Below are 71,270 nucleotides of genomic sequence, written 5' to 3'. Positions count from 1 at the left end.
AAATAATTGAGAACTTAAAATGGATTTGGAAATAGTGTTGACAAGACAGAGCATTCCAGTGGGGAGAGATGGACCATTACCAGTAAAATACTACTAAGACAGCCCAGAGTCATAAACCCATTGCAGTAAAATAATAGTTCAGTGTGTTAGAGTGGAGAGAGGTGTACTACTTTAAGATGGGCGACAAGGAAGGCTTCTCCGAAGAACGACTATTTGAAGCGAAATCTGAATGATGGAAAGGAGCCAGACAGTTAGGGTGGCTCAAGGATCCTTCCTTCTGAATCCTCTGCACCTCCATCCCCAAATCACACAAAACAAATTAGGGAGGTCCTTGGTGTCTACAGGAATACTAAGAAAAGCATGTATTTACTGCTCAACTTAATAATTATTATAAATGTAGTTTAAGCATTTCCCTTTTATTATTATTTTAAAAATATATTTTTATTGATTTTGGAGAGGAAGGGAAAGAGAGAGAGAGATAGAAACATCAATGAGCCCTAGCCGGCTTGACTCAGTGGATAGAGTGTCAGCCTGTGGACTGAAGGGTCCCAGGTTCGATTCCAGCCAAGGGCACATGCCTGGGTTTCGGGCTTGATCCCCAGTAGGGGGTCGTGCAGGAGGCAGCCAATCAATTATTTTCTCTCATCAGTGATGTTTCTATCTCTCTCTCCTTCTCCCTTCCTCTCTGAAATCAATAAAGAAATATATATTTTTTAAAAAAAGAAACATCACTGAGAGAGAATCATTGATTGGTTGCCTCACGCCTGCTCCAGACTGGGGAGCAAGCCCACAGAATTGAACCCGGGACCCTCCAGTGCACAGGCGGATGCCTTATCCACTGAGCCAAACCAGCTAGGGCTTCCCTTTTCTTCCCTAATCTCCCTACCCTCCCTATCCCAGGCAAGGAACCGAATTTGGTGTTTGTCATTTTACTAAATGTTTTCAACTTTTGATATAAGTGTGTTTCACTCAATGAAATACTGTACTCCTTTAAAAATTTTACACCAATGCAACAAATAGCTAACATTTATTGAGTGGCAGGCGCTGTTCTAAGTGTTTTACTTGTATCACTTCCTTACATCCTCACTATACCCCTGTATATAAATCCTATGATGACCCCGTTTACAGGTGAGGACACTGAAAGATGGCACAATTTACCCAGGATCACACAGCTTGCAAGTGGCGGTGCCAGGATGTGGACGCCAGCAGAGGGTCTCTAGCCACACACCAGATCACGGTGCTACACAGCCCCCTGTTCGGTAGCACATTGTTTGTAATTGCTTGTACAACGCTGGCCCCCAATTTATATTTTTACAGATATACCTAAGTTAATAGAGCTCTGGTTCAATAATTTAAACTATTATGAAAATATGATTGGTTTCATTGTCTGTTAATGGACATTGTTTCCAGTTTTTCACTTTACCATCAGTTCTGCTACATTTTGAACATGTCTCCTTGTTCTACCTGCTCTGGATCTTGGGACATTCTATATCATGAAAGCTCAAATACCATTATTTCCCTAAACACAGGCAAAACTAATATCTCTCTCTCTCTCTCTCTCTCTCTCTCTCTCTCTCTCTCTCTCTCTCTCCCCCCCGCCCCCCTCTCTCTCTCTCCCATCCAGAATCTAATAGCATTTGGGCACAGAGCTAGGAATGGAGTACATGTAGCTCTTCTGTTTCTCCCATTGGACTAAACTCTTGGAGGGCAGCATCCTGAACTATGCACCTTTGGATTCTCTGTGCTTACTACTGTAGTAAATAGTTGTTAGTATTTCTTGTTCTCAGAGAAAACATGTATGTAATAGGGGCTGAGGAGTGAGACACGGATTCAGAATCAGTTTGGAAGCCAAGAAGACACTTGCACTCAAGTTTCGTTGGCCTTTGTAATTTTCAGCGAGGTTCTACAGATAAATAGATCCTATTGTGGATTTGCTTTAACAATCTCAACAATACATCAGCCTGAATCAACCTGCACCTCAAATACCTGCTTTTGTTGAAACACTTACACATGCGCACAAATATGCACGTGCAAGGATGTTCATGCAGAGCTGCCAGTAATAGCGAAAGTGAAAATCACCTAAATCTCTATTAATAAAGAAACTGAAAAAATTGATGGCATATTCCATATTACAGTCATTGAGAGAGTGAGGCAGACATATTTGTACTAACTCACTATGATCCCATATGTATGTAAAACTCCAAACCAATATGTATTTAATTTTTTATTTTTAAAAAAATCTTTATTGTTGAAAGTATTACATATGTTCCCTTTTCCCCCCAATGACCTTTTCTAGCCCATGCCCATCCCCCACGCTTTCACCACCCTATTGTCTGTATCCATGGGTTATGCATATACGCATACAAGTTCTTTGGTTGATCTCTTCCCACCCACCTGCCCTCCCACGCCTTCCCTCTGATATGTATTATATAATATACATATATATCATTGGAGATATACACACCCAGCTGCTGACAATGGTTAACTCAGAGGAAGGGTGTGGGGGAACAATGTGAAGGAGGGTTTGGGGCTGTGCACCTGTGTAAAGGTGGAGTGAAGGTACAGTGACCACCATACTGTAAAGGTATCTTAAGTCCAAAAACAAAGCAGGCAAATTCATTGAATATAACAGAACTTATTGTAAGGTAATTTACTTACAGGGAAGATTGAGTCGGGATGGAAGAGACGACTCAGTAGTCTACACAGATTATTTCCCCCTACTCTACAGTTGTTACAGTAAATGTTTTCTAGTTCAGCTGAACTACTAATGATTGACAAGGCAAAGGGACAAAGAATGTAGCTTGAGCCAGGAACCATACCCCCAGGTGGTCTTATGATGGATAATTGCTTACAATTGATGCCAGTACCTAGTTTGATATTTATCTCAGTTGCTATGTCATTCTGGCCATTTACTGACAGGAATCTTGGTTACAGGATACAGCTAATCATTAACTATGAGGCGTTGGTGCTGGCTGAGACTCAGCATGGAAACTAGGGAGAAATTACAGGGCACGCAAAGATGGGGTCAGCTTTGTTTACATCAACATCTATATAGTACCTCGAACATTATGAACTATATAAATAAAATTCCTATATATTTATTTATTTTTATTTTTAAAAATATATTTCATTGATTTTTACAGAGAGGAAGGGAGAGGGATAGTTAGAAACATCTATGAGAGAGAAACATGGATCAGGTGCCTCCTGCACACCCCCTACTGGGGATGTGCCCGCAACCAAGATACATGACCTTGAACAGAATTGAACCTAGGACCCTTCAGTCCACAGACCGACGCTCTATCCACTGAGCCAAACCGGTTAGGGCGAAATGCCTATATATTTAGAAGTGTATAATATAAATGTCTATATTTACAAATACTTATAAGTGTATATATTTAGTACATTATGCATAATAAATGTACTATATGTAAGGTCCATAACTGTAAAAAGTGTCATTGAAAATTTTGAAGATAATAACATTCTAACAGATGCTAATGAAAAAGTTTTCTCTAGGTAGGTAAGACTTCAGCAGTTTTTTTTCTCCTCCTTTTATTTTTATTTCATAATTTTATTTTCTGGGGCAGAGGCGTTAGAAAGTATAGTCTCAGGCCCTCCATTCTGTTCCCATCAGGAACCAAGGCTGAGAAGGAAGATGAGGTGGGAGAGGGGGGAGGGTAAAGCACCCCCTCCCGGGCAGGACCCGGTTAGTCAGAGAACAGGCTGGTGAAAGACTTCCGCAGGCTGCTGATGGTTTTGGCCATGGCCTCCTCTTCGCTTGGAGTTCCACGCTGGGAAGCGTCCGATATGCTGAGGCTGTTAGGGACCGGGATTTGTGGAGATGGGGGTGGAGTGGGGCTGGCTTGTTGGCCTCTTCGCCCCGTTGGGAGGTGCTGCGGCCCTGCACAGGGGGCCTGGGCTGTGAAGGGAGGGTGGCCCCAGGCTTGCAGACCTGGATGCCGGGGTCAACTGTGGAGAGCCTGGTGACCTCTGCTGCTGTGGGGATCCCGACTGGGGGCTCAGGGGTTGCTGGCTTTGTGGGGAGAGCCTCTGCTGGGAGGGGCTCCCAGATCTGGAGGGCTGAGGAGACTGAGCTTGGCGAGGGCCCCCTTGCGTGGGTGGGCGTGGCTGGGGCTGTCCCAGGGGAGGCCCCAGCTGGGCTGTCCCCGGGGATTTTGCTGATTTAGTCTGCGGAGCCCAAGGCCTCAGGGGGGAGGGCACTGTGCCCCCTGGCATCAGGAATTGGCTCATTTTGGAAACAATAAGGTGGGCCATCAGCTGTTTGTCCTCTTCCACATGCTCTCCAATCAGGGGCATTGAGCTGTCCATCGCAGGGTGGAGGGGAGCCCAGTCCAGGAGTCCTCATCCATTGATTGCCGGCCCCCTGTCTGGATGGGAGCTCCGGGAGACAGGGTTCCCCGCTGTGTCCCGTCCCCCCCCGCCCCCCCCGCCCCCCCCCCCCCCCCCCCCCCCCCCCCGGCTCAGGGCTGGCACCCAGGATCGGGGTTGTGTGGTGAAGGAATGAACACTGTGTGTGCCAAACCTGAGTTCATGTCGGTGGTCCCCGGAGGAGATGCAGAGGCTGGAGGGCCAGGAGGGGTCTCAAGAAACGCAGGAAGGCCTGGGTCCACCCTGGATCTGAAGCTCGCAGGGCACCTCAGGCGGCAGGCGATCTGCTGCCCCTGGAGCTGCGTGGCTCCGGCCTGGGAGCCAGTGTGCAGGCCCGTATTCTGCACCTTCAATGTCCCCCGAAAAGGGCCACTGGGGGAATGTCAGGTGTGGTGGCAGCCAGAGGGAAGCCATTCCTGGACCTGAGGGAGAGCTGTTTTCAGGGGAGGACTACACTTACAAATATCCACGCAACTGCTCGTGGGAGCTTCCTCCCTTCACCTCCGAGGGCAGCCACTCCTGGGCAGGGCTGTGATTTCCTCCTGGCACAGCTGGAGGAGAGCAGCAGGGCTCCCACCCATCAAGTCACCTAGTCCTGCCCGCTGTGGGTCCCACGGTCTCCTGGCCACGAGCAGCTAGTCCTCCAGGCCACGTGCTTCCCATCAACTTTATTTCATAATTTAAAAAAATACTGTATTGATTGCTTCCGATAGTTCACATTTTAAAAAGTCTCTGAAACTGGGATGCATCCTACAATTATAATTGGGAGTGTTCTTTTTTTCTTAATGGTACACAAAATGACATGTTCAGTCATTGATGGCATTTCTAGATTTGATGAAACATGGTAAACAGAAAGAAATGAGAAACTATGGCTGGGCTGGTGTGGCTCAGTGGTTGAGCATTGACCCATGAACCAAGAGGTCATCAGTTCCATTACAGCCGATTCGATTGATTGGGGGGAGGGGAGAGAGTGTGTGCAGGAGACAGCCGATTGATGGTCCTCTCTTTATTTTATTTTTTGGGGGGGTCCTCTCTTACCCATGTTTCTATCTCTCTATCCCTCTCCCTTCCTCTCCCTCTAAAAATCAATAAAAACACTTTTTTAAAGAGAAAATATGTTAAATCTATGTAACCCAAATCTCCGATCTTTCCCCTTTTACCAAGGTAATTTGCTGAATCTCACAGACAGACATTTAGCCCAAAATATGTAGTATAATTTTGGCTGGGAGAATCATTTCCTATTAACTTAGCAAGACTGTAGAATCTGTAAAACTTGATCTCCCTCCCTTGCTCAGTGTGCAAACATTTGCACAACAGGCTGTGACTTGGGCTCAAGGGTGGGGAGATGGATACAGACATAACCATAGCAGAGTTCTTGCCTGTGACCGCCTCACAATCAGGTGGGAACACAGAAAGGGGGAGGGAAGGCATGACCAGAGATCTTGCTTCTGGGATTTCTGACCTGGAGATCCATACTTGAGGAAAGAGAAAAAGAGGCGGAGCAGGATGGAAGTGTGTTCGGTGAATGGCCTCTCCCTGCCCCTGGTGGGGCTGTTCCTGCTGTGTCTTCAGCAGTCCCCGACCTAAGTATTTCCTCAATGAATGTGTTAGGGAGCAGCTCCACGTGGCCAAGGCCTGTAGGTGCCACCTTTGTCTCTGGCACAGAGGGGGCACTCAGAAAATAAATGAGGATAAAGACAGCGGTCAATAGATTCTAAAACAAAGTTGTTACTGGCCGAAACCGGTTTGGCTCAGTGGATAGAGCGTCGGCCTGCGGACTCAAGGGTCATGTACCTTGGTTGCGGGCACATCCCCAGTGGGGGGTGTGTAGGAGGCAGCTGATCTATGTTTCTTTCTCATCGATGTTTCTAACTCTCTGTCCCTCTCTCTTCCTCTCTGTAAGAAATCAATAAAATATATTAAAAAATAATAAAATAATAAAATAAAACAAAGTTGTTAGAAGGTGGTGGGTGCAGGGAGGGAGGGCTAATGAAGGCAGTGGCCAAGATTGGAAGGAGTGGGACACAGACCCAGGGGTAGAGAGGTTATCCATGGGTAGGAGGGAAGGTGAGTGCAATTGATGCCACCCTGCCTCCCATTTCACCACTAGGTGCTGCCAGACCTGCCGGACAGGTTAAGGGGAAAGGAAAAAAGGGTAGAGAGAAGCAAGGGAGGTAATTCCCAACCTTTAGCAATAAGACTGTTGAACTGTCATAAACGGAAGGAACTGGGATGTGGAAACAGACAAACCCGAATTCTAGTCCCAGCTCTGCCATCTTAGCTATGAAACCTTACTATGTTGTCTTTCTTCTCTGTGCTTGTTTTCTCAGTGATCAAATGGAACTATTTATCCTGTCCTCTGTACCTCTCCCAATGAAGATCTGAATGAAGAAAAAAGCCTTTATGCTATTTTTATAGATAGAGATAGCTTTGTGTAGGAGGTCCCCCAAATCAGCCTCAGATTCAATGATTTGTTGGGGGACTCGCACGATTCAGCATATATTGTCCTCATGGCTATGATTTATGACTGCCAGAGAGTACCAAGTGAAATCAGCAAAGGGAAAAGGCACATGGGCTGGTGTCCAGAGAAAAGGAGACCCACGCTTCCAGAAGTCCTCCTCTAGTGGCATCACACAGGATACACTTAATTCCTCCAGCAACAAGTTGTGACAACACACATGAGAATTGTTGACCAGGGAAGCTCATTAAAGACCCAGTGCTCATCAGAGACTCAGGTTTTTTATTGGGGGCCAGTCCCGTAGGCATCTTCTGTCTAACACATATAAAAATTCCAGGCTCTCAGAAGGAAACACGGTCAGCATGAACCCCATTGTTTGTATAAAAAGTTTAGGCATAGTCAGTCACGCTTATAAATTTTGGGAATGGTGGGAGCACTCCTGAAATCGAAGTTGGCAGACACCAGCCAAGGGCCTACTTACCAGCAGACTTTCCTAAGCTGTGTCCTGTTTGCACAGCCTGCAGGCTCATTGCTCCCCAGGAAAAGAGGAAGAAGTGGTTGGCACCAATGTGGGTTTGAAAAACGCCCAAACTGTCTTGGCGTGTGGACAAGGGATTGTAAGGCGGTCACAGATGTTCTAATTCCCAGGTCCCTGGGAGCCAAATGGGTTCTTTTTATGTTTTTCCCATAATTGGACTTAATGAGATTAGGCATGTGTCAGCTAAGAGAGCCATGGAGTGGCAGCTCTTTCAAGGGTTTCCCGGCCAGCTTGGGGACCAGGAAGTAACCTCTGGAAGGAGCTTCTGTCAATGTCCCTGACATTGTCCTGAGGGTTAACTGGCTTCCAGCGTATGTGAGGCTTCCGGAACATTCCCCAAAGGAAGTAGTCCTTCTTGTGTCTCCAGTTTCAGGGTGCTGATAATGGAACCTGAGTAGATCCCAGGACCCAGGAAGCCTAGCTTTGGAGCTGTGTTGCATTGAAAGAAACAGTTCAGCAAGAAAATGGTAATTAAAATAAATTCAGATCCTTATCTACATTTTTCAAAGAACATTAAAGAGGATAAAATTCATTACCTACAGTGATTTTTTTTTGAGAGAGAGAGGAAGGGAGAGAGGGAAACATTGATTTGTTGTTCCACTTATTTATGCATTCATTGATTGATTCTTTTTTAAAAATATATTTTTATTGCTTTCAGAGAGGGAGGGAGAGGGTGAGAGAGATAGAAACATCAATGATGACCAGGGAGAATTAGTGATCGGCTGCCTCCTACATGCCACCCACTGGGGATTGAGCCCACAACCCAGGCATGTGCCCTGGACTGGAATCGAACTCGGGACCCTTCAGCCCCCAAGCCAATGGTCTACCCACTGAGCCAAACCAGCTAGGGCTTCTCTTTCCTTTTCTTCACCATTAGCCTTTCCCTGCCCCTCTATTCTTCCTCTTTTCTTATCTCAACCCTTTCTTACTTGAGTCTCCTACGCCACTTCTCCAGCTGTCTTCCCAACTCATTACCTTATGTACCTAATGAATATACTAGTAGGTGGGGGGGGGGGGGTAAAAGGGAAGGTAGGGATGAAAGCTATCAGAATATTAGAGTAGCTAAGGGGGCAGAAAGAGGCTATAAATATTCCATGCATTAATTTTGTCCCTCTTCTATGCATATATGAGAAAATTGTCTCTAGAGAGCTTGTGTCAGGGATTATGCTGAGTGCTGCAGGTAGCATCTGATTGAAACCTCAATCAAACTTATGCCTATTACACAGATGATAAAACTGAGGCTCAGAGAGATTACTTGCCTAAAGTCATAGTGCTAGTAAATGGCAAAGCTGGGGTTTGAAGCCATGTCAAACTCCAAATGTGGCATGCTCACAGGATGAACTGAGATGCATTTGTAATCCAGTTCTCTAGGAAATAAAACATACCCCTAGTTCTAAAACACCAATGTGGAGGTGCTCTAACTCCAGGGACATGCCTGCATCTTTCCCCTCCCCCTCTTCTCTCCAGGTGCATTACACTTTTACCTTTCTTTCTCCTAAGCTCCAAGGGCCCCCTACTTTTGCCTCAGTAACTTGTTTTCTGAGCCCATTTCTTCTACCACTTACTTCTTCTACCTCTGTGACTGTCTAAATAAACTTCTCTTAAGAGAAAAATAAACAGAACACCAATATGGAGCAGTCTCTGATTCCTTCTATGGGGCTTTGCTCAACAGTCTAAATTTGTACAGTTAAACCTACACAATTTGCCTTTGTCCTCCATTGAACTGTGCCTTTGTTTTCATTTCATGCAAGGCAAAATCACTTTAGAATTTTAGATTCTATTAGTGCTTCATTCTTCCTTCTTTGTTAATATGAAAAAACTGTTAAGGTCTCTGTATTAATTTTCTATTGCTGTGTAACAAATTACCACAAACTTAGTGGTAATTTAGCCTAGCCATTATGGCTCAGTGGTTGATTATCGACCTCTGAACCAGGAGGTCATGGTTCAATTCCTGGTCAGGGCACATGCCAGGTTGCAGACTCAATCCCCAGTGTGGGATGTGCAGGAGGCAACTGATCAATGATTCTCTCTCATCATTGATGTTTCTATGTCTCTCTCCCTCTCCCTTCCTCTCTGAAATCAATCTATATATATAAAAGCCTAAACGACTGTTATGACCGGTCGACCTGTCACTTATGACAGGCACTGACCACCAGGGGGAAGATGCTCAACACAGGAGCTGCCCCATGGTGGTCAGTGTGTTCCCACAGCCAACTTCCCACAGCTGGCCAACCTCCCATGGTCCCTCCCCTGGTCAGCCTGCCCCAATCAGCCCTGATCACCAGCCAGGCGGGGGGACCCCACCCGTGCATGAATTTGTGCACTGGGCCTCTAGTAAAAATATATTTTAAAAAATAAAATAAAACAACACCCATTTATTAGCTCACAGTTCTGTAGTTCATAATTCCCGGTGTGGCATGATTGGGTTCTCCATTCAGAGTTTTGTCAGACCGAAGTCCAGGTGCTGGTCAAGCTGCATTCCTTTCTGGAGGCTCTGGGGAAGAATTTGCCTCTACACTCATCCAAGTTGTTGATGGAATTCAGATCTTCGCAGTTGTAGGACTGAGGTCTCTGTTCATTGGCTGGCTGTTGGCTGGCAGACTGCTCTCAGCTTCCAGAGGCCATCTGCAATTCCTTGCCACGTGGCCCCCTCCATATTTCCTCCCATGCTTGCTTTGAATCTCTTTGAATGCTTTAAAGAGATTTAAAAGGATCATGAGTTTGGTCAGACCAACCCAGATAGCTCACCTTTCTTGTCAATTGTAACATGTATAACCTAATCACAGGAATAATAACACATCATGTTTACAGTTCCAGGTATTATACAAGGTGGTATCTTGGGGGAGCCTCTTAGAATCTGCCTACCACAGTCTCCATTCCTTTATTTATTCCGTAAGAAATAAGGCGAGCCCCCAAATTCAGGGGTCTTGGTAGAACATGAATCATACTCAGGAGCCAGGCAGCAGGACAAATACCTTTACTCCTGCAGGAGGGTGCGCTGGACATGGTCTGGGAGCACGCGCACACTGAGCAAGCAGTCTGCTCCACTTTTTCATTCTGATGCACGTGACCTGTCCCTCACTCTTGATTGGAGCTCAGGCACACAGTCTTTCTCAAGTGGCTAATTTGAAGGGAGGGGCTGGCCTTTGCAGTTCAAGATGGCGGCCCTCAGGGGAGCTGCAAGTCATGTGGCCAACATGGTGGCTGCCAAGTCACATGGGCCAAAATGGCGGCTGTCTAAACTGTTCTTTGACAGAAAAGAATACTTGTTTAGCCCTGACTGGTTTGGCTCAATGGATAGAGCATCAGCCTGTGGACTGAGAGGTCCCAGGTTCAATTCCGGTCAAGGGCATGTACTTTGGTTGAAGGCATATCCCCAGTAGGAGGTGTGCAGGAGGTAGCTGGTCGATGTTTCTCTCTCATCGATGTTTCTAACTATCTATCCCTCTCCCTTCCTCTCTGTAAAAAATCAATAAAATATATTTTTTAAAAACAAGAATACTTGTTTATTCTCACAACTCACACATCTCATGTTTATGGAGTGCCTTCCCTGAGCTAGGCATAGTTCCAGGCATTGGGGAAACAATGGTGAACAAGACAATCTTGGTCCCTTAAAGCTTACCATCTAGTGTGGTGAGACAGACAATAACCAAGGAGACTAAGAAAACTATCAGTTAGCAATGAATGCTCTGCTGAGAACTGACATAGGGTGGAATTTAGATTTAGATTGGGTGTCAGGCAAGGAGAGGAAATCCCTGAGGAGGGGCCATTTTAGTTGCTCCCTGAGAAGATAACACACTGAAAAGTCCATGTAAAGGCTGTCTAATATCCACAAACCCAAGAGCAAAGCCCACACCCTGTGGTTGCAGGGTTCCTTCTAATCATATTTTACACATTTAACAGAGACGCCTGTTTTCAAACCACACCCAAAACCACTGTGCACAGTGTCTTACTCATTCTGTTTTCTTCACCCTATTGGGCTTAATCTCCTAAATTCCCAAGCAGGAGCTGGGCTTCAAGGCATGCCAAACATGCCTCTAACTTCCCCTCAGCGCTCTCCTGGAGTCTGGCAAAATATTAATGGATGAAGACTCTTGGGTGTATGTATTTGTACAAATACTGCCAGGACACCTTTCTGCTAAAAATATACTCAAGTGAATCTGCATCCCAATTTCCTGCTTTCAATTTGCAGAACCTAAAGGTTCCGTGAGAATTGCCTGCCACAGGCACAGTGCACCCATCGGCCCTTGGTTCACCACTGTTGGAAAGATTTCCAATCCCAGTTGGACACTTGTATGGTTAGGAATGCAAGGCTATGAGGTTTCGGACCTTGTTTGTTATCAGGAAGCTGGAACCGTCAGGTGCTCTGAAGCATACACTAAAAAAACCCCTTTCTGGGTGTTGACCATGTGCCAGGCGCTGTCCATACACTAAGATGAACCGTCCCAGTCATTACCTTCAAGGGACTTCCAGAGTCAGAGGGGAGAACAACATGCAGATGGGCAATTATAATATAGGAGGCTTGCTTTAATCAATTAAGTCATTTTTTTCAACAAATATTTACTGAGTGCTTCCTCTGTGCCAGGCAGTATAGATATCAGAGATACAGCAGTTGAACAAAACAGAAACAAATCCCTGCCCTCGTCAAACTTATTATAGTCTAGACAGCAAAGACAAACTCATAAAATACATTCGGGATCAGATGGTGATAAGCAAATAAATGCTATGGAGGAAAATTTTTTTAAAAAGAGAAAGGTGGCCCTAGCCAGTTTGGCTCAGGGGATAGAGCTCAGTCAGCCTGTGGACAGAAGGGTCCCAGGTTCGATTCCGGTCAAGGGCACATGCCAGGGGTTGTGGGCTTGATCCCCAGGAGGGGGCGTACAAGAGGCAGCTGATCAATGATTCTCTCTCAACATCATTGATGTTTCTGTCTCTCTCTCCCTCTCTTTTCCTCTCTGAAATCAATAAAAATATATTTTTAAAAAAGAGAGAAAGGTGTTTGGAAGTATGAGAGGAAGGTAGGTTGTTTCATTAAAGAGTTGAGGGAAGACATCATTGAAAAGGTGACACTGGTGTGGGATGGGAGGGACAAGGGGAAGAGAAGGAGTTGGATAGGACCCTACAGGTCATTATAAGGACTTTGACTATCACTGCATGAGCTGGGGAGCCACAGAGGGTCTTGATCGGGGGCCTGACATGATCATCTCACTTTTGTTCTGAAAAGACTCCCCTGCTTGCTATGTGGGGAGTAAAGAGAAGGGAGGGAATGATAAACAGAAAGACAAGTTAGCAGGTCATTATACACACCAGGTGAGAAATGAGGGTGACTGGGACCAGAGTGATAGCTGTGGAGGTAGCTATGGGATTTGTTGAAGGATTGCTTGGATGTGGGGATGTGACAGAAAAAGTAGTCAAGGATGTCTCCAACATTTGTGGCTTGAGCAAGCATAAGAACAAGGCTGCCATCCTTTTACATGGGAAAGATGACAGGAGCAGCAGGGTGGAGGCAGAAGACACCAGGAGTCTGGTTTGGGGCAGGTTGGGTTATGCTGTGTGTCAAACATTTAATGGAGGTGTCAAATAGGCATCTGGGTGTGAGACTGACTGGCTTTCAGGAGAGAGGCCAAGTGCTGGTGATGCAATTTTGTAACTTATAAACATAGAGGTGATGTCTAAAGCCATGAGCTAGAAACAAGAGATGTAGTTAGAGGGAAGAGGTCCAGGGGGTTGGCCCTGGCACTTTTCAACCTTAGAGGTCAGAGTGGTGAGGAGACATCAGCAAAGGAGGCTGGGTATTCAGAGAGGCAGGAAGAAAATCGGGAAAGGGTGAGCCTGGGAGCCAAATGAAGAAAGTGTTTCAGGAAGGATGGCATGATGAACCCTGTGTGTGAGCAGAGATGGAACCCAACGCATTAGTACATAGGAGCTGGATTCATTTTATTTATTTATTTTTTGAATACATTTTTATTGATTTCAGAGAGGAAGGGAGAGGGAGAAAAAGGAAACATCAATGATGAGAATCACTGATTGGCTGCCTCCTGCACACCCCCTACTGGGGATTGAGCCCTCAACCCAGGCATGTGCCCTGACAGAGAATCAAACTGTGACCTCCTTGTTCACAGGTTTGATGCTCAACCACTGAGCCACGCCGGCCGGGCTCGCTAGCATTTTTTTAAGAGCATCCTATCTGCCTGATTCTCTGCGAGGCATTAGTGACACAATGGTGAACAACACAAAGATGGTCCTTCCCCTCTCTAAGGGTACAATCTGCAAGAAATTATACTGAAGTATGGTCAGTGCAGGCAGGATGTTGTTAGTGCTCACTGCCTTGGCATCTAAACTAATTGGGGGCCAGGGAAGAATCCTGGAGGAAGTGACGTTTAACCTGAAGTATAAATAGGTGGCTGTCATCAGAGCAATAATTGGATGGTGGTGAAGAATGTTCCAAGTGAAGGATGGCATGCCTCCCGTTAGAGGTGGGAGAGAGAGCTGTCTAAGGCACTGAAAGACTCTGGGTGTGGTGAGACATGGGCCTGGAGAGACAATGGGGGCTTAGAGGGGAGTAGTGTCTCCGTCTTCATAAAGCTTCTGGCAAGTGCTTCAAGTCTTTCTCTCTCTAGAAAGCAAAGTCCAAGGAGGCAGGAACCACATCTGCCCTGTTCACTGCTGTGTACCTATAGGTGCTTGCTTCCTGTGTGTGGCACATGGTACGCACTTGATAAAGGTTTGTTGAATGAATGTATAACCGTGAATCTTAGTTTACCTCTCTGAAATTTATGTTCATCAGTATAAATATCATCATTACAACATTCTTATAAACAAAACGATGAATGTAAAAGCATTCTGTAAACTCTAAAAGATAATACTTGTTTTAAAGCTGTAAGATATTATGTTGCAAATATGTATAAGGTAGTACCTCTGTTTCACCCTTAACAACTGTTTTCTTTTGAGAATCTTATTTACTCCCAAGTCAGAAAACCCCCCAAAATATCAAATTAAGAGAAATTATCCAGTCATATGTAGTATAAAAGTAGCTTTATTAAGAAAAAAATCCTTCATCAATCTGATCACTTCCTCTTACCATTTCCTAAAGTGGTTTCTAACATATTCAGGTTGCTTATTTTCTCACTAGAGGCCTGGTGCACGAAATTTGTGCACTCGGGGGTGGGGGTGTCCCTCATCCCAGCCTGCACCCTCTCTCAGTCTGGGAGCCCTTGGGGGATGTCTGACTGCCAGCTTAGGCCTGCTCCCAGGTGGGAGAGAGAGCTGTCTAAGGCACTGAAAGACTCTGGGTGTGGTGAGACATGGGCCTGGAGAGACAATGGGGACTTAGATGGGAGTAGTGTCGGACATCAGTCAGATATCCTTAGCACTACCACGGAGGAGGGAGAGGCTCCCACCACTGTTGCTACGCTCGCCAGCCTTGAGCCCAGCTTCTGGCTGAGCAGTACCCTCCACCCCCAGCCTTCCCCTCCGCCCCGTGGGAGCGTATTGAACACCAGGGGGCAGCTCCTGCATTGAGCGTCTGCCCCTGGCGGTCAGTGCACATCATAGCAACCGGTCATTCTGCCATTTGGTCGATTTGCATATTAGCCTTTTATTATATAGGATAAGTGGGTATTAATCAACAGCAAGTTGCTTTTCTCCGGGCCCAGGATAGATCCGATCTTGTATCACCTGCACCAGTGAGTCAAGTCCTTGAAAGTAAGTATCTTGTATCTTTTTATTCCCAGCATCTAATATTATGGCTGTTAGTTGGTACTGAATACCTGTTGGTTGAATTTAATAGGTAAATTTATCCTGGAAATTGACATTATACCTTTACTTATTCACAAATACAGTACTAGACTCTAAATAACTTTACTTAGTGCACTTAAATGATCATTGGTTATCACCAAATGCTTCACATGCTTTAACTTGAAAGAGAAAAGGTAAAGAAACAGAGATACTGGATTTCATTTACCTCCCAATTTTCTAGTGTTTGCCTTGTTTTAGGTCTGCCAAATAATGAGTATTAATTAATGAGGTCATTTTATTACCGTTTTCATTCAGATATGATAATGGAAAGGTAAGAATGTTGGAAAGCTTTTTCTGCTATTTAGGCCAGGTTCCCTTCTATTTTATTCTGTTACGTCTCTCTATGGCCTACTAGTTTTTTTATCTACAGTATTTAAAAGCTGCATTTGCTCTTATGTGTAGCTCTTTAATTTTGACTTAATTATTATATACACACACACACACGAGTCTCTTGATCCTGCCCCATAAAACAGTTCCTACAGCTTCTTAGTACTTGTTGCTCAACGCTGTCTGGCTCTTACATTTTTGGGAGTAAGCTCAGACATTTGGAGTGGTTTAAACATTTTGGAGGAAGACCTCTCTGAAATTTAATTTAAAAATAATCTTTTTTAGAATTTGTGATTTATTTTTTTGTCTATGCATTTCCCAAAAAAATTTTCACAGTGATAAATTTACAGTTAAATAGAAAAGAAAAAAAACACACCACACACACCTCTTTGTTGAGGCAGAAAAAATGAGGGGAAATCCTTTTTGTGTGTATATACTGTGGTTTTCTCGTTCATTAATGTAGTACTCATTAATTCACACATACCCTCCATTATTACAAAATGTGTAATACAAGTTGCAATAATTTATTCCACGGCTGCTTTATGAATTTTTCTTCTGAAGTCATCTTAATTTCAGACCAGGGGCTTGAGCAATTACATTCGGTTTAAGTGGCTTTCAAACTCTAGGTGTAAATAACGTTTGCACATTAAGGTTATGAATCAACAATAAAGACTGCAGCAAAAGGCCTGTAATACATTGATTTTCTTGTCACTAACGCTTATTTTTTCTTACGTTTGCCATGTGTGCTGAATGTAAAGGCGACAACACTCCACGTATTTGTTCTGCTGCAGCGCTTTTGCCCTCTGCCAGGTTGCTGTCACTGGTCTGTCCCCATCTTTAAGGTCTCAGCTCCCCACTAGCCTTGTCTGGGAGCGCCCCCCTCACTCAGGCCATCTCTGTCACCAACGTTTTTATTTTTAAAAAATACCTTTTAGAGAGGAAGGAAGAGGGAGAGAGAGAGAAACATCAACGATGAGAATCATTGATTGGCTGCCTCCTGGAGGCCCCATATGCAACCGGGCATGTGCCCTTGAGTAGAATCGAACCCGGGACCCTTCAAGTCCGCAGGCCAACGCTCTATCCATTGAGCCAAACCAGCTGGGACTCACCAACCTTTTTATTTTACCTACATATGAAATGAGCTTGCTTCTGCAGTTATCTACTGCATCGCTCCTCCCCATGCTAGACCGTGATGTGACGGGCCCCCACTTTTTCCGGGGGTGAGCAGCGCTGACCTGAAGATACCCGCTCAGTGCATTTCCGTTAACCGGATCCATTCCGCATTTTCCCCCGGCCAAGACGGGCCATTCCCTAGGCGGATGGACCTGACTGATTCTAACTTTGCACGACTCCGCACAAATCACGGCAAAAATAAATCTGTGCGGACGCCCGCCTTCTAGGGAGGCGGACACTCTGACCCAAATCTCACCTTTCCCAGCCCGACTGTCGCCTGAGCGGTGAGGGGCCTGAGAATCGCTCCCCTCGCTTTAAACCTCGGAGTTCCAAGGGGGGCATCTAAGAGCGCGGATGGCGCCAGCCGCCGCCACGTCAGCCGACGCGCGTAAAGCCAGCGCGCCTGCGCGCGGGAGACGGGTGGTGCGCACGCGGAGGCCCGCCCCCTACATCCGGGGCCTGGGCCGCGGCGCCGCCGCCGCGCGGAGGTCACGTGGGCCCCTCCTTTCCATCGCTGGCTGGCTGTCTGGGCGCGGGCGACTGCTGGTGAGGCGCGTGGGACCTCGCGCTGGTTCCCCTTCGGCCCGGGCCACTAAGGAGTTCCCTGACGCTGGGTGAGCTGAGCCTGCCGCCAAGATGCCGGCCTATTTCCAGAGGCCGGAAAATGCCCTCAAACGCGCCAACGGTGAGTAGGGGGTCGGGGCGCTCCGGGCTGGGGTGGCCGAGGCCTCAGAGGTCGAGGGGCCCGCGCCTGCTTCTCACTGTTCCGCTGCCTGACTGTGGCCGGAGACGGGGGTCGATGCGGCCTGCCCGCCGCCGTCCCAGGCCGTAGTTGGGCATGGTTTCCCTTCTCGTTCCAACTGACCCGGGAGTGGGAGGCGCGGAGCCGGGAACCGTCGCCCTGGGGCCCTTCCGTCCGCCCCGTCGCCTTCTGGTGAGTCTTGGGGGCCGCCGCCGCCCCGGAGACTGAGCCACCCGGGCTGGAGCTGGCTCCTCCACCCTGTCTTCCCCCATCTCCGCTCTTCAGGCCCCGGGTCTTTTCGTCTGCTTAGGCCCCCGCGCCCCGGGCCGCCATCTGGGAGTGCCGGGGAGGAAGAAACATGGCTCCCTCCCGGGGACAATGCACGCGAGAACCTCGACTCCACCTCCCGCAGGGGCCGGGAGCCGGGCAGTCCCACCTCCGGCCCTCCCCCGGTCCCCTCCGCCCCCCAGATCCGGCGCGGTGCTTTGCTGGGTCAGGGTCCACTGAACTCTCCTCCGGCCACCGTGCCTTTGCTTCGGGTACTCTGACCCACATAACCGGTTTTCAGCGTTTTTTTTTCTGGCATTGATTATTGGCTGCCCAGAAGCCTATTCGGAATCACAGGAAGTTGGGCCAGAGTTACTACTAGTAACAGAAAGACTTCACGTTCTCTCCAAAGATAACGAAACTGAGGCCTAGAGGGAGAGCATGGTTTGCCCAAGGTCACTCCGGGAGCGAGCGGCCGAGCCAGGGGATGGAACCGAGGTCTCTGGACGCCCCGAGGAGGCGTTTTGTCGCCACAGCGTTGCTGCCTGCGACTTCTATTGCCCTGTGTGTGCTTGGGCCAGGGGCCTTTTCGGGGAAAACTTGTGCGTGTCCCGATGTATTCAGTAGGCATTTATTACGTTGGCGTCATGGGGGTACAAAATGTATTATGCCTGTCTCGGATCTTTAATTAAGTTAAAAAAACTTACTTGTTTAGGGGTTTTATTAAGCCTAGCCATCTGTTAGGGCATCCATACATAGCCCTTGTCTTCACCCTTCCTCCACCCACACAAGTTTTGGGTCTCATCCATGTTGTTGATGGATATATATACCTTGTGTGTTACAGTATTACGTTTGTGGGGCTTATTTTGTTAGCTGGTTTGAAAATTCCTCTTTCGGAAAGGTCAGTGTCAGTCATTACGTGAAATGGATCTAGCAGCGCTAGAGATGTGTTTGTCACATGCTTATCGTTTTAACTGAAAGTAACAATTTTGAGAGAGTTTAGCAGTCTGGAATAGGTTAATTGTACATTCAGTGGACAGAGTAATTGTTCAAAAAACACCCCACAAAACCCTACAACTAAAGGTCTGATCAACTACCCATTCTAACCAGCTATCTCATGGTGAGAACAGGGGAGCTGTTTAAGTTTATAGGAAAGAAAATAGAAATTTATTACAAAATAAAGATAAACTGTAGCAAAGTTAGGATATTTTTTTAAAGTTTCAAAATTTACCATTATATTAAATGACTTGGATAAAACTCTACTGGGTTTGCTATTGTAGATGTGTTTTACAGTCATTTGAATGCTTTTACCAACTACAGCTCCCCTTTCTAATAGGCTGAAGCACTGTAATCTCCATGGCCTGAAACTTACTCATTTGATGTGTTCAGGCTTTATTTCTTTCACTCCTCCCTTCTGAACCTTCATATGAACTTAATATTTCAGTAACTTTTTAAAACTTAGTAGGGATACATAATGTGTAACAAATCTTAAAAACTTTTTTGTTCACATTTTCTAAGTTGAAATTGATTTGATTCATGAAGGGGAAGTGGGGCAAAGCATCTAAAATTAAAGTAGGCAAGATGAAAAGGATACTGCTGGCGGGGAGTGAATTTTTTTTTTTCTATAGTTTTACAAAAAGACTGTAGGCTCCTTGCTGCAGCCCTTTTAAGCTGTAAGATGGGTGTTTCTGTGGTAGAGATGAAATGCTTTGCCATTCATGTATTAATTTTTGTACCTTTGATCTTGTAAGAGGTCTCTTCAGTGTGAAGGTGAGCAGAATGTAGATGGTGAATGGCACTGCTTAAAAAACTAAATAAGATGATAATAAAAGCACCTTTCATTCAATGGGAATAACCTCATTTTATCTAAATGTTTTATCTAACATCTGTAACCTCAAACACATTAAGACCAAATCCATTAATAAAACGTGAATAAATTTAAGTAGAATAATCCTTCAGGTCACCCTGAGTCTGTATATCAGAGCAATGTTTTTTGGAAACAATTGCAGTAATTATTCAAGAATATGAGAGCTTGGCCTAGCAGTTACAGGCAAAAAATTCATAACCTGGTATCACTTGGGAAAAGCCCTTTTTCCAGGTTATATTGTTAGTAGTGCCAAATTAGCTGCTTCTGACCCTGTAATAGCTTTTTAATTAAACTACGGGGGGGGGGGGGATATCAAAATAGTTGTTATTAAACCCACAAATTGTGTAACAATATAGCTTATCTACTTGGTCTGCTGCACAAACTAGTAAGATTGAGAGGTTTACCTAAACTTTTTCTTTATAGACACACAGTTTCACTCATTGTGAGGTAAACTCAGGATGCACTAATAGTTTATAATTACAGATTTTTATTTTTGTTTCAGGAATATCAATCTGGAAAGGAACATTCTTTAAACATCAAAATAGAACCTTTAGTGTGACAGTTCTTTCCAGACTTACCCCCTCACCCCAAATCAGATAATTCAGAGGAACTACATCTAAATCCTCGTATACGTTAGGGTAAAGACATCATGGATTATCATGAGAAATCTGTTCCCATTCTAGTTTTTTCTTTTAAAAACATCCTTGCCTGGTATCCATGTTTTTTGTTGTTGCTATTTGTTGATGGTTGAAGTGTTTGTCCAATAAAAATTATTTTTTAATGCATTTGCTTTGGCTTGTTTGAAAGTATGGTATGGGATTTGGAAGCAAATTTTGATTGGCTATCTAGGAGTGAAAAATACTTTTAATTCTATTCCTAAAGAAGACTTTTATTTTTAGAATGTCATTAAGAAACCACACTTTCTCATTTAAAAATCAAGAGATTGGGAAAGTGAACTATTTTTAGACAGTTTAGTATTTTGTCATCACACCATACTGGGGCCAGCTCTCAACTTTAACTCTCTTTGTCCCTATTTTATGTTACAAGATATTGACAGTACTTATATACAGTAATGTAAGATTTAAATCTTCAATATAAGATTGGGAATTGTATAGAATAGGTCATTTTAGTGCTGCTGTTAACAATATTTTCAATGTAAAGGATAAATTTAAAAACATTTGCTCCCCAATTTTTGGCTGATAGATACGGTTTTTGTTAAATAGTTGTGAAAAAGACCTAAATTCTACTGTTGCATTTTAGAAAATAACCTTATGTGCATGCTCCAGGAATAAGATTGGTAGGTCCACCCCTTAAAACAGGAAAGGTTTATTATTCCAACAAGGTATCTAGTTATAATACTATGTCTTGTTTCATTTTGTAGCATTTTGGGGGACAGGGTGTAATAAAATTGACAACTGAAAAAGGACTTTCTCATAATGGAAATATTAATACTCAGTCTACTAACTTGAATTATTAAAGAGGGATTTGCATTCACTTACATATGAGGAATATTTGATGAAGTAGGATATTGTATAAAGGTATTTATTTCAGTTTGTTGTGTTGTGATTTACTAGTATCCTGTTGCAAGCTTTTTCTATACTAGAGAGTTACAATATTGTTTGTAGCTTTCTCAGGGCAAGGAATGTTCACAGTCAATATTCCTGAAAGATGTGATAATTGGAAGAAGAAATATTAGAGAATTACTAAACCTGTAGTTCTAGTAAAACCCCCAAATAAGGGGCCTTTTTGCCTATTTGGTTAGCACAGAGTTGCATGGTAGATAATGCTACACATTGTCAGTTTACTCTTAATTCTTTGTCAAATATTTTTAAAAATTTATTGATTTTTAGAGAGAAAGAGGAAGGGGGAGAATAACAGAAACACCGATTTGTTCCACTTATTTATGCACTCATTGGCTGCTTCTTGTATGTGCCCTGACCCGGATGGAACTCAAAGCCTTGGCATATTGGGATGACACTTAAACCAACTGAGCTATCTGGCCAAGGCAAAGAATTGTTTTTTTTTTAATATGTTTTTATTGTGTAGAGAGAAAAGAAGGGTGAGGGATAGAGATGTAGAGACATGAATGAGAGAGGAACACCTATGATCGTTGCCTCCTACACGCACCCCCACTGGGGAATCAAGCCCGCAACTCAGGCATGTGCCCTGACTGGGAATTGAACCAGTGACCTCTTGGTTCATGGGCCAATGCGCAAACACTGGGCCACACAGGCCGGGCAGTTTTTTTTTTTTAAAATAATTTTTTAATATCTATTTTTTATTTCAGAGAGGAAGGGAGAGGGAGAGAGAAATAGAAACATCAATGATGAGAAGGAATCATTGATTGGCTGCCTCCTGCACATCCCCTACTGGAGATAGAGCCTGCAACCCGGGCATATGTCCTTGACCGGAATCGAACCCGGGACCCTTCAGTCTGCAGGCCGATTCTCAATCCACTAAGCCAAACCGGCTAGAGCCAGATTTATTTTTTTAAGGAGGAAATTAAATAATGATTTAAAAAAATGAAGATGTAGCCCTAACTGGTTTGGCTCAGTGGATAGAGCGTTGGCCTGCGGACTCAAGAGTCCCGGGTTTGATTCCGGTCAAGGGCATGTACCTTGGTTGCAGGCACATACCCAATGGGGAGTGTGCAGGAGGCAGCTGATCGATGTTTCTCTCTCAACGATGTTTCTAACTCTCTATCCCTCTTCCTTCTTCTCTGTAAAAAATTAATAAAATACATATATATTTTTAAAAAAGAAGATGTAGTGTTTTAAGACATTTTGTATAGTGTAAAACTAGTGTTTTAGTGCTCCCAAATTATTCAAGTGTTCAATGAAAAGGTACTGTCTGTGAAATTTGGCAATTACATATTGAATTTAAGTTGAACATAACCAGGTGAGTTACACCTTTCTCCCCTCCCACCCCCAGTTTATTGTTTGTGTAAAAGAAAGCAAAAAATGATAAATAAGATAAATTTCAACTTTAGTCAGAAATAATGTGATAGAGGGGCCTTTGCTTTTGACTGAATTTCAAAATGAGCAATATATATAGAACATGAGATTAGAACTGGATTTGGAAATATTGCCAAATATTGCCTTCAGTTTTAATTGGCAGTAAATTCAAAAGTGTTTCTTTGCTCTATATTCTAAAATGTTTTCTCCCCAGTTTTAAAAAATAAAAATTGGAGAAATTAAGTTTTAGATTTTCAGAATTACTGCAAAGGTAGTACAGAGGTCCCATATATATCAGACACAGTTTCCCCTATTAATATCTGATATCAGTATAATGGTACGTTTGTCACAACTAATGAACAAATACTGATGCACTATTATTAACCAAGGCCATACTCCATTCAGATTTCCTCAGCTTTCCCTAATGTCCTTCTGTGTTTCAGGATCTCATTCAGGATGCATCACATTTAGTTGTCCTGTCTCCTTAGGGCTACTTGGTTGTGACAGTTTCTTAGACTTTCCTTTTTGATGACCTTGTAATTTTGAGGGGTACTGGTCTGGTATTTTATAGAATGTCCCACAATTGGGAATCTGTCTTAATATTTCCTCATGTTTAGACTGGAATAAGTGGAGACATACTCTTTGCTCATGTTTTGGCAGACTAAATTTTAAATTGTCAGTTCTACCAAACTCTTTGTATAGAATATCCCAATTGAAAATCACAGTGAGTTATTTTGTAGATATCTACAAACTAATTCTAAAGTTTATATGAAAGGCAGAAGACCTAGTATAGCCAACACGATGTTGAAGAAGAGCATTAGGACACTCACACTACCCGGTCTAAGACTTTACCATGCATTCCTTTATAGGAATCAAGACAGTGAGGTATTGGCAAACGACTAGATACATAGATCAATAGAGAATATTCAGAATAGAGAGCCCAGAAATAGACTGACATAAATAGTCAATTGATCTTTTTTTTTTCAATATATTTTATTGATTTTTTACAGAGAGGAAGAGAGAGGGATAGAAAGTTAGAAACATCGATCAGCTGCCTCTTGCACACCTCCTACTGGGGATGTGCCCGCAACCAAGGTACATGCCCTTGACCGGTATCGAACCTGGGACCCTTGAGTCCGCAAGCCGACGCTCTATCTCCACTGAGCCAAACCAGTTTCGGCAGTCAATTGATCTTAAAAGAACATAAATTTAATACGTTTTTCTTGCCTCAAGTATTTTTTTTTAATGCTTTATTTATTTATTTATTTAAACACTGTCTTTAAAAAAATATTTCTTTATTGATTTCAGAGAGGAAGGGAGAGGGATAGAGAGATAGAAACATCAATGATGAGCGAGAATCATTGATTGGCTGCCTCCTCCACGCCCCTATTGGGGATCGAGCCCACAACCCGGGCATGTGCCCTTGGCCGGAATCGAACCTGGGACCCTTCAGTCCACAGGCCGACGCTCTATCCACTGAGCCAAACCGGCTAGGGCTTGCCTCAAGTCTTAGCATGAACTAGCAAAGATTACATCAGAGCACTGGTGACTGAAATCACACTTCGTTTGTTGGGGAGACTTATTTTCCCTCATGCCTTAAATTTCTGGAACTTAATAATATCATTTAGAAAGATATGTTTGGTACAGAGGAATTGTAGACCATATTTTGAGATAGTAACTGGTTTTCATGGTTTTACCTTAGATAATTTTGGCATAGTTTTAGAAGTCAAAAATGAATGTGACCTAAAAAGAGATGGTAATGAGTTCAGAAAGTAAAACAGCCAATTTAAAAAGCAAGATTTAGACTTTTGTATAATATATATTACTGATTTTAATTCTGCTGAATTACCTTTCCAGAATTTCTTGAGGTTGGCAAAAAGCAACCTGCTTTGGATGTTCTTTATGATGTTATGAAAAGTAAGAAACATAGAACATGGCAAAAAATACACGAACCAATCATGTTGAAATACTTGGAACTTTGTGTGGATCTTCGCAAGAGCCATTTGGCTAAAGAAGGATTATACCAGTATAAGAACATTTGTCAACAGGTATGAACAGAGCTGGGTTTAATATTTTTTTATAAGTGCATTTAGTAATTTTGAGTTTATCATTCAAAGTAAATATATGCTATGTTATAAAATTTGCTTTTAAGGTATGTTATGTTTTGTTGGGGAAAGTTTTATTTATTTTTTGTTTTTGTTAGGTGAACATCAAATCTCTAGAGGATGTCGTTAGGGCATATTTGAAATTGGCAGAGGAGAAAACTGAAGCCGCTAAAGAAGAATCCCAGCAGATGGTCTTAGACATAGAAGATCTGGATAATATTCAAACTCCTGAGAGGTATGTGGGTTAAACTGCTAATAAACTTTTCTGTGTTTTTCTATACATGTGTCTCCATCTTGATTTGAAGTAGGTGTTTGTTAGAAAGATTGCTAATATTTGAGATTTCAAATGTATAGTAACCAAAAGAATCATGTGTTAGTCAAAGTTCATAAAAGTGAAAAATTACAACCTTTAGATTGGTATGTATTAATTTAAATGGTTGTACTATGGATTGGGAATTCAAATACTTGGACACTAAGTGTGACAGCTTTATAGTTTGTCCAAAGTTGTAGGAAGAATATGTACTATTTTATAATGATATCGGTTTTGGTGTTTTCGTCATGGCAAAGTAGGAAACCATGTCTAAAAATGTTTTCAATATATTTTATGTTTTTGTAGTGTTCTCCTAAGTGCTGTAAGTGGCGAAGACACTCAGGATCGTACTGACAGGTTACTTTTAACTCCATGGGTTAAATTCCTGTGGGAATCATACAGACAGTGTTTGGACCTTCTTCGAAACAATTCTAGAGTAGAGCGTCTCTACCATGATATTGCCCAACAAGGTAAAACAAGAACTGATTTGAAAAGTTGACTTGCGAATATAATTTGCAGCTCAGGCCCTTGTCCTGGGCACTGAAAGGTTGCTGGTTCGATTCCTGATCAGGGCACATGTCCAGGATGTTAAGTTCAATCCTAGTGGGTGGCATATAGGAGGCAGCCGATTTATGTTTTGCTCTCACATCAGTGTTTCTCTTTTTCCCTCTCTCTCTCGAAATCAGTAATAATTTAAAAAAATCTTAACGAATAGATTTTGCAACAGATTAACTGTTAATGTTAACTTCTTTTTCGTAGTACTTATTTTACATAGTTTTTATCCCTATTGAAATATTGGCATTCATTTGAATAGTAAATAAGTGACTTTTTAAGAAATTTGTTTTACTATTTAAGGTAATTTTATATGAAATGTATTTCATTGATGAATGAAAGACCTTTCAAAGTCATTTTGGAGTTTTCCAGGTGATTGAAAAAAATAAACTTTTTTATTGATATTATTTATTTTTATTATTAGAGAGAGGAAGGGAGAGGGATATATAGAAGCATGGATGAGAGAAACATCATTGATTGGCTTCTTCCTGCACGCCCCCAACTGGGGATCGAGCCTGCAACCCCGGCATGTGCCTTGACTGGGAATGGAACTGCAACCTCCTGATTCATAGGACAACACTCAACTACTGAACCACACCAGCTGGGCGAAATATTAATGTTTTAATGACAGCAAGTAGTTCACGTGCACATCTATGTACACAGTTGAAATTAGGTTACCACAAGTCCCCAATGTGTACAGGTTTCATTAGTACAAAAGCTTCCTGTCTATGCAAGTTAGGTAACAAAGTTCATTGTATGTTTTGAACAGCATGGGGATTAGGGGTGTTGGCCCCCTATGCAGTTGAAAATCTGCATAGAACTTTTGACTTCCTAAAAACGTAACTAATAGTCCACTGTTAGCTACAAGTCTTAACAATAACATAACCAATTAGCTCATATTTTATATAAGTATTACATACTGTATCCTTATACTAAAGTAACCCGGGGGGGGGGGGGGAATGTTCAGAAAATTGTAAGGAAGAGAAAATAAATTTACAGTACTTATTGGAAAAAACCTATGTATAAGGGAACCTGCACAGTTCAGACCTGTATTGTTCAAGGGTCGTCTGTATTTCAGGCTAGAACTTTTTTTTGCTGTTTTAGGATTTGAAATAAGTGTTTGAAAGGTGAGTCCCTCTTACGCCAATTTGAATAATTTCCCATTGGTAAACTCAGAACCATATTTTAGTCCTAGGACATGCTAATGACTATATCCAAAAGGTGGTTGGGACACATGAAGTGAATTACAACTCTAATCACTTCTAAAGATGTGATTAGTTTGGTAAATCTTATTTAAATAGCTGATTTTAATACATGAAATAAAACTTATTCAATACTTAAGTTGATTGTGGAAAGTACCTAATATATTTTACTTTTATGTTTATAGCTTTCAAATTCTGCCTCCAATACACCCGTAAGGCTGAATTCCGTAAGCTGTGTGACAATTTGAGAATGCACTTGTCTCAGATTCAACGCCACCACAATCAAAGTACAGCAATCAATCTTAATAATCCAGAGAGCCAGTCTATGCATTTGGAGACCAGGCTTGTTCAGTTGGACAGTGCTATCAGCATGGAGTTGTGGCAGGTAACAGCCCATATTTTCCCCCTTCCTAAGTATCTTTATCTTGATATCTGTTGGTTAGTTTTTATAAGTGAGGAATTTAAGCTTGTCTGATGCAGTAGGGAGAGTTCTGGACAGGAAATCTCAGAATATTTTGGTTCTAGGTGCCAGCTATGAAGTCTGGGCCAAATCGTGTAATTTCTTTTGGACCCAGTTTCTTGCCATATAAAATAGTCCTCAGTGCTGCTTAATGTGTGAACTTTTTACTGGTTCGTGATGAAGTAAGTCCAGAGGAGAATATTATTGTATTTTGTAAAAGTATTGGTGGTGGCAGGTTGGAAATTAAAAAACAAAACTTGTCTTTTACTGTGAAAAAAGAAGTGATGCACTGGATTTTCTCCTTGGTTTCTTGGCGTTGCTTCGACTTAGCATACATGATGGGTAATCAATCCTTCGTGGAAAATCTCAGCCGTGTTTGGAATCATTCTCTACTTGGCCTTTTCACACTAAGAATTCCACAAAGACATTTTCACATGATTTTGTAGTCATAAGTTGAAACTTTAATATATTTAATCCCCCAAAATCTAATTGAAATTGAAGAGAAATCAGTAATTTTTTAGCCAGGTGAAAAATGGGATTTGATTTCCCACTATTTTCTTATGATAACTTCCTTTTTCTGTAGGGACATCCTTAAAATAACTACCTGATGAATTAAGGAGGAAAAAGTTATATAGAACGCAAGAAAACGTGTTCATTATAGAAAATGTGGATAAATATAAAGAGGACAATATTCATATATGATCTTATAACTCAGAATTACTTCTATTGTGTTTTGTGTTCTTCCAGATTTTTTTTATATATTCCCCCAAGTGGTGTGATGTTATACACATTTTTCTTAACAAGTCTGCTCTTTCTACATTAAAGAGTTTTAAGAATTTCGTATTTTTGCAATTATGGCAGTTTTTAGAAATATATCAGATACTAGGTTACAGATGAATAAAAAGAACCACACATGAAAGCATTTCATTTGCCACTTTTATTGTGTTTTGTGCTTTAGGTTTCATAATGAGATTTGAATTAGATTTTTGTTTCGTTTAGAATGCAATGACTAATTTATACTCCTAATTTTAGGAAGCATTCAAAGCTGTGGAAGATATTCACGGGCTATTCTCTTTATCTAAAAAACCACCTAAACCTCAGTTGATGGCAAATTACTATAACAAAGTCTCAACTGTCTTTTGGAAATCTGGAAATGCTCTTTTTCATGCATCTACGCTCCATCGTCTTTACCATCTATCTAGAGAAATGAGAAAGAATCTTACCCAAGAAGAGATGCAAAGGTGAGAATATTAGAGTTGGATAGAACTGACATTATGAAACAAATATCTATTACTAAATGACATGGTAGTATGTTCTAGATTAGGGTTTCTCAACCTCTGCATTATTGATATTTGGGTTTGGATAATTCTTTGTGGTGGGGGACTGTGCATTTAGGATGTTTAGCAGCATTCCTCGTGTCTACCCACTGGATTCCAGTAGCAGTCCTTCCAGTTTGTGATAACCAAAAGCGTCTCCAGATACTCTTCTTGGATAGTATTCTTTTTTTAAAAAAATTAGTTTTCCTTTATTATTTTTTAAAATCCTCACCTGAGGATATTTTTTCATTGATTTTCAGAAAGAGTGGAAGAGAGAGGGAAAGACAGGGAGAAATATTGATGTGTGAAAAACACATCGATTGGTTGCCTCTTGCATGCACCCTGACCAGGGCCCGGGCACGGAAGGAGCCTGCAACTGAGGTACGTGCCCTTGACCAGAATCAACCCGGGGACCCTTTGGTCCACAGGCTGACGCTCTATCCATTGAGCCAGACCGGCTAGGGCTTGGGTAGTATTCTTGATCTTCAGTAGCTATCTTGTCCAACTCTGCCTACGGTGCAATTGAGAAAAATGTAATATTAGGAATATTGAATGTAAAAGACAGTGTTAAGGCATAAGCTTTCTATCCATATATAAGTATTTAAAACCTATTCTTAGAACACATTTGACAGGAGTAAGTGGGTGGATGAAGTTTTTATTCTTAAGGTATTCATTTTAGCACGGTCCATTTATAAATAATTTTATGCTTTAACGAATATGAATATAGTTCACACTCACATGGTGATATACATAGTCTGTCATTGGCATATCGTACTAGATGGTTAAAGAGTAATGTCTTTCTGCTTATCAAGTAACATTTACAAATTTAACAGATTTTGTAATTTTGTTCTGCAGAATGTCTACTAGAGTGCTTTTGGCCACTCTTTCCATCCCTATTACCCCTGAGCGTACTGATATTGCTCGACTTCTGGATATGGATGGTATCATAGTTGAAAAACAACGACGCCTTGCAACACTGCTAGGTCTTCAAGCCCCACCAACACGAATTGGCCTTATTAATGATATGGTTGGTATACATTTGAACATGCACATATATATATACTAGAGGCCTGATGCACGAAATTCGTGCAAGAGTAGGCCTTCCTTCCCCTGGCTGCCAGCACTGGCTTCCCTCTGGCACCCGGGACCCGGGCTTCCCTGGCAGCCCTGGCTTTGTCCAGAAGGTTGTTCAGAAGGACTTCTGGTCTAATTAACATATTATGCTTTTATTATTATAGACACACACGTATATATAATAGAGAAATATGTTAATTAACCAAGACGCCGTAACGGGTTGCGCGCGCAGTGTCGGGGGCAGGGCAGCAGGGGCCTTTGCACACCTGCCCTGGGGGAGGGCTTGATCAGCAGCGGCCGTGGCTGCTTCCAGGGCTGGAGACAGAGCGGCGGGGCCTGGGGAGCAAGGCAAGGCTGGACCGGCGACTCGAGGGTGGGCGGTGCTGCGCGATTTCGAATCGCGTGCTGGACTCCTAGTATTATATATGCTTTGAACAGAAAACTGTATGTTCAGGTTTTATAATTCATGATTAAATACTGGAGTTTTACTTGTTAATCATTTTCTAGATTTCTAATTCTGTTTTTTTTAAATCGGCTCACAATTTTCCTTTAGCAATTAAACTTTTTGTTTTGTTTACTGTAGGTCAGATTCAATGTACTACAATATGTTGTCTCAGAAGTGAAAGACCTTTACAATTGGCTGGAAGTAGAATTTAACCCCCTAAAACTCTGTGAGAGAGTCACAAAGGTAACCCTTTGCATTTATGTTTGATTATATCACCATATAGCCTGTCCTAGTGCAGTTTCAGATACATTTCTATTTATTAAGAGAGAAGTATTGTCCTGTGTGTTTGAAGTCAGTGCACATTTCATTGTCTTTTTTCTTTATGTCAAGAGAAAAGGTATTTCTGATGTGCAAAACAAACCTGTGGAGGTAAATTAGCAGCATGGCTTGCCTTAGCCATTGCTGTCAGTCACCTTCAGACAAGTATTCATAGCTTCATTACACATTCTGCATTTTTGTGTTGTGTTGATGTTTTTGTCTAAGGAAATTGAAAAAGTTCTGTAGATGTTTTAGTATCTGTTACATAGAAAGTATGTCTTTTTTAAATTTAATGTATTTTTATAGGTTCTAAATTGGGTTAAGGACCAACCTGAAAAGGAACCAGAGCTGCAACAGTATGTCCCACAGCTGCAAAACAACACCATACTCCGTCTTCTGCAGCAGGTACAAATGAAAGATGGATGTTTTATGTAATAACTGGGATGCCTTCCTTGATTGTTTTGATTGCAGAACTGAAAAATTTAGGAATGACATAGGAAGTGAAAGTCTCCCCAAATTCTATTTCCTGTCCAAAATTACTTATCTATTTGATATGAAAAAAAGAATTGGACATAATTTACAACTGCTTTTTTTGTTGAACAGTATCTTACACATTTTCCCTTGTTAGTAATGTAGGGTCTACCACAAGGCTTTTCGTTGTCTAAGGGTACTATGACTTATATATTCAGACTATTGATATAAATCTGTATTTCTCGGCTTTTTGCTATTAGAAAAAATGTTGCAGTGAGCATTTTACACTTATCTTTGCATACTTCTGTGATTTTTCTGTAGTATAAGAATTAGTCATAGACTTTACATGATTAAAGCTTTAGTAGCTCCTGAAAAGAGTCTATTAAGGGACATACCAGTTATAAATGAGAAAGCCTTTTCTCCTGCTTACACTAGGTATTATCAGTCTTTTAACATATTTTAGTCTGATTATTTAAGTTTGACTACTGTAGCTTATAATATGGCTTCAAAGTTTCTGTTTTATCTTTCGTTTGTTTCATTTGGGGGGAAGGGCTTTTAGTATATATTCACTTCAGTATTTGTGCACATTTCATTGACCTGCTTTCTTGTATATGTGAGCAGTGTTATTTCTCATGTGCTATACAAATAGTTGAAGGTTAATTAGCAGTATAACTAAGTAGTAATGCTGCCAGTCTCCTTCAGACAAACAGTTTTATAAAAAGTGTTCAGGTGAATTAGGTAGCTGGTCTTTATCTGCAAATATGTAACCAGTTAGGTTTTTTTGTTTTGTTTTATGAAACTATGAGTAGATGATGCTTTTCAGAAATGGTATGGGGTGATGGTTTAAAGCAGCAGGTGCCAACTGGTGGTCCGTGAGGTCCGAAAGGTTGGCGACTGCTGGTTTAAAGCATAAGACTTGGGTTTGAGAGCCTTTTATTGGAATGCCAACTCTAGCAATGTACTGTTAATGTAGCTGCTCTGAGCTTCAACTTTTCTCTGAAAAATGGGCACAATTTCTACTTCCCATCCTATCCTATATAATATCCTCTATAATAAAAGCCTAATATGCTAAGTGTCTGTTAGTTTGACCATTCGACCAGTTGCTATGATGCACACTGACCACCAGGGGGCAGACACTCCGACCGATAGGTTAGTTTGCTGCTGGGGTCTGGCTGATCGGGATTGGGTGAGAAGGGCCAGGCATGCCCTGTAACCCTCCCATAGTCCCTCCCTGGCCTCGATTGTGCACCAGTGGGTCCCTTGGCCTGGCCTGTGGTGATTGGGCCAAAACTGGCTCTCTGACATCCCCTGAGGGGTCCCGGATTGCAAGAGGGCTCAGGCCAGGCTGGGGGACCCCACTGCACCGGGCCTTTAGTGATTGTGTAAGACTGCATATAAAAAATGCTGAATAAACGATAAGCTATTCTTAGTAACCTTGTGTGTTTTTTATACAGGTGGCACAAATTTATCAGAGCATTGAGTTTTCTCGTTTGACTTCTCTGGTTCCTTTTGTTGATGCTTTCCAACTGGAACGTGCCATTGTAGATGCAGCCAGGCACTGCGACCTGCAGGTATGTTCTGTAAGGGGACACTGAGGGGGAAGGCAAGGCCCTTTGAGGATTAAAAACACATAACCTTTGTTTCTTAGCTCTTGGTACATTGGCACCGATTTAAAGCTTTCCTGAGCTAATCTTGTAGGTTTTGTATTCAACATTCTTTCATTAATTTTTTTCTCAAGTTCAGTTGAAATTTTTTATCAGTTGGACTTCATATATACATACAGACTTAACTATTGATGATAATATTTACTTTTCAAAGGTTCGTATTGACCACACTTCTCGGACCCTCAGTTTTGGATCTGACTTGAATTATGCTACTCGAGAAGATGCTCCACTTGGTCCTTATTTGCAAAGTATGCCTTCGGAACAGATAAGGAACCAGCTGACAGCCATGTCCTCAGTACTCGCAAAAGCACTTGAAGTCATTAAACCAGCTCATATACTGGTATGCATCTTTGGGAGAAATAGACTACAGAAATTATGAGGGGCCCTTATGCTATGTCTTTCACAAAATGGTTTGAGATGGTGTCTGAAAGAAGGGATTTAATATAGATTTACCTATTCAGTTGTATTTGGTATTTTTGGTATTTTTAGCAAATGTCTTTATCAGATGTACAGGATACTGAGATGCCTTCCATTGGGTAAAATAATACATTACACATAATAATACAAGTATTAGGTGGGCATACAACAGACCACACAATGATGATCCCAATTGGGAGTACTATGATTGATTGGGCTTTGCCTTCATGCCTACATTTTTTTCTTTGTTTGTGTGTTGTTAGTATTCCTCCCTGGCTTGAACACTTCAAAGGAGATTTGGTGCAAAGAAAAGTTGACCTAGCACATACAAGTGTTTCAGCTATGTCGTTATGGGAGTAGTAACATAGCATTTGGAACTGAGAGCTTGTAGTTTGAATAATGTCATCTTCTATTATTAAATGCAAATACATAAGGGTAATACCTCAGGATTATTTAGTAATTTTTGATGGCTAATACCATGGTATGTCACTTAATTTTTTAAATGCATTTGTTTTTGAAGCAAGAGAAAGAAGAACAACATCAGTTGGCTGTTACTGCATACCTTAAAAATTCACGGAAAGAGCATCAGCGTATCCTGGCTCGCCGTCAGACAATTGAGGAAAGGAAAGAGCGGCTTGAGAGTCTGAATATTCAGCGTGAGAAAGAAGAATTGGAGCAGCGGGAAGCTGAACTCCAGAAAGTACGGAAGGCTGAAGAAGAGAGGCTCAGACAGGAGGCAAAGGAGAGAGAGAAGGAACGTATCTTACAGGAGCATGAACAAATCAAAAAGAAAACTGTTCGTGAGCGGCTGGAACAGATCAAGAAAACAGAACTGGGTGCCAAAGCATTCAAAGATATTGATATTGAAGTATGTAGTACATTACTCATTAAACTTAGTTTTATCCAGATCTCTTAGAAGCACAGTCCTTTATCACTTACTGGTTTATTTTGGGTTATTTGGTTGTTTCATTCATTTTGGTACACAGGATTTATTAACTAAAATCTGTGAAGTAAGCATCCATACTAATAATCTATACCAGTGGTCGGCAAACTCATTAGTCAACACCAAATATCAACAGTACAACTTTTGAAATTTTTTAAACTTAAACTTCTTCTAACGCCACTTCTTCAAAATAGACTCGCCCAGGCCATGGTATTTTGTGGAAGAGCCATACTCAAGGGGCCATAGAGCCACATGTGGCTCGTGAGCCGCAGTTTGCTGACCACGGATCTATACTAATAAAAGGGTAATATGCAGCTGTGGGCTCCCTGGCGGCTGTGAGGTCCGGGGTTCAGGCAGCCATGAGCCCCGGTGGCTGCGAGGCCCGGGGTTCAGGCTTCACAGCCGCCACGGCCAGCAGTGGCAGCAGCAGCAGCTCAGTGATAGGGGCGGCGCCTTCCCCTGATCATCCTGGTCGCCTCCCCGCAGAGGGAGGCCATAGGGAGTGGGCCTAAGCCGTCAGTAGGACAGGCTGGGCTGAGGGACACCCTCCCCCCTCCCCCCCCCCCCCCGCCAGTGCACGAATTTTTGTGCACTGGGTCTCTAATTTGTTTTTAATAGCTGTACAGTTTTTTACCACTGTTAAAACGGAGTTTGGGTACATGCATATTTTTGTCCTTATAATCAAGTGGAAACGTGGCTGTTGTAAAACATTTTTACATTGCTTAAACTTACCCATTGTATAAAAAGTAATTTAGGATTTGGTTCTAAAAGCAGTGCTCCATTGCGTTTTTCTTACATTCTTGTTAATGATTGTGCATTTGTATTACCTTTCAGGATCTTGAAGAACTGGATCCAGATTTCATCATGGCTAAGCAGGTTGAACAACTAGAGAAAGAAAAGAAGGAACTTCAGGAACGCCTGAAGAATCAAGAAAAGAAGGTAAATGAAAGAACGTAAAATTTTAACATGTCAGATTAAAATATATATTTTTTTAAACTACATTTATTTTCATGTTATTCAGATTGATTATTTTGAAAGAGCTAAACGCTTGGAAGAAATCCCTTTAATAAAAAGTGCTTATGAAGAACAGAGAATTAAAGACATGGATCTGTGGGAACAACAAGAAGAAGAAAGAGTAAGATTTTAATTTAATTGAAATATTTTTAGACTGTAAGCTATAATTAAATCCTCTGTCACTAATGGGACCAGGCTATCACAATTGATTTATTATGTTAATCCTCACCAAAGGACATTTTTCCATTGATTTTTGGGGAGAGTGGAAGAGAGGGAAAGACTGAGAGAAACACATCAGTTGGTTGTCTTCTGTTCCAGCCCTGACTAGGGCCCGTGCCAGGGAGGAGCCTGCAACCAAGGTATGTGCCCTTGACCGGAATCGAACCTGGGACCCTTTGGTCCGAAGGCCGATGGTCTATCCACTGAGCCAGACCAACTAGGGCAGAATTGATTTGTTTTGTAAACTTTTGTCAGAAATGGTGTGCTTTAGTGGGTGCAAACTAACAGATTGGTGGACAGATAGAAATTTTCACAGATTAAAAAATGCGACTTATAAAATACAAAGGACAGCTGAAAAGTTTAGTTTTTAAAAACACTTTAAGGAGACAGAATTCACACCATCGTGTGCAGCTTTTTTAGTACAGAATTGTGCAACTATCTAATTTTATAACATACTCCAAAAATAAGCTTGGTACTCATTTATTAGTTATTCCTCATGTAGAACTAAACTTTCTACCGCCTGGCTATGGGCAACCACTAATCTTTTTTGCCTTTAGATTTGGCTATTCTGGGTATTTTATGTAAATGGAATCATACAATATGCTGTTTTGTGACTAAACAATTACATCTATAGTTTTTTTAGTCTTTGTTTACTTGATGATACAAAAGTAAGGTTTGCTTGTAGTAGCCAAATTTATAATAAAAAGAAATGACTTGGTTCTGGTTAAAAAAAGAGTAAAGTAACCACAGGCAGGAGACAGCGTACATTTGTGGGGACTGCAGTGTGGAGAACGCAGCCCTTTCTCAATTCCATTGGATTGTTGTCATTCTGGGACAAGTATTGCCAGTTCTTCCAAATTTTTTTAGAAGTTGAAATTTTTGTGATATAAAATTAGGAAAAGTGCTGCAGACCAAATAAAATATTTGAGATGATTTGCTGCAATCTCTTCCCTGAAGCCTTCCATTTTTTTTCACTTGTGACACAAAAGGAAAAGCCTTCTTTAATCTGTAGTTCATCTTGCCTGAACCTCCGGTTTTTAAGGAAGAAATGTCTTTAATAATTCAACCATAGTGCTTACTACCATTTTTTGGTGTTTTATTTGTTTTACCATATACATAGTTATAGTTTTTCCTTTATAAAAATTTGTGCTACTGTGGGTCTAAATAAAAACGTTCTTGCAGATGTCTCGTTTATCCATCTCGCTGATTGCCTTCCTAGGGACCTGCTGGCATGAAGGATAGTAAGGTTGATGAGGCACAGGAGCTGCTTGTATTCTGCAAGGATATGCCAGGATTTGGGGTAAATTAGTAATCAGATAATGAATGCTTTGGAAATTTAACTTTGTATTATGTATTTGCAGATTACTACTATGCAGCTAGAACGGGAAAAGGCTCTTGAACACAAGAATCGAATGTCACGAATGCTTGAAGACAGAGATTTATTTGAAATGCGACTCAAGGCAGCACGACAATCTGTTTATGAGGTACATTTATGGTTTCAGGGAAATGTTCATGAGTTTTAGTTTTGCCTTAAGCGTTCTTCTGCAATACCGTAGCACATTCTGTATTGAACTAACATATGTAATGTTACCATTCAAATAATATTTTAATAGAAAATTTCTTAAATATTTTCTAAGCTAAGTAGTCAACCATCACTATTTTTCTAAAGGCGATGGTGGGCTGCATAAAATTTGCAATTGATACAAGCTTTTGTTTACTGTTTACAGAAAGAAAAAAAATCAAGTGTCCTGTTCCTAACATTCTAATTTAATCATTCATTTTAATTTGTATGGTGGCAGGCCCACTTAATATTGTCAACCATTTACGTGTTTAGAAATTTGAGAAAACCTTCAATCATTTGGAAATTCTAGTTTTTTTACTTGAAGGTTGCTTTTTATGGTTACAAGAAACCTGCAATGCTTTTGTAAACTTAAAACTTTCTGTTAGTTTTGTAGCTCTTCCAAAAAAAATTGATATATATTTATTTAATTTGGGGTAACCAATTACAGGAAAAACTTCAACAGTTTGAAAAGCGATTAGCAGAAGAAAGGCATAATCGCTTGGAAGAACGTAAAAGGCAACGTAAAGAAGAACGCAGAATAACCTACTATAGAGAAAAGGAAGAGGAAGAGCAAAGGAGGGCAGAAGAGCAAATGCTAAAAGGTAACTGTAGACCAAGATTGGAGGTGGATTACACAAGGTTGATATTAGGTCAGTTTAGAGCAGTCTTATTTAGAAAATAAATGAATTGGGATGTAGGGATCATTGACTTATTAACTGCAACTAACTAGTTCTCAGTTTCTGGGATCTTAACTTTTGCTTTATGTGAAGATATTATGTCATATCAGCTGAATCTCACATTTTTGGTTGTTTTAACAATCAATACTGCTTTTAAATTTTTTAATACTATATTCTGTGTAGTACTCACATTTATTTAGGAATATCTGTCAGATGAAGTCTGTCAAATGATCCTTTGTCTGGTATCAGAGATGCTCAGGATTTGAGGAGGGATTCCTAGTGTCTTCTTAAGTCATTACAAAACTATTGATGAGTGGCATAATACTTGTTTTCTCAAATATCTTGTCCTTTAGCTGATAGTGAGCTATTTTTAAATTCTTAAAAAGGATTTACCTCTATATTATGCATGTTTAATACCAAAGAAGTAGACCTAGCACTAAAGGAAAGGTGCAGGTAGGAGGCACACCCTCTAACCTAATACATTATATAGAGCGTGAAGAGAGAGAACGTGCAGAACGGGCAAAACGTGAGGAAGAGCTGCGAGAATATCAGGAGCGGGTCAAGAAGTTAGAAGAAGTAGAAAGGAAAAAACGCCAAAGGGAGCTGGAAATTGAAGAAAGGGAGCGTCGTAGAGAGGAAGAGAGAAGACTTGGTGAAGATCCACTTTCTAGAAAGGTGAGTATATAAACATTGCTTTCCCTGGGATGACTTGTTCTCTCTTCATGATACATATATGTCAGTGCCTATGTCAATGTCTGGGCTTGGTGTTTTGAACCAGTTTCATTCATGTCTCTGGAAGTCTGGTATTGCTTTGTCTTCCCAAAGGCAGAAGGTTCGTAAAGGGAGAAAATTAAACTTCTGTTGGTGGATCTGAGATTTTTATAGACTTCGGTCTATTGTACTTGTCAGTCAGAGTGAATCTCATAAGACTAAGTAGTTGACAAGATATAACACTCATTAGTGCTATGGAAAGAGGGACTCTTCTGTGTTTCTAGGAAGGAGTTGCTGTGAATTAAAAGAACGATGTGAGTTCTCTTAACTCCTTGGCACTTGAAGTTGGCGGACCATCAATATTCAGCATCCCCTGGGAGCTTGTTAGAAATGCAGAGGCTCAGGCCCAGCACCAAACCTGAATCAGAACCTGCTTTTTATTTTTAATGAGATTGTCCATCAGTTCAAATGCTGCTCTGTTACATTTAATATGCAGCTGTTTCCTCCCCCACTATCTCGAGTCTCTTTAATTCCCTCTCCTGGCTGGTAGTACTGTTACCCACTTTAATCACAAGAGTTTTGAATCCCTCTCCTTTCTGTTTTTATATTCCTGCCTTCAGTTTTCTTTTGCCGGTATTACTTACTGGTCTCCTTACTATTTTTCCTGGTCATAATCTTCCCCCAGCATCAGACTGTCCTCTACATTGTGAACTGCTTGATTTTTCATACTGAGTATTTAATCATTACACCTGCTCTTGGGTTTCAAACCTTCTTTTGGTTGGTACTCATTACTTGGAACCAAAGGTTAAAACATGTCTTAGCAGTTAAGGCCTTTCTTGTTTACTGCTTTTTTCATTAGCTTTTCTTAGTCATCTATACTTCAGCCAGACTGAGCTAGTTTTATCCTTTATCACGTGTCTGTGACATCTATCTGCATGCTCTTTGCCTGTCTTTTTTCACTCCTTTATCTGTGCCATATCTTCACGAAGGCCTTGTCTTTACTAGAGGAACCGTTACTAAGGTACCTGTGTAGTCTTCAATTTTAGTTTAATGTGTATGTGGACGATAGATTTTCACTTCGTTACTCTTGTCACTAATTTCTATTTTTACTTTCTTGTTGGTGATTGTGGCTTATATGGTTTCTAATTTTTTTGAATTTAGTACATTTTCCCTTGTGTTGTAAAATATGGTCAGGTTTTATGAGTATTCTTTCCTCTTGGGCACAAAGTTCTGTGTGTATGTATGAAACTAGGGCTGTTGTGTTATCTAATTTGCTCCGTCCTGGTGACTTATGGGAACTTCATCTTCTGAAGAACTTGAGGTAACTTCCTATGATTGTGGGTTTCCAAGTTTTTTCTTTTAGTTTTTGCAAATCTGTATTCATCGTTTTGCGTATTTTAACATTTAGTTTCTGTTTTACCCTCCTGTCCCCCACCTTCACCTTCTTTTAATTAGAGAGTTTTTAGTCTTTTTTTTTTTTATGTTTTTATTGATTTTTAGAGTGGAAGGGAGAGGGGGGGGAGAGGTAGAAACATCAAAGAGAGAGACACCAATATCGATCGGCTGCTTCCTGCAAGCACTCTGCTGGGAATTGAGCCTGTAACCCAGGCATGTGGCCTGATGAGGATTCAAACCAGAGACCTGGTGCATGGGTGGACACTCAACCACTGAGCCACACTGGTTGAGTGGAGAGTGTTTAGTTGTATCTATTCACATTTAACATGGTAACTATTATTACTTGTTTTATTCCTCATATAGAGTTTGGAGCTTTTTATTTGCTTCCATGTGCCTGCCATCCCTTCTTTTCTTTAAGTCAAACTTAAGAACTTTGTTTTCTCTGTTCTTTTAGTGATGACCATTCATGTTTTCCAAAATCATGTAAACTTTAATAGCCTGTAAATTTTGAGAACTCTTTTGCCTCTTCAGAACAAAACAAAATTCTGAGCATACCTTTATTTATGTTGTGTTGCAACCAGCTGCATGTTTTTGCTCCCCAGAGCGTTAAAAAGTTCTCTATTTAAGGACTCATTTAAGTTTTACGGCCATATTGGCAAACATGATTTAGTTTCAAATATGTTTACACTCTATCACCTTTCCCCCTTTGCAGATAACTTCTCTTTGTTTTGTATTTTATCATCTTAATTTTTTCAGAATGTCTTTGTGTATGTCTCAAAAGAGGTTTTGTTTTTATCTCACAGTTGAACAATGGTTGAGCCAGTTCTAAATCCTCTCCCAGAGACTTAGCCCTGTGCTCATTGTTCTAGTACACATTGGGGTGGGGGCTTGATAATCGTCTTGGTAGACACTCTTTATTCCTTGGAAGCGTTTAGACTTTTTCTCTATCTTTGGGGTAAAGGGAGTTTAACACTATGGTTAGTTGCCTACGTGTGTGGCCTTTATGAGTCTTCCTTTTTGGCACATGTGCCCTTTCAGTCAGAGGTTTTACTCAGAGAAGATTGGATTTCCTTAACTTAGGGAAATTTTTTTCTCCTTGTCTCTATTCTGGCCTTTCAAAGTTCTATTTATATCTTTTAATGTTTCATTTTTTCAAATCTTTGTCCTTTTGTACTGGTTTTCTGTGATTCCTGTTTAGTTTCTATGTTTATCAATAGAGCCTATTCTGCTGTTGATCTACCAAGTGACTTTAAAAGTTTTGGCGATCATGTTAATTTTTCAGAATTCTTTTCATTTGTTTGTTTAATGGCTCTCATAGCCACCCCCAACATCTCCTTTGAAGTTCTAATATTTGTACTAAAACCTCATAAGTTGAATTCTTTGAGTTTAATTTGCAGGATGAGTATGTATAGTAAGAGAAACTTGGTTTTCTGGGGTGGACATTCCCTCCATTGGAGTTATGAGTTACTATAACAACTTGAGTTAATATTTTCTCCCACAATGTTCACTTGGGAAAGTCTCTTAGAACAACTCCCATTTTAAGAGATAGCCCAGAGTCAGTAGTTCTTATCATCTGGCCATTCTTGTCCTTCACTGCTTATTGTCAGTTGTTGAAGGCTTTTATTGCCAAGACACTTTAAATTTTAAATTAAGATCCTCATATTCATCTACAAGGGATTATAGTTATCCTCAGCTTCTTAGATTTTTATTTCAGTACTTCCATCTCATGCCTAGAGCTTGTTTTTAGTGTTCTTTTCTGACTTTGGCCTTATGTTTGTAGGAACAGTCAAGCTGTGTCAGAAGTGTTTGTGATTAAAATTATATGCATTTTACAGAGGTACTACATTTACATTTTCACCTTAAGGGTGTTGAGTATCTCTCACACCCTCTCCATAATTTTTATTGACAGCATAATATTTTGAAGAGGGAAATGTTAATCTAACCATCCCCTTTTAGACATTTCATTTGCTTCACCTCTTTAGTAGGCACTGTGATGTACATTTTGGGACACTCAGCTTTTTACACATCTTATAAGGGAATTTCTAGGTCAAAGAAAATCTATAGACACTTAAATGATTCTAGGGGGAATGCTGCCAGATTGCTTGCAGGTGGTTATCAATTTATAAATCCATTCACAATACATTTCACTGTACTGTCGGTCTGATTTCAGATTAAAAGAGAAATAATTTTAAAACATTTATATTTAATGACTTAAGATTGTTTAATATTAAAAATACAAAACGTTTGCATAATAATAACAATAGTAATTGTTCCCAATGTAGTGCATCTTACTAACTTTGGTCAATGTAGGACTCTCGCTGGGGAGATAGAGATTCAGAAGGTACATGGAGAAAAGGACCTGAAGTCGATTCTGAGTGGAGGAGAGGCCCGCCAGAGAAGTAAGTAGAGTGAAGGGAAATGGTACCATCAATCACAGGTTCTGTGAATATCTCATTGGTGGTTTTCTAATTTGGTTTATTTGTAGGAGTGGGAGAGGAGAGTTGTGAAGAATTGTGTGTATGTCTCGTACTGAAATGTTTTTCATAGTTTACTTCAACACTGCTGTAATTGCTGACTTCTGAACATCTTGAGAAATGAGTTCTGGAATAATATTAGCAGTTAGAGTAAGAATGAACATTCATGACATTTTTCTTTTCCTTTAAATTTCTTAAGTAGATCAAACCATCCTTTATAATGAAATTGCCAAGGTACTCCTGGAAAAGTGTAGATGCCCTTTTAAGGCAGTTGTCTGCTTATTGGTTTATTATTTATTGATGTAATAGTTTGCATTTTGTGTTGTTGTTTTTTTGTTTGTTTCATATGTTTTTTGTTTTTAATTAGGAGAACATATTGTAGGAATAGGTTTAAAGGATTTACACCGAAGTGATTTCTAAAAGTGCAGTAATTCCCAAAAGCACCATGTGCTTTTTAAGAAAATTATTCTTAAAGATTTTTTTTGGCTTGTTGCTCTGTAGGGAGTGGAGACGTGGAGAAGGGCGAGATGAGGAGAGGCCTATTAGAAGAGATGAAGAACGCCCAAGGCGGTTGGGAGAAGATGAAGATAGAGAGTCTTCTCTTAGACCAGATGATGATCGAATTCCCAGGCGGGGCATGGATGATGACAGAGCCCCTCGACGTGGTCCTGATGAAGATAGGTTCCCTCGCCGTGGGGCAGATGATGATCGGCCTTCCTGGCGCAATGCAGATGACGACAGGCCCCCCAGACGAATTGGTGATGACGACAGGCCTCCCAGACGAATTGGTGATGACGACAGGCCTCCCAGACGAATTGGTGATGACGACAGACCTCCCAGACGAATTGGTGATGACGACAGGCCTCCCAGGCGACTCGGTGATGATGACAGGCCTCCCAGACGAATTGGTGATGACGACAGGCCTCCCAGACGAATTGGTGATGAAGATAGGGGAAGCTGGCGGCATATGGATGATGATAGACCACCTAGACGAGGTCTGGATGAGGACAGAGGAAATTGGCGGGCAGCTGATGAGGACCGAGGACCAAGACGTGGTATGGATGAAGATCGGGGGCCGCGGCGAGGAGGTGCTGATGATGAGCGGTCATCCTGGCGTAATGCGGATGATGACCGAGGTCCAAGGAGAGGCCTGGATGATGACCGAGGTCCAAGGAGAGGCCTGGATGATGACCGGGGGCCCAGGCGCGGGCTGGATGAAGATCGAGGACCTTGGAGGAATGCCGATGATGATAGAATTCCCAGGCGTGGTACTGATGATGACAGGGGTCCTTGGAGAAACATGGATGATGACCGGATCTCAAGACGGGCTGATGATGATCGGATTCCCAGCAGAAGGGGCGAGGACTCAAGACCTGGTCTCTGGAGACCATTTGTCAAGCCAGGTAAAATTCTGGGATTCAGAAATTCAGATTGCATTCTTTATAGACTCTATTTGATGTATTTACAAGTAGAAAGTGAAAGTTTTACACAATCTAGTCTCCACTGTTCTATAGTTGATAGCAGGTTGTTCCAAACAAGGAATAACTCAAATGACTACATTTTTATTTTTTTAATTAATAAAAGTTATTTTTCAACTGGGAAAAAACCCCACACAAACTTTAATTGATATACGACAGATTGGTTTGTATTCCTATTAGTTTTTAAGTAAACTGATCTTTTACCTTTTCTTGAATATCTCTGCAGTGACTTAGTCAAAGCTTACTTACCTTCAATGCCCCACACAAGTGACCACCCCTTTTTCTCTTCCTTTTGCCTTTTTGACTGCTTCTTTAAGGGCTCTTCTTTCTGTGTCCATACCTTCAGTGTCCTTGCTCATCAGGTTCTGTTCTGGACCAGCCTTCTTGTAATAAACGTTTGTCTGTACTCTTGCCAACCATGGGATTATTCTCACAGCAAGAGCTCATTTCCTTATTTGCCAGTCTTAGGTCTGATCATCTTTTCATACTTCACTGTTTTGAGTAATTATGTACAAGTCTGTGATTTTTACGGTCTCCAGATGACACCTTCAGTTCTCCTGTTTCCAACTGTATACTGTACACAGCACATCTCTACCTGGAAGTGTCAGTGACACTTCACACCTGTCAAAACTGACTTCATACACAACACTCTACCCACATGCATACATACAAGCACCCACTTCTCTTTGGGATTCCACTTTCAAGCTAATCGTATAAGCTGCAAATCTGGGAGTTCTTTGCTCTGTCTTTCATCCTTTAAGGTAAAGCTTTTATTTAGTTCAGTTCTAGCTTATCAGTGTTCCTTAAGCCCACCCACTTCTATTTCCCCTGCATGTACTTGGGTCTGGTTCACCATCATTCTTCCCTTGAACTCTTGTTGTTACTGGTCTCTGCTGGTTCTCCCACCCCCAATTCGAGTTTTTGTGTAATAACCAGGGCAATCTGTTCTAAATGCAAGTTTCAATGAGCAGCTTCCTTGTCTTTACCCTTCGTGGTTTCTGTTGTATCCTTCTGTCTCTTCTAGCATCACTTCTTCCTGCTGTCTAGCTGCGTGACTTTGGGTAGGCCACTTAACTTTTCTGTGCCTCATGGAAAATGGGGATAATAGTATAGTCAATTCTCATTAAGTGGTGATAGTTGTGTTTTATAAAGTCTCTGTGAACTCTGAACCATTTGCTCCCGTGAGCAAAGGTAGGTTCCCGTGAGCCTTTTAGTCACAAGTTTTGTCAAGCAGTCAATACATAACTTGTTTTTTATATTTCTACTTAAAGATACCTTATTTAATATATAGTGTTGATTAACGTTGAACTCATAACTAAAGTATTGTAATATTTTCCTGAATAAGTTTATCTAACACAAATATTTTCTCTCATCCATTGCCTTCTTTGCTTGGGAACACTAGAGAACATTTCAGCCCAATCCTTGGAGGCCATTTTAAACAGTGAAATCACCAACCAGAAGCTCAAAAAATGCAAAACTAGACCTCCAATAGGATACTTATTTGAAGTATGAGAGAGGCAGCAAGAAGGCAATGTTGCCTTATTCAACCTCTGCTGAAAATGTACTTGTCAGGCGACTCAAAATATTTTGCAACTTTGCACATGTCTGCTAGTGACTGTAGAAGTTCTTGAGTATTAATTTTGGGGGTATAAATTTTAGCATACAGGCAAATTAGCAAATATGAACTCTACTCAGCTAAGAGTTTGGAATAGTGCTATGGCACATGGTAATATAAATGCTAACAGCAATAATAATTATTAGCCTTAAAACTGTAATACATTTTCATTGAGATCTCTGTTGCCTTTGGCCTCTTTGTGTGCATATATAAATAAATAAAATGGCCCTAGCAGGTTTGGTTCAGTGGATAGAGCATTGGCCCTCAGACTGAAGGGTTCTGGGTTCAATTCCAGTCAAGGGCACATACCTTGGTTGCAGGTTCGATCACCGGTCCTGGTCTGGGCATTTGCGGGAGGAAACCAATCGATGTGTCTCTCACACCAATGTTTTTCTCTCTGTCTTTTCCCTTCCGCTCCAAGAACCAATGGAAAAATATCCTTGGCTGAGGACTAACTAAATAAAATGTTTCTAGATTTGGATATTCCCTGGATAAGTGTGAGGTACTGGGCAGCGTCCAAGGATTTATCCTTGCTTCATGATTGCGTGGGTGGTAAATGATGGAGGGCCAGGAATAGGACAGGAAAGAGTGCTTTTGGTTAGGAAGGTTTTGAAAATGTGGCACGGTCTAAATGAATACAGAACTGGGGCTCTGTCGTTTTTTTATTTTATTTTTTAAATATAGTTTATTGATTTTTTACAGAGAGGAAGGGAGAGGGCTAGAGAGAAACATAGATGAGAGAGAAACATCCATCAGTTGCCTCATGCACACCACACCCCCTACTGGGGATGTGCCTGCAACCAAGGTACATGCCCTTGACGGGAATTGAACCTGGGACCCTTCAGTCCAAAGGCCGACGCTCTATCCACTGAGCCAAACCGGTTAAGGCTGGGGCGCCGTCTTTAGAGATCTAGCTCCTACTCTTCACCCTTTAAATTTTCTGCTTAAGTGAGTTGTTTATCATCAAAACATAACCAAAATAACTGCATACAGGATACTCAACCAGGGCTATATAAGTTTATGTCATGTGTTCCTGTGTGTTAGAGAAACAGGATAGGTAGTCACAAATAGGAGCTGGGATCTTGTGAAATGATGTAAGTGGCTTTCATTTGTTTTCTTTTTTATAGAGGTTGGAGTGTCTTAAATTAGTATTTAGAATGGTGCTGGATTAATGTCAACATTAAGATCTCTATTCATAGTTGCCAATCTGTTTCTTGAGTGGAAAATATTTTTGCATCTTTAAAAAATAGGTGGATGGAGAGAGAAAGAAAAAGCCAGAGAAGAAAGTTGGGGTCCACCTCGAGAATCAAGACCACCAGAAGAACGTGAATGGGACAGAGAAAAAGAGAGAGAGAGAGATAGTCAAGATCGTGAAGAGAATGACAAGGATCCAGAGAGAGAAAGGGACAGAGAGAGAGATGGGGATCGAGAGGATCGCTTCCGAAGACCGAGGTATGATATTCGAATTAAAACTATCCATGGAGTTACAGTTAGGATTATCTTACATACTCCTGAATATTCCTGACCACTTTTGAGAGATGGTGTTCCTCATTCCTCCTCCTGCCAATATTTATCAGAATTATAGACTTAAAAAAATTTTTTTTAGCTGTCATTTAATTGAATGTTCCTTCTTAACCAAGTGTTAAAATGGAAGCACGAGCTGTGTGGCTGTCTACATGTTTATATAACTGGTAGTGGAACAGGTCCAGGTATCTTTACCAGTCCATTGCTTTTTCCCTGTGGTTTAGGTCAATCAATTTTATTGCCCTTAAGTATTAAAAGCCCCTTTACTTTTTAAAAAAATTGCCTATTGGGGTGACATTGGTTAATAAAATTGTATAGGTTTCAGAAAGCCCCTTTACTGTTATGTTATTAGTGGTAATTCTTGCTTGCTTCTTTTGGCCACAGTGGCTATATACTGACAAATCTAGGCCATCACTGTTTAATAGAATTTTCTACAGGAATGAAAATGTCCTATACCTGTAATGTCCATTATGGTAGCCAGAGTCATTTGTGGCTGTTGACCATTCGGCATATGGTTAGTGCTCCTGAGGAAGTGTCTTGATTTTATTTTAGTTAATATAAACTTAAGGAGTCATAGATGGATAGTGGCTACTGTGTTGGACAGCACACATCCAGATGTTCTTATTTGACTGCCACTCCTCAGGCATCAGATTGAGAATAAATGATGAGTTTAAACTTTATCCCTATTATATTAATAAACTCTCTGAGGACCATGTAATATAATACATTCACTATAAATCCACATATAGTCTAACATCAGAACTTAACATGTCATTTTGAATGGCTACAGGGATGAAGGTGACTGGAGAAGAGGGCCAGCTGAGGAAGCTTCAAGCTGGAGAGATTCAGGTCGCCGTGACGATAGGGATAGAGATGACCGCCGTCGTGAGAGGGATGATCGCCGAGATCTAAGAGAAAGACGAGATGACAGAGACCGCAGAGGACCTCCTATCAGATCAGAGCGTGAAGAAGGTAGAGACGGTCTACACAGCTGCTGAACCCTTGGGGAATCATTACTGGGGAACTTTGGATTTTTAATATCTTATAAATTTATATGGACACCAAAAATAGATAGTGGACATTTATTCAGTTTAGAATTCACGGTTCTCATAAACTTAAGTCAATGGTTGCTCTGTGAAGTTAGCTTATCTCTAAATTCAAAGTATAGTAGTAGACTAATTAAATTGGATAGTAAGCAAAATATGAAGTTTAAATGAGGAAACAATTTATCAGTTCTTATAAAAGTAAGATAGTAGATTAGTACAAAGTGGAAATAAAACATTCTTTCTCTGAAATTGTAGCAATTGAAACTAGTAGAAAAATACTTTCAGTATTTAAAATGACCATTGCACCTAAGTAATTGTCTCACAAGCTTTTAATATTATGTTAGTACAACTGGATTATAAGGGTATTTCTTCTATTATAGCCATAATTAAAAAAAATATTCTTATGGCTAACTAGTTGTTAAAACAAGAGCTCCAGATAACCTTTTAATTTTAAAATTTTAATTCAAGATTTTTGTCACTTTGTCTTAGTTTTTGTAGTTAAAACAATTAGGACACTTCCCAGGCCAATGATTTCTTCTTCTTTGCAAATTTGAATTATGTCTCTAAATCTCCATATTCTTTTAAAGTTTTCGTCAGAAAATGTATCAAAATGACTAAAATGTATTTAGCTTTTACTGTTTGTTTTTTTTTTAATGGCAGTTCTGTATTGTTTCCTTCAATACAGAATTTCTGAGTAATTTGAGGCATTCCTTTAGCTGACGTTCTGTTTAGTCTCAGCCAATAGAATATAGTACAAACATATTCTCTTTTCTTTAATTAAACTTTTTAGTAAGTTCCTGGAGACGTGCTGATGACAGGAAAGATGACCGGGCAGAAGAGCGGGATGTCCCTCGTCGTGTTCCTCCTCCAGCTCTTTCAAGAGATCGAGAAAGAGACCGAGACCGGGAAAGAGAAGGTGAAAAAGAGAAGGCCTCATGGAGAGCTGAGAAAGATAAGGAATCTCTTCGTCGTACTAAAAATGAGACTGATGAAGATGGATGGACTACAGTACGACGTTAAGTCTCAAAATAATGGATTCAAACTCACGTCTTACATAGGTTTGAACACATTCAAGGATTATTATACTTGTGCTCAACCAGTCTAAATTGGATTCTTTAATGTTGTCTCACCATAACACAAAAAAAAGCATGAACTTGTATTAATCCTATATAATAGATTGATCATGCACTGTATCACAGAAGGTTGGAAAACCATGCCATTTTCTGGAATTTAAGGTGTTGGCATTATTTCATCAATCACTTGTTTACAAAAAAAGAAAAACTAAAAAATAAATTTAAGATGTGAACCCTTCAGGTATTGAGTAACACCTGTATCTTGGTATAGACTGATCTTTTTTCTTTTGATTTTGAAATATCTGATATTAATTTGGAATGAGGTAAGGTTCTGTTAGAAAATGTATTTCAAGACTAAAGCAGGGAGCTGAAACAGTTTTCACACCATTAGCAGTTGAGACATACCTCTAGGTGTTTTGAGGTATCAACTAAATATAAGAAGTTTTTAGGTTCACTATAAGTGCAGTAAACATTACACACATCTGATACAGTGGGATTTTCTGCAGATTTTACTTGAAAGAGGTGAGTATAAAGCAATTTGCAGTCATCATTGAAATGACAAGAATACTGCTCAAGTGTGAATCCAAAACAGTTACAGCTTTTAAATTTTAAAGCATTTGGTAAAGTTCCTGATATTTTTTCTGTTGCCAATAGCAAACTGCTTTTCCATTAATGGAGAATTCATGCCTTTCAAGCATTTTAAATATGACAATATTTATAAATGTGTGGTTTGGAGGAATTGTTTAAATTCTTTTTCTTAATTTCTTTTCTCTTTAGGATAGATCCTTCAACAGGTAATTTGTAGTAACGACTGTGTTGACTTCAATTCTGGAGTGTAGTAGCTGTGTTAAAGATAACTATTTGGTCATTGAAGCCAACACAGAACTTGCTGCTGTGTTTTTTCTTTAATGATAAATAAAATACTTACAGAATTTGTTTTTGTGTTGATTTGTGGTTATATTTAAACTGCTTTGTTTATAATGGTGATGTTTGCATATTCAGTTGTTGATCTTGAGTTTTACCTGTGCCATTAATTGTCTCATTACGCAGTCGTGAAGAACGTAACCCAAGTGTACTAGAAGGCAAATGTGGCTAGGATGTGCCCCTAAGGCAGTGGTCGGCAAACCCATTAGTCAACAGAGCCAAATATCAACAATACAACAATTGAAATTTCTTTTGAGAGCCACATTTTTTAAACTTAAACTTCTTCTAACGCCACTTCTTCAAAATGGACTCGTCCAGGCCGTGGTATTTTGTGGAAGAGCCACACTCAAGGGGCCAAAGAGCCGCATATGGCTCGCGAGCCGCAGTTTGCCGACCACGGCCCTAAGGTGCCCTTCATGAATGTGGACCCCTTAGTTTCCCTGCAATGTGTTGTCTCTGTGAGCTTATGCATTGTGTGTGTGCGCGCCGGTGTGCACACGTGGATGTGCTGTATCATCTTGGGCCTTCCTCTGAAATTAGAAAAATCACAGTTCAGAGAATGTTAGTTGCAACTTTATAGTGGCTGTAGCCACTTAACAGTGCTGATCAGCTATTTCAAGCGAGAACTCATCCATGCGGCTGTCTACTTTTCTTAGTTTTGGCAACCTACAGTTCTTCATTATTGTTCCACAAACCAGTGTTTTGTTCTTCAATAATAGTTCAGCTGTAGACACACTGTTGTAGTAATTATCTTGGTAAATATGATGCCAAGAACCAAGAAAAGGCCGAAAGACGGATAATAGAGTCTGTTGTAACTTTTTGCCTTCACCCATATATATCTCAAAGTTGCAAACATAGCTACTCTTTTGTGGAGAGTGGCTACAGTGTTTGGACAGGTTCAAGCCTCGGACTAATGAGAGGGCACAGTCCTCTCACGGCCACGTGCAAGTCCCAGCTTGGAGGGCAGAGCCCTGCCAGCACAATGATACCCAACAGCTGTAGTTGTGAGCTTGTACCTATGGTCCGAACACATGGCTCCACGTGCCTAAGTGATAGAGGCTGCAAGTAAACAAAGCTTGATCAGGTGCATGTAATTGAGGATCGAAACCCACGAGAATGGTGTAAACATCTTGACCACGCCCTTACTTTGCCTCTTGGCATCGGCTATAAAATAAAGACAGCTTGTAGTCCATGGTGCTGTCACTAGCTCTCCATCAGAGGGGACAGTGTCCCACTGAGATCCAGCTTTCATTCCTTTGTCTGTCTTTTCTCAATCCTTCACCGCCCCCACTCAGGTTCACCCTTGGCCGTGCTGGCGCGGCACACTCTTTCACAAAGCATCCTTACTAAAATTCCATATTTTATTATTTTTGCCGGATTATACGTCTTGAATCTGATGCGTCCTCTCCATGGAGTCATTGCTTCAAGTGATAACTGCTGTTTTGGTATATATAAAGATTTACATTTCAAGATAAAGTGATCTAAAAGAGGTCTGACTTTGTAAAGATGGTCTGTGTTATATGTGTGTGAATTACCAGTCAGATGAAAGAATGTATTTGCTCGAACCTCTTTCCAGTTACATTTTTTGGAAATATGGGTGATTCAAGTAAAGGATGATCGACCAGTAATCTTTCCATTCTGGCCTTTTCCTTAGTCTCATCAATATAATGAAACCAAAAAACTTCTTTATATATCCATATAAGTAACATCCGTGCATGGTGAAGTTTTAGCAGAGGTTTTGTGGTATTTTTCCATTTGGTGATGGTATAAATTGGTCTGAGAAGTAATGAGATCGAAAAAATCCTTATCAAAAAATTGGTTACTTCAATTGAACAGTTATGCTTGAAATATTTGTATGATCCTCCACGGCTGGTAAAATGTCTTTTTCTGCCTATTCTTCAGAATCACCTTCACTGTTGGATACTATCACATTTCTCTTTTGCCTTCTTGATGGTCTAATGTCAGGCGCATTACTGTCTTCTGACAAAGTACTTATCTTCCAGCTGACTACCAAAGTTACTCAGCCAATCAAAGTGTCGCACATAATTAACTCAAACGTTTGGCACTTGTTTTTTATAAACCTTTGCCATAATAAAATATGGATGGAAAGAATTAGATGTATTGCTCATCATGTCTCTGGAAATAACTGACGAGTTGAGAAAAAGACAGGAGCAAAGTTTGGACCGGAAACAAGAATACTATGGACAGTCAGCAAGGTGTTAAATTATTTCTCACAATGACTAGTGAGAATTCCTGTTGGTACAGCGGTAAGGCCAGAAGAGGGAGTATTGATGCTCTTTAATTAAATAGTATCAGATGCAGCCTTTTCTGTGATGTTACCAGTGATGGTAACGACTTTTTAAACATTTAGCTTCCTTTCTAAACAAGAAGTCTTTAAAAGGTATTTTGTGGGGAGAGGACCTTTTCTTTTATAATAAGTAAAAGAAGTTGGGGCTGTAACCTGTTCTGAGTCTGAAGTTAGTAGAGCTGGGCTGTACTGACATCAAGGCCCCACTGGACAATTCACTGGCGGATTTGTTCAGATGAGTTCAGGTGCATGTCTGCTGATTAGGCTTCCAGGCTCCTCTGCAAGCCCACCCTCTCTGTCAGGACCCTTTCCCAACCTACTGATGTTCTCCACGTTTTTCTTGGCAGTCAGAATCCGGGGCGTTGGAGGAGAGAAGTCTGCTGTCGGTTTGTGATCCTGCCTGCCCTTAGGTTTCCACTCTCAGGGCCTTACACCCCACCCCCATCCCCCATGTGTTATCACTGGTGTCAGAGCTGACCAGCTTACTAATGAGTGGAAGTCACCCATGTTCCCAGTGACTACTGCATTTTTAAACGAGAATACCATTACTTTTAATACAGGTGGTTGAGAGTGGGTAGAGAGAGTGGCCAAAAAAAACCCCCACTACAATTCTGTTAGTTGTCCATAGTGGCTATCAGGAGGAAATTGGCATCTGTATGTGTGGGATGTTTTTGTCAAGGATTACCTGTGGTTTTTTTTTTACCATTTTGGATTGATTTATAATTCTACAAGGCTGACACATATGGGACACTATGGGAGGTATGTTTCTCATGTGGCCAAGAACAGAAAATTAGGACTCAAAACTTGCCTTTTCTCTCCCTTAAAGTACATATATTTGTGGTATAACTTTAAAACATGTAATTTTGGCTTGTAATAAATCTTGGCCAAAAGTTGTAACCAGAGTCAGTAATTCTGCAGCTTCCAAAAAGGACTTCACAGGAAAATTAAAATTCAGAGACATTAAAAGGCACTGGAAAGGTCTCTACAGACAGGCAGGTTAAGGCCATCCATGCCTCCAAGGTTGGTAAGGCTCTCTTGAGGATTCCATACGGTGTTTTGCTTTTAGCCAAGTATGTAGTATATGAAAATAAGTTTTTCATGTTGTTTTTTTAAACTTTGAAGAACTGAAAGGTTGATTTTAACTAGAGTGTGGTTAGAATACTTTTCATAAGGGGTCTCTAGAATATTAATGGTATTGACAGTCTCTTCATAAAACTATTTTAACGTTAGCTGGGAGAGTATGCAGATTTGAGGGGAAGTGATACGGGGTGTGTTTCAAGTGGATTAATGTAACGGTTGCTGAACTAATTGTGAGTCTTCTGGATACCTTCCCCAATACTCTTCTGACTGGGACTTGAACTCCTTGTTCAATGTGTTCCCAGTTAGGCACATCCCACCGAGGGATTTTATAGTGAAGATATATTAAAGCTACATGCCTGAGCCCTGGAAACTGTGTCTATAATTTGGCTCTTTTAAAATACAAAGTAGCTGCCTGCCTACTCCTGGTCTGAAGAATGCACTGATCTGTTTATAGTGACTTGAAAAGTAGAACAGCAGTGGGAGTGGTAACACGAATTCATAGTGACCTGAAAACTACCCCCAAAGCACAACTAATTTAAGCTGATGTATTTTCTAGCAAAATGAGTAATTACATGGCTTTGTTAAACTGCTTGAGTTGGGGCCCAGTCAAATCTGAAGTTCTATGGCCTGGGGCTAGACTAGCAGGAGTGGATTTTTTCCTGGCCAAGAAACAGTATGTCCTCCGCCCCTCTCCCTTGATGCACCTTCCCTGAACAAAAAGGCTCAAAGCTACCCAAGGTTATCTACTCCAGCCTCCATCAACCTTCAAAGTAGTGTTCAAGCCAATTTGCTGTGGAGGAAGTTAGCTTTTGAGTATGAAAGCAGTCTAACCTCTAATAACCTAGCTAAACTTTCAGATAGTTAAAGCATTTTGTGTTTCAGGTGCATTCATCTTTATTTCCATTTTTGCCTCCTGGCTTGATCTAGTTACATGTCATGGTATGGCATTTAACTTGGTGGGTTTAAAAATGAGGGTGGGAGGTAAAGTAGCGGTTAAGAACCTTTGCTTAAGGATCAGGTTTACTCTCATGTATGGGTAACTGGTCGGGTTCCAGAAACAGACTGGGGTCTTCCAGTGAGAATGGGAACACAGGGAGGTCCTTGCCCCTTGTCGCCAATCCCCAACTCCGTACTTAATGTTTAGTCTGGTTTGAGGACTGCCTTAAAGCCAGGCAGCCCAGAGTGGAACCTTCTTGAACACAGATCATTACATTAACCTTCCGGAGTGCAGAGGACTTCATCTTCCATTTAGTTTGAAAGGCAACAGGTGGAATGAGCTTTCCATTGGTTAGGAACCCTGACATGGAGTGAGTCAGGGTCAATTCAGCTCCCTCTGGATCTCAGTATCACAGTGTTTTTACAGAACCGGAAAGGGGGAGGTGCATAGACAAAAAGCCAAGTAGCAAAGTTAAAGGTAAGATTAATGAATTCATATACTGTTACTGTATAAATACACAAGTCAATTTCTCTTAACAGCACCATTTCCAAGTGTATACACAACATGATTTATAGCGGCACATTTTTTAAAGGTGAAAAATGTTAGTTTCTAGTTAAGTAATAAAAGATCTGGTACATAAGAGAATAAGGAGCTGTGTTCTACCTGCTACAGATTGTGCATTTTTACACCTCCAGCTAGGACAGAAACAAGCCACAAGGAGGGAATGCCCACCCAAAGCAATACCGGAAAGTTGACTAAACCTTCACTTCTCAAAACGGATTCTACCAGGAACCTGCTTCACCTGGAATTAGAATAACTGATTTAAGGACAACTAAATACCTTTTCAAACAATAAAAGTCATTTTGCCGACACTCCATAAAATCGCCAGTTCTAAGTTCAATAAAGAGGCTTTTAAAAAAATATTCTAGACCTAGTAAAGTGCCTCCATTAATAAAATTAAACATCCAAGATTAGACAATTTCATACCGATGCGCATCTAAAATAGGTCGAAGTATAGAGTAAATAAATAGCGCCTCTAAGTTGCCACATTTCAGTTGGTGGGACACACAGCCTTCACCGTCCGGATGTGCACAGACTAGAAACCAGAGATAAATCAACATTTTAGCGTCTTGTCTCAACCACAGGACTCCGAACGGCCGGCTGGCTTCGAAAAAAAACCAAGACGACATCCCAGGTAGAACCAAGGACTGAGCTCCACGCCTCCCCGGCAGGAAGAGAGGGGGCAGGCGGCGACCCCGGCGGCAGCAGGCCGGGCTCAGCGCAGCTTCTTGCCGGGCAGGCCGTCCCTGGGGCCGCGCGGCGGCGGGCGGGCGGCGGGCGGCGGCACTTTGGAGAGCGGGCAGTACTTGATGGTGTGCGCGTTGTCGCCGCTGGCACCGCACAGGGGACACGTGTAGCGGCGCAGCACCGGGCACAGCACTCGCCCGTCGGGTCCCTTCAGGATGTGGGTGGTGTAGAGCGCCACCGCCTCCTTGTTGTTCCGGCAAAACACGCACACCTGCAGCTCGGGCTTGAGCAGCCGGGCGGCGGCCGCCCCGGAGGAGGAGGCGTGCAGCCGGGGTTCGGCCGCCCACGCCAGGGCCCGCTCCTCGCGTGGTGCCGCCTCGGCGGTGGCCGCCACGGCGGGCGCGCAGCCCAGCAGCACCGCGGCAGCGCGCCCAGCGAACGGGCTCAGCTCGGCGAAGCGCTCCTCCAGCAGCCCGGCCTCGGCGGGGCCCGCGCACAGGTCCAGCGCGCCCCCCAGGTAGCGGGCCCGGGACCCCGGGTCGTCACTGTCGTCCTCATCCTCTTCGTAGTCCGGCGGCCCCAGCGCTGGCCCCAGCGCCCCGGGCCCGGTCCCCGCGTGGGGGGAGCAGCAGGACGAGGAGGAAGAGGAGGGCGGGGAGCCGCCGCCGCCGCCGCCGCCGTGGTCTCCGTTTCCGCCGCGGGCGCAGCCGAAGCGTTGCTCGCCGTCCACCGCCTTGGTGATGAGCGTGGCAAGCCCCAGGTAGTCGTTCCACGAGCTGAAGGGCTGCGGGTGCGCTGGGCCCTGGGCGCTCACGTAGTGGGCGCTGGGCACGAGCGCCATGGGCGGGGGGGCGCGGCCGCGGCGGGGCGAGTGGGGCGCCCAGGGGAAAGCCTCCATGGGCGGGCTGCGGGCCACGCGCGCCGCCTCCCCACCGCCGGCGCGGGCGGGACGGAAGGGACGCGCGGAGCCTGCCCGCCGGCCTGCCGCGGGGGTGGGGCCGCCTGGCCGCCTTTTATCAGGCCCCGCTCCTCCCCGCCCCCCGGCCTCGCCGCTGCGGCCCTGCCCTCTGCGCTCCCCAGCCCCGGCCACCTCGCCCGCGCCCCGGACGGAGGCGGAGCGGAGGCAGGCGCGCCGGGGGCGGGCGGGCGGGCGGTGCGCGCGCTCCGCTCCGGCCCGAGCAGCTCTGGCGCCCCGCGCGCTGCGCCAGCTTTGCCAGCTGCGGGGCGGCTTTCATTCTGGGAGGGGGCGGGCGAGGCGCCTCCACGGGCTCCGGCGCTGATTGGCTGCCGACCAGAGCCCCCTGCGCCACGGGTGCCGCTCAGGACGCTGATTGGTGGAACGGGGAAGGGGCGTGCCCTGCCCGCGCCGCCCGGCGGGGAGGGGCAGGTAGAGCGGAGAGAAGAGCCGGGGAGGGGCGGCTGCTGGGGTCCGCCTTCGCCTCCGCCTGAGCTCTGTGCCCTGGGCTTGCACAGGTGACCAGGACTGGGTTTGCACAGGTGACCAGGGGCTCCCTGGCCGAGGGCGGGAGGGGGTAGGTATGGCGATGGAGGAATGCCCCGACATTCACGCACCCACCTCCCAGCCCTGAATCCTCTGGGCCAGAAGCCCCTTCTCGCCTCCCACCTCCTCACGAGCATGTGCGGGGACCACTGGGGAGGCGGACTGGGCGCGAACGGAGGATGCAGTTTTCAGAGCCGCCCAACAATGAAGTAACTTGTTTGCACAGCACGCCTCTGAGGCTCGCAGAAGTTCTCGCCGTAGTAGGTAGGAGAGGGACCCAGCACTTCGCACAGTGGCCTCCCAACAGGTGTTCGGAGACTGGATGGCCATTGACTGGTGTCCTAGGTAAGGGTGGGGACTGGGCCAGAAAGCCTTCCAGCCCTAGCGTTGGGGGGTGTGTGTGTATAGCTCTCCCTCTAGTCGCCCCTGCCCCTAGGACTGTACCAAAATCTGATGGGTATGTGCAATTTGAAGAGCAAAGCATTTTCACCATCACAATTGAATACTTGGAAATGAAAACATTTTTTTGTAAAAATAATGGGGGGGTGGGAAATCAAGATTTCTGATTAGGAGGGTGCGAGGTGGGCGTGCCCTTCCCTGGGGAAGGGGAACACTTTTTTGTGTTTTCACAGAAAGGCACGGAAGGGCCCTCACAGGGTTCTCCTTTGGTGGCGGGGCTGGGCTCCCCCTGCCCCGTGGCTATTGAAACCAGGAGCCGGGTGGCTGGTGCTGGCAGCTCTCATTGGGCCTGAGGCCACGCTCACAGCTCTGGCTGCGCCCAGCAGCCTTAGAAGGGCCCAGGGGAGGATGCCCAGAACCTAGGCCTGGCACCAGTTACCACTAGAATGAATGAGTGAATCAGAATGTCAGCAGTGGAAGGGGGTCTCTGGGGTCATTTGATTCAATTTTTTATTTTTTTATTATTTTTATTATTTTTTATTTTTTTATTTATTGATTAAGGTGTCACATATTTGTCCTCATCCCCCCATTCCCATCCCCCACCCCACCCCCCTGTTGTCCTTAACCATTGGTTAGGCTTGTATGCATGCACACAAGTCCTTTGGTTGATCTCTCCCGATCCAATTTTTTTTAAAAAATATTTTTATTGATTCCAGAGAGCAAGGGAGAGGGAGAGAGAGAGAGAAGCATCAATGATGAGGGAGAGTCATCGATCAGCTGCCTCCGCACGCCCCCCTACTGGGAATCAAGCCCGCAACCGCAACCCGGGAATGTGCCCTGACCAGAATCAAACCTGGGACCCTTCAATGGGCAGGCCCACGCTCTATATCTGCTGAGCCAAACCAGCTAGGGCCAGTCTTACTGTTCTGATGAAGAAAATGAGACTCGGGGGAGACAAGGACTTCTTTTAGATCCCATGGTGACTGCGTACCAGCAAGAACTAGGCCTTGGGCCCCATCGCCCCTGGCGTGGTGGCCGTCCTGCTGTACCATGGACCCCAAAGGCATGTCGGCGTCCATGTGTGCATCGGCCGGAATCAAGTGTAGAACGCAGGAGACGCTGGACGATGGAGCCATGCCTTTGGGTTGGGCCGCCGCCCTCAGGGGCCATCCGGGGGCCGGGTGGCAGGCCGAGGGAAGGGCTAGAGGCAGTAACGTGATGCCCGTTCTGGCCACCTGTCCCTGTGAGGGGTTGAAGATATGTTTTCCTAGCCTCTTCCTCACCTCCTGCTCCCTGGAGCTTGACTTAAGTCCCCGAAACCAGGCAGTAATAGTCTGCACTTGCCAACCCAGTTCCTTTTTCACGTTTGTGTTGGCACCCAAGTGAAAAAGTCATTCCTTTATTTCCTCCCCTTCTCCCACCAAAAATAAATACCAGAGCCCGTAAGGCGTGAGGCTCCTGCAGAAGCGTGGCAGGTTTGCTGACACAACTCTGAGCGCTCACCACGAGAACGAGGCCCCCGGAGTGGTATGAAGGTTATTATTCTATAAATGGAAAATTCCACTCTGTTCGCACGGCCCTGCAGCCTGCATTGCATACTTTCAAGGTATGCAGACCTTGCAAGCGTGAGGAGCCTCTGTTCTGAGGACAGCTTCTGCAAGGGGAGTTTAAAACCGCCAGCTGCTGCGCCTGGTCCCCGTGGTCAGCCCGGGGAGAGGATGGCCAAAAACGAGGCCTCTCGCCTCCCCTCCATGTTGTCAGCCTGTGATTTGACCAGGGGAATAGACACCTCGAAGTGCACCCGAAAAAGAACAAATGGCTTGATTTAGAGCCGCAGGCTGGGTGGTGGGTAGCGAGGATCCCCCAGGAGATGCCCTGCCAAGGGGTGGGAGGGACCCTCATGTGTCCGGGGGGGGGGGTGGTGTCTGGCTCCATGCTGTTCCCACAGACTGCTCACCTTGTCCGCTCCCAGCCCTGTCCACTGTCAGACACCAGTAAGAGTATCTGGAAGTGGGGCCCAGCGTGCGTGAAGGCTTTTGTTTGGGGGACATCCTGGCTCATGCACTGGGTGGCCGTAGGAGGGCCAGGGTGGGTGCCTGCCCCGGCTCTGGGTTAGCTATACAGTTGCTTTGGTTGCCAAGCCTACGCCGTGAGCTCTCCGGCTCTCTTTGAGGCCGAGGAACTGACTTCAGAGATGCTCTTAGCACCTCCGATGAGCCTGCCTTTTCTTCCCCTTTCCAGAAGCCTGAAACAGAGCAGGCAGGACTAGCCGGAGTATGACAGCGCCTTCAAGGGACACCCTGGGATTGGTGGAAGCAGGAAGACAGATCGGGAGGGCCTCGGCACGGAGGTGAGAGGGTGATGCCCAGGCTCCTCGGGCACGGGCCCGTGGGCACAGGCAGGAGGCTCTGGCAGGGCAGGGCTGGGTGGTGGGGGCGCCGATGGGCTCTGCATCCTCACCTCTTCGCGTGCCCCCCGCCCGGGCCGTTTTCTTGGCCGGCGGGCAGAACTGAACCAGGAGAGACGCCACACAGGCCGCAGGCTGCTTGAGGCTCTTCAGAAACATGAGGTCAGCCCTGGGGAATGAGGCGGCTTGGCGGGTGTCCAGGCAGCTACAGAGATGCCGTTTGTCAGGCTCTGGGTCCCCGCTGACGCGCCTGCCACGCTCGTTCCAGGGGCAGGAGTTGCTGCGGCTCCCCAGCCCTGGGGCTTGGAGGCGGGTGAGGTGCCTCGGGGCAGGTTGGGGCGCTCTCTTCTGTCACCGTGTTGACTTTGTCCACATCCTGTCTCCGGCCAAGCTCAGAGTCCTGGGGGCGGTGCCCCTACCCTTTGGGGGCTTGGAGTTGGCCGTAGTCAGTTGAGAAGGCGTGAGGTGAAGGGGTGGGAGCTTGCTGGGCCTTCTGCACAGTCGCATGGGGCCTTGGACGAGGGACTTACCCACTCCGGACTTATCCTTCCTGTCATCAGCCAGGGGCTCATTGTGTGAAGTGGCAGCCACTCTCCCCTTCTTGCTTCCTCTTGTTCCAGGTGAGTCCCCTCCCTCAGCCTCAGGGATGAGCTGTGCCAGATGGAAGGCAGCAGAAACCTCCCTTTCCCACCCCACCCCCCTCCCGGGCAAGGGCTGGGTTAGGAGGGGCTGGCGACCCTGTCCCAGGCCCTGACATTTGAGGGGAGGTGTGTTAGGAGGTCCCTGGGAGGGAGTTCGCTCCCTTGTTGAAAACGGAAACACCTCCTTCTGGAGAACCACCTGCGGGCTGCGGGCTGAGGCCACCTGCGGGGCAAGTCTTCAGGGCGGAAAGCTGGCCCACCGGTGATGGGAACCGCGGGGACATTTCCCTTGGTGGCTTGGTGACTTGTTACACGAGGTACACGTCTCTGTGGTTTCCGCCACGGAGTCCGGCTTGCGTTTGCTGGCATCTGAGTTCATCCTCCTGGAGATGCGCAGTCATATGGAAAAGATGCTGTGGTGAGTCTGTCGGAAAGGTGGGATCCAATGTGCCGGCTGGAGGGCGCTGACAGCCAGGTCGGCATTGTGCGTGTGGACCTGGGCAGGGAGGAAACCGGAGACGGAGAGCAAGGGCTTTGCCGGCCTCCTCTCTCACGGGGCCCTGCCTGGCGGTAAAGCCTCCAGCTGACAGCAGTGATAGTGCCAGGTGCCTGACCAGGTGCCTCACCGCCTCGCTCACGGACCTTGACACAACGGCCACGTGGCCACGTGAGGCAGGTGCTGCGATCGGCCACGTGTCCCAGCTGAGGGGCAGGCTGCTCAGCTCACAAGCGGCAGGGCTCCCATCGAAACCTGTGTCCCTCCCACTGTAGGGCTGGGCCTGCTCCAGGCACCTGGTCCCCCTCCGGCCGTGGGGCTTCCGGGGACACATGGGAGAGGCCGGTAGCGGGGGCAGGAGGAGACGGTAGAGGGAGCTGCCTAGGGCACCACTGGGCACATTGCCCCCTGTGTGAGAGATTGCCCCCCGAACAAAACCAACTCCATGTCAAAATGGTCTGGACTTTTCTGTTTATCCAGTCGAGGGTTCGCAGGTACAGTGAGGAATCCTTTTTCTCTGTAACACACCGCCCCTCCTCCCCAGAACGCACGGGTTTGCTTTTAGAAAACTGGATTGTCCCCGTTTTGTTTAAAGCCGGACCTGCCTGGGCGCTGACAGCCTGAAAGACAGATGTCCCTGGGCTGATGGTGCTGATAATAACAGCAATAACACTAGCTCTCAGGCACTCGGCATGAACTCAAATCATTCCTGAAATCCTCCCAGCGGTCCTCCAATGACACCCATTTCGGGAAAAGGAAATGAAGTTTGGGGAGGCAAAAAGAGCGTGCCCGGCCCAGCGTCGGCCAGCTAGATGGGGGTGGATATCCCCGAGGCCTGTGCTTGGGCCGCTGTACTCCCTCCTCCCCCTCCTGGCCCTCGGACATTCGTTCTGTCAGAATTCACCGCGTCCTGCTCCCCACCCCCTTCCGTGCTTGGCTAAACGGGACCATCAGTCTTGCTCATCTTCAGCCCCTGCTGTTTGCAAGTGTAGAGGAGTAAGAGCTGGAGCCCCCAAGTCGGGGAGTCACACATAAGATGGTAAACGATGAGGTCAAAGTTGTTTTCCAGGGGGCCTCAGGGCTGGGGGGCGGGGGAGGATCAGGTCAGTGAAGGGGATGCGGCCAGATGGCCAAGCAGGGCTGCTGGGCACAGTCGGCAGGTCATGCCCTGCACAAGGCTTTCTGTTGAAGGGGGCGCCTTTTATTTCATAGACGTGGGGATACATATTCGAGCGAATCTATGATCGTGTTCTGGCCAATCTGGAGCAAAGTGTCCTTTTCTACTGGATTTAGTCTATCATGACGGTTTTCTCACAGGTGCAAAAAGATGTGTTCTGGATGCAGCACCTTTTCCCAGTTTGCCTGAAGTTTGGCTCTGGCCAGAGATGTGAAATGCTAAGCTTCTTAAAAAAAAAATTGATTTCAGAGAGGAAGGGAGAGAGAGAGGAAGAGAGATAGTAACATCAATGATGAGAGAAGCATCATTGATCAGCTGCCTCTTGCACACCCCTTACTGGGGATCAAACCCACAACCTGGGCATGTGCCCGGACTGGGAACCGAACCGTGACCTCCTGGTTTATCAGCCGATGCTCAACCACTGAGCCATCCTGGCCGGGCGTGAAATGCTAAGCATCTTGAAAGCGGGCCTTAAGTTTGCCATCAGCTAGGTGCCCGAGGGCCTTGCTAAAGCTTCAGGTGAGAGCGTCTCCCTAATAGAGCGGATCGGGCAGGTGCTGGTCCTGGTGGGTACAGAGGGTCAGCTGCTCTGTTGGGAGGGACCTTTTAAAGATGGCTCAAGCCATTTCAGACGTCTGCTGGTCTTTCCTGACCGATGCGAACCTTCCCCAGCTGTCCCTCGTGCTCTGGGGCTGTCTCGTGCCCTGGCGGTGCCTGTCCACGACGGCGCCTTGGCAGTCGTGTCTGTCCTGGGGCTTCTGGGCTTCGTGGCCAGAAAGGACGCAAGGTGGTGGCCTAGGCGGGCGTAAAGTGAGCCGCCTGGAGCGAGTCGTTCCCCTTCCTGGACCTCGGTTCTCTCTCATTGAAAAGTGTTTTCTTGGCTCTTTCTAGCCCCCAGTTTATCTGTTGGCCATCAAGACCTGGGCCTGAGTGGCGAGGAGACTGACATTCTCCGGAGCTCACACTCTTTTTTTTTCTTTTTTTTTTTTTTAATTTCTTTATTGATTAAGGCAGTGGTCCTCAAACTTTTTAAACAGGGGGCCGGTTCTCTGTCCCTCAGACCGTTGGAGGGCCGGACTATAGTTTAAAAAAAAATGAACAAATTCCTATGCACACTGCTAAGTCGGCTGCTAAGCAGGACAGGCAGCGGCGGCAAAAACACCCGGCGGGCCGGATAAATGTCCTCGGCGGGCCGCATGTGGCCCGCGGGCCGTAGTTTGAGGACCCCTGGATTAAGGTGTTACATATGTGTCCTTATTCCCCCTTTATCCCCCTCTCCCCCACATCTTAATTGGGCTGACAGCCAAGCACACAGGTGTTGGTGGGACGCTAACTGGTGCTCCCTGGCCGCTGGGATGAATGGCCACCAGCACAGGGGCTTCACACAACACACGGATTTCCTCTCGTTCTGGAGGTCGGAGGCTGAAACGGTCGCGCTGGGCTGAACGCAGGGCTGCCTCCTTTCGGGAAGCTCTGGGGGAGAGTCCGTTTCCTCGCCTGTTCCCGTTTCTAGAGGCCGCCCGGCCCCCTCCTGGCCTCCTCCTCCTCCAAAGCCAGCATCAGCGAGCTACGTCCTTCTTACCTTCTTACGCTGCCATCTCTGTTTTTCCTCCCACTTCCCTCTTCCATGTCCAAGGGCCCTCATGTTGACGTTGTGCTCATCATCCAGGGTGACCTCCCTATTTTAAAACCAGCTGATCGGCAACCTTAATTCCACTTCCTATTTTAATTCCCTTTGCCGCGGAAGGTAACATAGTCACAGGTCTGTGTGGCCACTGCTGTGCTGACCACACTAGCTGAGTGACCTTGGGCAGGTATTCTCTTGAACCTCAGCTTCTTCATTTATAACAGGATTTCTTTATTATTATTATTTTTAAAATCCTTACCCAAGGATATGTTTATTGATTTTTTTTTTTGAGAGAGAGATAGGGAAAGAGAGAGAGAGAGAGAGAAACATTGATGTGAGAAACATTGATCAGCCGCCTCCTGCACGTGCCGGACAGGGGATTGAACCCGCAACCCTTTTGGTATAGGGATGATGCTCCAACCAACTGAGCCATCTGTCCGGGGGCATAACAGGGTTTCTTAACCCCAGTTCCACTGACCTTTATTGACATAAAGAAAGAATGTTTTATGGGGGCGGATCTGTGCATTTCGGGGTGCTCAGCAGCATCCCTGGACTCTGTCCATTAGGCGACAATAGCAACTGCTTCCTTTCCCACAGCATGACAGCCAAAAATATCTCCAGACTTTGTCCCATGTCCCTTGGGGGCAAAATCGCCCCCTGTGGAGAACTGGCCTATAAAATGGGTATCTCAGAGTGTCCTTACGAGGATCAGGCAAGATGGGGAGAGTAAAAGGTTTGACATGGCGGCTGGTGCGCGGTAAGTCCTCGAAGTGGCGGCTGTCTGTATTTTACATTTCTGGGTGCACATTACTGCTATGATCATTAAAACAAAAGTTACCAGAAAGAAACTTCTGGCAGTTGGGCACTAGCGAAGATGAAATATCCCCAAAGCCCAAGGTACGTTTTTAACAAAAATACTACAAATGAAATTTAATTATTCCAATAGTGGGTTAATTCCTATTATGAAAAACGCTAACAATATAGACAAGGCTAACATTTTCCTTCATCTCCCCAAACCCACCCTCTATCCTTTCCTTCCCAGAGGTGACTCCTGAATGTAAATGCCATGAGGACAGGGACTTCATTTGTATCTTTCATCATTTTTTTTCTCCAGAGGTAGGAGTGGTGCCAGGCACATTGTAGACATTCAGTTCATGTTTGTTGAATGAATAAATGAATGAATGAGTACATGAATGAGTTTAGTGTGTATTCCAGTTCTTTTTAAAAAATTGCTGTATAAATCTTAGTGGTTGTTATTCCCTTGTTCCACAGTTTACTAGCTAAATAGTCAAGTCCCCTAACCTCACAGAACTTGAATAATTTTATCTGCAAGACAGGGTTAATAATACCGCCGATGGGGTTTTTACGAGGTACGCCACTTGGTCGGCTCACACACACATTCTTTTACATTCAGTACGTCTGAGATGCTACGTGTTGTTCTGAAATTTGCTTTTTTCACTTGGTATGTCTTAGGAGTTTTCCAGGCCAGTATATATAGCGCCACCTCCTCCTGCTTAGCTACTGAGAAGATGCAGCGTGGTCTGTTTAAGGGCGGGTGTCAGGCTCCCTGCTCTCCAGCTCCCCGTGTCTGTGCTCAGCGAACAAGTGTCTTTTGCTGACTCACTGGGCAGAGCGCTCCACAAGCTGGAGGGGCCTTGGATACTTTCGTTTCCATCAGCCGTTCAATCTTCGAGTCTCTTTGTCCGAATGCGTCAGAGTCTGGTCTGGAAATCTACCCGAGGTTATTTTTAGCCTGTTTGGCCAGGGGACCAGCCGCTCGATGGAAACGTGCTCGGGGCCAGAGGCTCGGCCGCACGTGCTGCCTTCAGCAGGCGGTCACGGGCTCCAGGAGACCTGCCTGGGCCCAGGGTGGCCCTGGCTCGGAAGCCGATGCGGGACCGGTGTTCTCCTGGGCTCGGCCCTGGCAGTAGGGAAGGGATCCGAGGGGATTCCCGGGCCCCTGTTCTGGTTGGTCCTGCTTGGACTGTCTGTGATGGTGGTTGGATGCTGATGGGACATTTTCACTCGGGCCCCAGCCTCTGCCCTCTCTCAGCCCCAAACAAAGTGTGAATGTTGGCACTGCAGTGCTTTGGCCCAAGCTATTTCCTCTGCCACGAACACCCTTTCTTCTCAGAACTTTAAAAAAGAAAAAAAAAAAAAGAAAAAAATATGTATATTGATTTCAGAGAGGAAGGGAGAGAGAGAGAAAGAGAGGGAAATATCAATGATGAGAGAGAATCATGGATCAGCTGCCTCCTGCATGCCCCCTACTGGGGATCGAGCCCACAACTCTGGGCATGTGCCCTTGACCAGAATCAAACCTGGGACCCTTCAGTCCGCAGGCCGACGCTCTATCCACTGAGCCAAACCAGCCAGGGCCTTCTCAGAACTTTTTGACATTCAGATCTCAGCTCAAGAGTCCCCTCTTTGGTACAGCTTCCCCCTCTCCACACCCCCACCCCCGGGAGGAGTTGGTCACTTCCTTCCCCTCGTGCCCAGGCACTTTGTATCGGCTACGTTCTGGTCACTAGGTAGGGCTGTCCACACCCTCTCGATGGGGCTTAGGAAGGCAGGGGCCTTGGCTGCTCTCCTTGTGCCTGGCACATGGTGGGACTTTGCAGGGACTTTGCAGGAACAGCCCGTGAACCGAGGACACAGCGTGTGCTTAGGAGACACGGGCTGTCTCTAAGGGACACTCTGCGCTGACTTTCCTCGGAGGACCCTCGTCCTCGTCAGAGTGGTCCTCAGGGGCTGGAACAAGAAACCCAGGTGTCAGACTTAAATTCAGCTCGGCTGAAACACCTCTGTTTTTCTAGAAAAATACTGAAGAGGGATGGCAGTCATTTCAGTGATATATTTTTATTTTTTACTAGAGGCCCGGTGCATGAAAATTCATGCACTGGAGGGGGGGTGTCCCTCAGCCTGGCCTGCCCTGCCCCCTCTCACAGTTCGGGAGCCCTCAGGGGCGGGAGGTGACCCGGCGATCAGGGGAAGGCGATGCCCCATCACACCTCTGCTGCTGCCACTGCCAGCAGCGCAAGCCTCGGCCGGCCCTGGTTACCTGAGCCTTGGGCAGCTCTGGGAGGCTGGGCAGCCGCCATCTGAGGCTTGCCTGCGCCTCGGGCCAGCCCTGGGGGCAGGCCCGGCCTTGCTGCACGCCTGCTGTCCCAGTGGGGCTGAGAGGACTGGGTGTCGCCATCCTGTGGCTGTGGGTGCTGCCATTTTTGAGGGCGGGACAGTCAATTAGCATATTCTCTCCTTATTGGCTGTGGACGCTGCCATCTTTGCGATGATGTGAGAGTCAATTAGCATATTTTCTCCTTATTGGATAGGATACTATTATATATTGTTATGCTATTTTGCATGTCTCTAAAACACCAAGCATCTCGAAGCACCCTCCGTGTGGAAGTCACGTCAGATCGGCATTACCATGAGCACTTTTCTAGGGGCTCTGACCCCTAAGGCCTCAGTTATCTGGGGTGAGGCTGAGAAGCAGGAAGTGAGGGAAAGGTCTTGGGCAATTAACTCAGAGTTGGACCAAAGCATTTCTTTCTTTTTTTTTTTTTTTTGTTAATCTCCTCCTAAGAATATTTTTCCATTGATTCTTAGAGTGGAAGAGAGGAAAAGACAGAGAGAAACATCAGTGTGAGAGAAACACATCAACTGGTTGCCTCCTGCATGAGTCCCGACCAAGGCCCGGGCCGGGGAGGAGCCTGCAACCAAGGTACATGCCCTTGATCAGAGTCGAACCCGGGGCCCTTTGGTGCACAGGCCAGAGCTCTATCCACTGAGCCAAACTGAGTATGGCTGGACTGAAGCATTTCTACTATGCAAAAGCGTGGCTCCTCTCTAGGGACCTGCTAACTTTTCTTTTAAAAATATTTTTATTGATTTCAGAGAGGAAGGGTGAGGGGGAGAGAGGGAGAGAGAGATAGAAACATCAATGATGAGAGAGAATCATTGATGGGCTGCCTCCTGCATGCTTCACACTAGGGATGGATCCCGCAACCCAGGCACGTGCCCTGACCGGGAATGGAACCATGACCTCCTGGTTCATAGGTCGACACTCAGCCACTGAGCCACGCCTATTAACTCTTACTTTACATACATTTGTAACAGGCTCCTTGACATATAGGTGGTGGTGTAGAGGAGGTGGTGGTGATGTAGGAGGTGGTGGTAGAGGAGGTGGTGGTGATGTAAGAGGTGGTGCTGGGTGGAGCAAGGCCTATGGAGGGCAGAGAGAAGCAATAACTGCGGACCTGACGCGGAGGAGGCCAGTCATCTGTACAACAGCTGATCTGGACACTGTCAGACCCGAGCCGCCGTGGGTTGGGCCATTTAGCATTTGGACAAATAGTCCAACTTGCATCCGGTCGCCTCTGTGGCTGTTACTGTATGATGGCAGGATATGATCGTCTGGTCATGTTCATTCTGAATTATTGGGAAAACACTACATTTCAGTTACTCTGTCCAAGAAAGGCAGGAAATGCATCGTACAGGTTAGAAAGGGATTCACACGTGGTTTGGTGTTTGGAGCCCATCAGGTGCCTGCATTCACTTATGCGATATTTCTCCTTCCTCACAACCACCAGGCGAACAAAGATCGTGGTGGGAATGTGTCCAGCACTGTCTAAGAGCTCTACCCTGTCACCTCCTTTACTCTCTAACAGCCCAGGGAGGGAGGTGTTATGGGTAATCCCATTTCACAGATGGGGAAGGTGAGGCTCAGAGAGGGAATGCACCACATCAAGGTCACACGGCCAGCAAGAGCTGGAAGGGAGTCTGAACCCCAGTTCATAGACTCCAAAGCCGGAGCTCTTAACCCCTCGGCCCTGCTCTGCGGTGAATTTCCTCTCTTCCCTCAGCAGACTGCAGCCCTGTGGGGTGTGTCTCCTGCTGTCCTTGAATCTCTCCGCTCCCCCAAACCCCGGGGAAGGTTCAGGGTGATGGAGTTGCCTCCCAGGAGGCTGGATGCATCACCAGGGCCCCTGATGTCCTCTGCGGTCACATTTGCTGATGAACAGCTCCCTTCCTGGAGCCAGAGCATTCATTGTCCGACCACAGGAAGAGCATCCCACGTGTCCCCCGACAGCCCGGAGATGAACCCTGACTGTCTGGACAAGCTCGCGTGCACCCATGGCCTTTGGGTGAACCGATCACACCTTGTCTCTCCGCCAGAGGCGAGGTCTGGGGCCACCTCTCTGCTCAGGGACGGCCCAGCTGGAGGGCAGGAGGCGGCGGTTTCTGGGAGGCAGGGTCCAGGTCCTGGCCAGGAAGACACAGTGGCTGCCCCACAGGCTGCTGTGAGGTTGAGCCCTGGAATCTGCCGGGGAGTCCTCAGCGTGGTGGCACCATCTGCCCCTGGCTGCTGCCTCAGCCCCCAGGCCGAACACAGTGTCACCTTCAGAAGGAACTCATCACGCAGCAATGTCCCGGGCTGGGCAGGGCCCCACATGAGCTGTTCCCCTCCTCCGGACCCAGGTTCCTCACCGTTAGGTTAAAGGGCAGGCGGCGGCGTGGAAAAACGTTACTGCGTATCACGGTTAACAAGGTCACAGAGCTGTAGGACCTTCCCCCTTTCGTTAAGGGAAACATTTCGTAGGCAGAGTGGCCGCTGAACATTTCGTGTAAAATTTGTAGGAGTATGGAAAATATGTAAAACTAGAGGAGGATAGAAATAAAATTGCTAACGGTGGTCATAATACTTTTTTTAAAAAATTGTTTTTCAATTACAGTTTATAGGCAGTATTATTCTGTATGAGCTTCAGGGATACAGCATAGTGGTGAGACAATCATGTACTTTACAACATGCTTATACTTACTTAAAAATACAAAAAACTCAAACCCAGGATGTTAGGTTCCAAATACCGTGCTCCTGGCTCGTCCGTGCTGCTCCCTCTGCTCTTAAAGCCCCTTAAAGCAGTGACTGTCCTCTCTCGTCCCTGGAGACTGCAGCCCGCTGGCCACAGAGACCGGGTCCACCCGCTCGGCAGGCCTTGGTAGCCGCGCCTGCCCACTCTGCCTCCTCCCTCCTGCTGGGCTCTCTGCGTTGCACACCTGAGTGCCAACATCCATTTCCCAAACAGCCCCCGTGGAAGTCTGGGTCCTGAGTGTTTTTTTTCCCCTCTTGCCACTGTACCCATTGCCCCCACCCCCAGGTTCAACCCCCTTGTGGGCCCCGGAGAGGTGAGAGGAGCAGGGTGAGGCAGGTGGGTGGACCCGTGTGAGTCTCCTTTGCTCTCCTCTCCGTCTTAGCTTGAGCTGCTCTAACGGGATACCAGGGACTGGGTGGCTTAGAAACAGCAGAAATGTATTTCTCACAGTTCTGGAGGCTGGAAGTCCAAGATCACGGCAGCGGTGGATTCGGTGAATTTGATGTCTGGTGGCTGTCTTCTCTCCATGTCCTCACATGGCCTCTTTGATAAGGGCACTAATCTCATTTGCCAGGGCCCCACCCTCAAAACCTAATCACCTCCTCAAAGTCCTACCTCCAAATGTCGTTGTCACATTGGGGATTAGGTTTCAACACATGAATTAGTCTAAAGCATTTTCCTTCCCGGCCAGTCTCTGGGTCACTCCTGGCCCTCACCTTTCCCTCTGCTCTCCTGGCTCTTCTCCTGGTAAGTCCAGCCCAGGCATCAAGGCCAGCTCAGGTGCATCTCCTCAGCAAAGCCTTGGGCAGTTGGCTGGGGAGGTGAGTTTCGTCTGCCCAGCATGCTTTCCCACACTCCTCTGGGTTTCTCTGGAGGACTCCTTCATGTTAGGTGCTCCTACTAGGGCTGTCAATCACACCTCTGCCCTTGCCACAATTGTGGTCATGACACTAGCCGACCAATCCAATCAGAGAATCCGACGCCCATGGCCACAGAGATTGGTTCAGGGGTGGGCATGTGACTCAAACAGGACCAGTCAGACTCTTCCCTGAGATTGAAGTGAGAACGTTGCAGAAGAGAAGTGTTCCTTTCGCTGTCACTGCTCCCCTGGGATGCTGGGAGTTTGCAGCTGCAGGTGGCCATCTTGCCTGCACAGGAAGAGCACCTGTCACAGACAGAGCCCCGATGATGTCATTGCACAGCTTCCGTGTCCAGCTGCACCTGAAGCAATACTCCTGGGCTTCCCATTGGGTGAGCCAGTAAACCTCCTTTTTGTTTGAGCTGTTCTGGGCATCTGAAGGAGACCTGACTCCCTCTGCCCCCCCCAACTCCCAGTGGCCCCGACCATGCACATTTTTGGAGTTACTAACTTGTATATATTTTTTAAGTTTTTAAAAATGATTTTAATGAAAGAGGAAAGTAGAGGGAGAGAGAGAGAGAAACATTGATGAGAGAGAACCATGAACTGGCTGCCTCCTGCACACCCCCTACTGGGGATGGAGCCTGCAACCCAGGTATGTGCCCTGACCAGCAATTGAACTGGCGACCTCTTGGTGCACAGGATGATGCTCAACCAACTGAGCCACACTGGCCAGGGCACTAACTGCTATTTTTACTTCTGCATATGTTGTCGCCACTTGCTACTGTCCTCCTCCTCAGCAGGACCTCCTCTTTGGGGGCCCACAGCTCGTGGACCACAGGTCATTACAATAGTGACTGCGCGAACCCGGGGAGGGCGGGGATGAGCATGTGACCACCTTGAGACCCTTTCTGCAGCAGCTGCCACTTCTCAAGGCCAAGCTGGGGCTAAATTTACCTGGGCAAGGAGACCTGTCAAGAAAAACAGATCTAGCCCCACCGGCCAACATTCCTACTTCAGGAATGAGGCTGGGCTTGGGCAGTGCCTCGATGGCCTGACCTTCCACAGGCTGCGAGAACAGACAGAACTGTTTCTGGAGCAGTGAGAGAGCCAAAAGCCATGGCACTGGCACCTGCCGGGGACAGAGCTGACCTCAGAGTGCGTCTTGGCCCCTTAGAAGGCAGCCAGGAGCTGGCCAGGGGGTCCGAGGCGGGCCCCGA

General features: G+C 44.6%; 2 protein-coding genes across 2 annotated transcripts; one reads left to right on the top strand and one right to left on the bottom strand.

The window, feature by feature from the left end:
• Positions 1-17,166: 17,166 nt before the first annotated feature.
• Positions 17,167-50,913, top strand: EIF3A (eukaryotic translation initiation factor 3 subunit A). Its single transcript, XM_079793090.1, has 22 exons — positions 17,167-17,364; positions 24,367-24,557; positions 24,713-24,849; positions 25,231-25,394; positions 26,864-27,063; positions 28,171-28,379; positions 29,310-29,481; positions 30,112-30,216; positions 30,598-30,696; positions 32,217-32,333; positions 32,581-32,766; positions 33,364-33,711; positions 34,621-34,725; positions 34,808-34,921; positions 36,381-36,503; positions 37,029-37,182; positions 37,748-37,932; positions 41,674-41,762; positions 42,339-43,240; positions 46,181-46,382; positions 47,245-47,426; positions 48,291-50,913. The coding sequence occupies exons 1-22, from the start codon at positions 17,316-17,318 to the stop codon at positions 48,518-48,520; spliced, it is 4,263 nt and encodes a 1,420-aa protein (XP_079649216.1). The 5' UTR covers positions 17,167-17,315; the 3' UTR covers positions 48,521-50,913.
• A 2,050-nt stretch (positions 50,914-52,963) lies between these two features.
• On the bottom strand, positions 52,964-56,223 carry NANOS1 (nanos C2HC-type zinc finger 1). The gene has a single exon (XM_079793091.1). The coding sequence runs from the start codon at positions 55,966-55,968 to the stop codon at positions 55,099-55,101; it is 870 nt and encodes a 289-aa protein (XP_079649217.1). The 5' UTR covers positions 55,969-56,223; the 3' UTR covers positions 52,964-55,098.
• Positions 56,224-71,270: the final 15,047 nt, after the last annotated feature.

The sequence above is a fragment of the Cnephaeus nilssonii genome (genome assembly GCF_951640355.1).
Source record: "Cnephaeus nilssonii genome assembly, chromosome: 16".
Classification (NCBI taxonomy): domain Eukaryota; kingdom Metazoa; phylum Chordata; class Mammalia; order Chiroptera; family Vespertilionidae; genus Cnephaeus; species Cnephaeus nilssonii.
The sequence above is the reverse complement of the archived record's forward strand: the minus strand, read 5'-3'. Positions and strand labels throughout refer to the sequence as shown.

What these genes read in the sequence shown, in the direction of transcription:
- EIF3A (XM_079793090.1), top strand. Translation starts at nt 17,316, where the DNA reads ATGCCGGCCTATTTCCAGAGGCCGGAAAATGCCCTCAAACGCGCCAAC. An exon ending in TACTCCGTCTTCTGCAGCAG is followed by an intron (nt 30,697 to 32,216) that starts GTACAAATGAAA and finishes TTTTTTATACAG; the next exon opens with GTGGCACAAATTTATCAGAG. An exon ending in GATCGCTTCCGAAGACCGAG is followed by an intron (nt 46,383 to 47,244) that starts GTATGATATTCG and finishes GAATGGCTACAG; the next exon opens with GGATGAAGGTGACTGGAGAA.
- NANOS1 (XM_079793091.1), bottom strand. Translation starts at nt 55,968, where the DNA reads ATGGAGGCTTTCCCCTGGGCGCCCCACTCGCCCCGCCGCGGCCGCGCC.